Consider the following 60948-nt stretch of genomic DNA (forward strand, 5'->3'; position numbering starts at 1 on the left):
AAATCCTACTTGGTGAAGTCAAGGGAAAGACTGAAAGAGTAGAGGAAGCCCTGGAAGAAATGAAGAAATCAGCTCAGCAGCGCATCAATCAGTTGACGACCATCGCTGAGATGGTAACCAATAGGAGAAATGCACCAGTAGACATGGACACTTTGGCTGTATATGACACTTTATGTGAGGACCTACAAGAGGCCTTAAAGCAGGAAAATCCTGATAACGAGCAGCCGAATAAAACATGTAGGAAGGCGAAAAGTTCCAGTTTTGAGAGAAATATCGGAAAGGACGAGCTAGGTCTTGGAAAAATTGTTAACGAGCATGTAAAGAGCATTGCTTTGCCTACTAAAGATAGCATGAATGCCATTGTAAACACACCAGATGGTAGGATGGCTGTAGGATGTTATGATGGTGGCGTGAATATCTTCTCTGCTGATGGTCATCTCCAGCAGACAGTTCTCAAGAATGTTATGATTCGTGCATTAGGTTTCCTCTCTGATGGTCGATGTGTTGTAATTGATATGTCAAACACGGTAGCACTGTACACACCAGAGTTCACGAAGTTGGATGTGATGTTTGAGACTCTGAATGATGAAGAAGGTGGTTATGTAAATATCACTGTTGATAGTGATGATCTGATCTATGTTAGCTACAGGAAACCCAAGAAGATCCAGGTGTTCTCATCAGCAGGTGGGAAGGCAACCAAGGAGATACCATGCCACGGATATGAACCTGAGCAAATCACTTCTTACAATGATTCACTAATCATTAGTACATATAATACTGTACGATTGATAGACAAAGAAGGTGTTGTCAAACATACATTAACCACACCAAGTAAAACTAACCAATTTGCTGCAGTGTCTCAAAGCAATACAATCCTGATAGCCACGGTGAAGTACGATGAAGGTTTGGTGAGCATCGATGAGTACACAGACGAGCTGAAGCACGTTCGGAACCTCGTTAATGAGTACAAGATTGAGAAGCCTACGAGAAATTGGTATTATCTCCAGCAGTACCGATCAAGAGAGATCGCCTTCTGCACTTCTGATAACCTCTATATTATGATCACATGAAATAATGGATGAGACCGCAAGAAATACGTCGTATGATAAAATTGTATACAGCGTTAAAATTGACTTTCTAGATGACATAAATTTCTTCATAAAGTTCTTCAACTTTCCTAGAAAAAATCAAAAATTATCAGTAACCGGCACTTTCGCTGTGTCTTTAATTTACGATGCTGTCAATTAAGCTCATCAGAAGTGAATAGAATGTGGATATAAACTTTGACATAATGGTTAAAAGTAGTCCAAGACATTATTAAAAAACAATCTGTTTTCAGATGTCTCGGTATTTTCTTATCCAATCCCGACCAAATTGAATTTATATGACTGATTTGTGGAAAATGTAATAAATGAAATGAATCAATAAAAATACAATAAATGAATTCTTAATTGATAAAATTGTATTGCTACATTCATGCCAATATATCAATTTCAAATGCAAACACAATTTAATGTAAAAGATTGAAGAACCCTTTAATGATCAACGGTGACATTTTAAATATTATTCATGTACAGTATGGTTAAACAGGTTGCTTAGAATATAAAGAAACATTTATAAAGATATAAAAATTAATGGATGATTTACAACTTCTAAATTTACAATTTAGAAAACATATGGACCTAGTTCATGAAACTTATACATAAGTTTAATCAAGTATTACTAAACATTCTGTCGGAGTTTCAAGTCACATGACTAAGGTCAAAGGTCATTTAGGGTCAATGAACTTTGGCCAAGTTGGGGGTATCTGTTGAATTACCATCATAACTTTAAAAGTTTTTGGATCTGATTCATGAAACTTGAACATAATCAAGTACCATTGAACATTCTGTGCGAGTTTCAGGTCACATGAACTTTGGCCATGTTGGGGGTATTTGTTTAATAACCATCATAACTCTGTAAGTGTATGGATCTAGTTCATAAACTGGGACATAAGAGTAATCAAGTATCACTGAACATCCCATGCGAGTTTCAGGTCACGTGACCAAAGTCAAAGGTCATTTTAGGTGGTTGAACTTTGGCCATTTTGATGGTAATTATTAGATTGCTGTAATAACTTTCAAAGTTTATAGATATAGTTTATAAAATGTGGATATAGGGGTAATCAAGTATTACTGACAAGTCTTAGGTCGCATGATCAAGGTCAAATGTCATTTATTGTCAATGAACGTAGTATTGTATCATTATATGAATGGTGTTTTTGTGAATATTTTTTTCATAGTAGTTTTCAAAGCCAGCACTGCTGCTATATTGAATGGCAGGTGAGACTGCCAGAGGCGCTCCACTTGTTTGACTGGGGGTGCAAATGAAAATTTGGCAAGCGAAAAAAAAATTTCTTTACAAAATGATTACATTTCTCCATTTTGTCACACCTTCCGGAATTCCAGGGGCTGCTGCCTATGGAGAATAATACACGCAGCACCCCCAAGGAAAATATTGGGAGTGCTTCAGCATCCTCGGCATCCCCGCTTTCCAGGACCATGAGAGATAATCATTTGACGCCAATATAATGGAGCAGCAGCGACATTTTTTCGAGCAAAATATTCACAACACATGTTTCTCTAAACATGTTCTAGGGGAGTTACTCAATTGCCCCCTCTCATTCTCTAAAGCAAGGTTTCCACTTTGGCGAGTTGGAGTTGCGAGTCATACGCGAGCTGCGCGAGCTCTAACTCGCCTTAGCTCGCACAAGCTCGCGTGAAATTTACATTTTTCCCTGGAATCTGCTTGAGTGACAAACGACTCAACATCGAGTTCACTACGCTCGTTGTACGAGTGAACCGAGCGCGAAACGAGTCAGGCCGAGCTTAGTATGAGTTGCGGTGACCTTTATACGACTTAAAGCGAGCTATGAACGAGTTATAAAGATTTTGTTACGAGTGATAAGAGTTTCATACGACCTAGGGGTGGGAAATGCACATTTTTGGCACTCAAAGATGGATGCCGGCGGAGGGGGCGTCAACACCAAATCTTAACCGAAGGTTAAGTTTTTGAAATGGCATCATAACTGAGAAAGTATTTGGACCTAGTTCATGAAACTTGACCATAAGGTTTATCAAGCATTACAAAATATTCTTTTCGAGTTTCAGGTCACATGATCAAGGTCAAATGTCATTTATTGTCAATGAACGTAGTATTGTATCATTATATGAATGGTGTTTTTGTGAATATTTTTTTTCATAGTAGTTTTCAAAGCCAGCACTGCTGCTATATTGAATCGCGCGATGCAGGTGAGACTGCCAGAGGCGCTCCACTTGTTTGACTGGGGGTGCAAATGAAAATTTGGCAAGCGAAAAAAAAGTTTTACAAAATGTAGGTGTCCACATTTCTCCATTTTTTCACACCTTCCGGAATTCCAGGGGCTGCTGCCTATGGAGAATAATACACGCAGCACCCCAAGGAAAATAATAGGGGTGCTTCAGCATCCTCGGCACCCCCGCTTTCCAGGACCATGAGAGAGCAGCGGCGACATTTTTTTCGAGCAAAATATTCACAACACATGTTTCTCTAAACATGTTCTAGGGGAGTTACTCAATTGCCCCCTCTCATTCTCTTAGTCCTTATATTTTGTATTTTGTTATCTAGTTTGTGTTACGCAGGCGTATCTTGCTCCTCGTCGTTTTCAAGGGGTTTTATGCTTATATCATTCAGACAGTTTGTATATATTTGTATTTTGTACATTTCAGTTGATAATTTCTATCGATTTGTACTTGTCGGAGAAAAGATGTACAAAGAAAAAGAAGAAATTGTATCATGTATTCAATTTACTTGTAGCAGTTATACTCACATAAAAAAAACAAATATTTGATCTTGCAGTTGCCTGCAAAGAGTTACACATGTGGACTATGCATTCTCCATACTTAAAATTTAATATTTCTGATTTTGATAAAATTTTATTGTTTTACATAATTTACATATTGTGAACATTATGTAATCCAATATAATTTTATCAAAATCAGAAATGAAATAACAAAGTTATGGATTTTCAAAATTTTCATTATGCATTTTATCCCTATATCTGTGAAACAGTTCATGAATATGGATTGAGTGAGCTGACAATCACCTTATACTTTTTTGTATTTTATTATGAAAAATTATAATATTCATTCTAGTTTCTGTCTGTAGAATATTTAAAATATGACTGATTACTGATCGAATGTGATGTGCAAGAAACACATTGTTTGTATAATGTTAATTTTCTTGTTTGTAGTCGGTTTGTACAGGTAGAAGAAGAGGTGTACAATGAAAAAAGGAAAAAAAAAAGGATATAGATCGTGTGTTCAATTGACTTGTAACATAATATTCTCATATTAACGCAAATATTTAATCTTGTGGTTGCCTGAAAAGAGTTATCAGACATGCGTTTAAAGGACTATGAGTTCTCCATGCAGACTGAAAAAAATATACGATCTGAAGTAAAAGAGTACATCTATTTATGTAAAATAGGATTTCCTCAAAAACCCAAAATGAAATGACAAAATTATGGATTTTCAAGTGTTGCATTATGCATTCTACCTGTGTAACAGTTATAAATGTCATCATGAATATGAATATGAAGTGAGCTGACAATGCCACCATATCTTTTTTAGTATGAAAATTTACAAGATTAATTTTTTGTTTGTTTCTGCTTGTAGAAATAACAAAAATGAATGATTAATGATCAAATGTGATGTATAAGAACCACATTGGTGGTCGAGGTAACTTGTTTAAGAAGATAAAGACATAGTCTTACTCTTATTATAAGTTATGAAATAATTAACATTTCATATTTAAAAAAAAAGGTGAGAGCATCAGCTTACTTGCTCCATCAGGACATGCATAAACGATATAGATAAAATTTCAAATTCTTTCAACTTCCTTAGTTTTCATCAGATTTCATCAGGTTGAACAAAATGTTCAGTGATTTGCTAGCTCAATTTGAGTCCATTCAATTCATGTTATCATCAGCCTGAGCCTGAGCATATTGTGAACATTATGTAAAACATAATTTTATCCAAATCAGAAATGAAATGACAAAGTTATGGGTTTTCAAAATTTTCATTATGCATTTTATCCCTATATCTGTGAAACAGTTCATGAATATGGATTGAGTGATCTGACAATCACCTTATACTTTTTTGTATTTTATTATGAAAAATTATAATATTCATTCTAGTTTCTGTCTGTAGAATATTTAAAATATGATTGATTACTGACCGAATGTGATGTCGAGAAACACATCGTTTGTATAATGTTTATTTTCTTGTTTGTAGTCGGTTTGTACAGGTAGAAGAAGAGGTGTACAATGAAAAAAAAGAAAGAAAAAAAAAGGATATAGATCATGTATTCAATTGACTTGTAACATAATATTCTCATATTAACGCAAATATTTAATCTTGTGGTTGCCTGAAAAGAGTTATTTAGACATTCCTTTAAAGGACTATGAGTTCTCCATGCAGACTGAAAAAAATATGATCTGAAGTAAAAGAGTACACCTGTTTAAGTAAAATAGTATTTCCTCAAAAAACCCGAAATGAAATGACAAAATTATGGATTTTCAGGTGTTGCCTTATGCATTCTACCTGTGTAACAGTTATAAATGTCATCATGAATATGAATATGAAGTGAGCTGACAATGCCACCATATCTTTTTTATTATGAAAATTTACAAGATTAAGTTTTCTGTGTTTCTGCTTGTAGAAATAACAAAAATGAATGATTAATGATCAAATGTGATGTATAAGAACCACATTGGTGGTCGAGGTAACTTGTTTAAGAAGATAAAGACATAGTCTTACTCTTATTATAAGTTATGAAATAATTAACATTTCATATTTTAAAAAAAAGGTGAGAGCATCAGCTTATTTGCTCCATCAGGACATGCATAAACGATATAGATAAAATTTCAAATTCTTTCAACTTCCTTAGTTTTCATCAGATTTCATCAGGTTGAACAAAATGTTCAGTGATTTGCTAGCTCAATTTGAGTCCATTCAATTCATGTTATCATCAGCCTGAGCCTGAGCATATTGTGAACATTATGTAAAACATAATTTTATCCAAATCAGAAATGAAATGACAAAGTTATGGGTTTTCAAAATTTTCATTATGCATTTTATCCCTATATCTGTGAAACAGTTCATGAATATGAATTGAGTGATCTGACAATCACCTTATACTTTTTTGTATTTTATTATGAAAAATTATGATATTCATTCTAGTTTCTGTCTGTAGAATATTTAAAATATGATTGATTACTGATCGAATGTGATGTGCAAGAAACACAATGTTTGTATAATGTTTATTTTCTTGTTTGTAGTCGGTTTGTACTAGTAGAAGAAAAGGTGTACAATGAAAAAGAAGGAAATAGATCATGTATTCAATTGACTTGTAACATAATATTCTCATATTAACGCAAATATTTAATCTTGTAGTTGCCTGAAAAGAGCTATCAGACATGCGTTTAAAGGACTATGAGTTCTCCATGCAGACTGAAAAATATATGATCTGAAGTAAAAGAGTACATCTACATAATTTGTTTATAAGACTATAGAAATTCATCAAAATCCGAAATGAAGATTTTCAACTTTTGCATTATGCATTCTACCGGTGAAACAGTTATGAATGTCATCATGAATATGAAGTGAGCTGACAATACCACCATAGCTTATTTATTATGAAAATTTACAAGATTTTTTTGGTTTCTGCTCGTAGTCTATTATGACAAATACAGGATTCATTTTTTGTTTGTGATCAAATGTGATGTATAAGAACCACATTTGTGGTCGAAGTAACTTGTTTTGGGAGATAAAGACATGTATAGTCTATACTCGTATAAACAATGAAATAATTAACAATTTATATTTAAAAAAAGGAAAGTGAGAATATCAGCTTACTTGCTGCATCATGACATGCATAAACGATAAAGGTAAAATTTCAAATTCTGTCAACTTCCTTAGTTTTCATCAGGTTTTAAAGAAAATGTTTCAGTGGTTTGCTTGCTCAATTTGAGTCCATTCAATTCATGTTATCATCAGCCTGAGCCTTAAAATAGTTGAAAGATGAAGGGTTCATTGAACCTTGATTTATTATCTATACATATGTTTACCTGTATCCTTTCATATGAACATTGTAGAATCTTGTCTTGTTGGAAAGACTAAATTAATTCATCATCTTTAGTAGAAATAGATAACTCTGTCTTTGCTCTGCTTTCATACATATGGCTGTTTTTGCCAAATCACATTACTTGAATATATAATACATCAACAATAAACCTTAAACTAACATGAAAAGAGAATGCAAGATATAAATGTATATGTATATTGTTATTAAACTATCAAAATTATAAATTGTTTGCCATGTTGTTTACGATGCTACATTTGTTTAGTGAAAACAATACTGCAGAGGTGAATGGATTCTATTGCTGATTTAAATGGAAATCAAAATGAGTGTTTTAGAGTAGACTATTTATCTTTTTATCACTTTCTAGAAATTAATTAGTCAAGAAAATTGTCTTATTAAAAAAAATAAAACTCAAAGTTAGTTATGCACCTGAAAATTTGATTACTCAAAATAAATTTAGATATGCATTTGTGTCATTAAGTCATTTACTGAACATTCCTATTTATCAAGTATTCCGACTAGTTTTCTTTCCTCTGCTCTCTCTCTCTCTGTCTTTCACTCTCTTCTTTTCCCCTCTCCAATCTTTCAATAAAATCTTAATATACCTTGCACACTACATGTGTATATATCATTGGCGTATATAGTCAGAAACATAAGTCTAATTCTTTAAGATGATACATAATAAAGGTCATGATAATTATTGTACGAGAATTTTGCTTTCGTCTTTTGTTAGTTCAAGAGTTAAATCAACAAATAAGGGAGACGGAGAGAGAAAGAGAGAGAAAGAAAAGGAGTGGGGTATATAGAGAGCAAGAGGGTGGGGCATGATATTTAGAGAAGGATTTAGAGAGAGAGAGAGGGAGGGGGGATAGAGAGAGATGGGGAGAGAGAAATAGGATTTAAAAAACATAATGTGAGAAGGAGGGGGGGGGGAGGGGTTACTCTTTTGAAAGAACTCTACTACAAAGAAGTTTTAGGCATTGATCAAACAATGGTAAATATTTCACTAATAGAATCAATATCTAGAAGTTTTCAATCAGTGAAAGTGATATAAAATCAAAATACAACAGAATTCTCATTAAAAACATACTGTTTATCAAATATATTTAATTTGTCAGAAAAAAAAACAAGTTAAAATATGTAGAAGAATTGCAGTTTGGAAGAACCCGATTGTACATTTGAAAAGTCTTGAATTATTACTTTCAAGCTGTAGTGGACAAGGACAAATTTCCAATTCAATCAACATTTGAGATTACTAAGACGAAAATACTGTCCAAAGACACCATGTCTCTGGATGATGATGTACGTGAATGTAAAATTAATAATCAATTATTAAGATACTCTTCATGATAGGTTTGATTAGTACCTCTGGAGAGAAATCATGAAAGAAAAATTGTTTTAACTGTACACGATCATGACAATAAATATGGGAGTCTTATTACTATATTGGAAATAAATACTGAACTGAAGTGAATATATTATTCTTCTCGATATTATTCCATGACAGCTTTGATAATATTGATTCCTTCCTACCTGCCATTTGAATGTAGATCATCATTCTGAATATATCAAATTAACTCCCAAGTCCCAAATAACTTCTCACCTGAAAAAACCCAGTCCCTCTTGCCTTCGCCGAAAACAACTCTCTCTTGAGGAGAGCTTTTTTGAAGGACACCTGCCCTAGAGTCTGTGGGAGTACTAGACCCTGGCTTTGTGAATGGGAGGAAGATCAGATCAGGAATCACCAAATGGTCTGCCTAGCTCCTCCGATCCTCTACCAGAACTACACACTGCAAGTGATCTTCAAGGTTTTCATCACCAAAGATGAATCCTCAACACTGGACACAAAGAGCAAGTTAAGAGGCATATGGTGGCTCACTGGTAAAGCGGCAGACTGATGCAGGATCATGCAATCTCTGGCCTAAGATGTAAATATAACCTTCTGCAAATGCCAGGCAATCATTTTAGGATTTATGCTATAATTGAGGATTATTTTCATTATAATTATTATCATTATATTTATAAATGGATGAAAATCCCTCTGGTTCAAATATGAGTTATCCTCTGGGAGAGGTGTTGTATGACCTATTTTAAGCTGTCTCTCGTTATCTTTCTATGCCAAAAATAAGAAAAAGTTTTAATTTTGAAAATCATTGGAGTGCTTGCTTCTGGTTGGAGGGGGGCATTTTATCGTATGATCCTCAGTCTTCAGAGCTGTAGAAAGGCCTATACGTGAGAAGCTATGATCTGCTAATGTTATGTAGCTATCTGCTTCTGCTACCCCAAACAGACTGAACCAGAGCGCTTATCTTGCAGAATCTTGACAACTTAGTAACAGTTAAAAGACATGGCTGATAACTGTTAAGAGGTTCATCTCATTGGTAGAATTCAAATCAAACAAATTTTCCTCTTTTCACAATCAACTAGGTTTTTTTTACCTGTGAGCTTTCGCCAACTCGTTTCAGTAGGCTTCTTCACACTAACACTGACTCGACGTAGATGGGGTAGTATCGGTAGCGCGAAAGTCCGTGAGAAATGGGAATTTACGGAGTAGAAATTTGAAACTGTCCAGTGTCTCTGTTCGTGGAATGTGCCTGGTTCTTCTGGATGTGAATGGCCTCTCTCCAATCCATCTTGTGTATTTATTGTCATCTCTTGCTAGGATCTGGCTCTCATTCCAATTTATCGAGTGGTTCCTTTGGGTTACATGGTCACTGATAGCCGACTTAGCAATGGTTGACTCAGCCTTCTTCTTGAGTCATGATCTTGCAAAGCCCACTTCTTACTGATGAAAAGTGACCAATCACGATGCCTACAAAGACCTTTCCAATCTTTGATGCATTTCACTGGTCTAATTAAAAAATTCAGGCTAGATCATCAATCATGAAAGGGGATAAAGTCATCCAGGAAGATGATACAATGTCCTAACAGTCACTTGCATTAACAAATCAACCAATGTCAAGAGTTTTATACCATTCTGATGGTATTCTATAATTTGAATCCTGAGTGCATTGCAGCAACATTTACTTGTGATAGTCTTACATTCGTACAGTTCATTAGAAATGAAAAACGAGATGATCTGAGCACTCAGTCGTTTCGCTCCCATTGGAAGAGCAAATTTAGATGAATGCCTAGATCATTAATCACACACAGTGCTCTTAGTCAAAAAGTGATATTACATGTATTACTACTTGTCAGTGATTTCTCGAAGTATGATATATATATCCGCGGTTAATAAGCACAGTCTTGTGACATACATGCACGAACGTTTTTGAAAAATGAAATTATACAATGATTGAGCTCTCACTCGCATCGTTCACGCAAATAAATTTGTATAAATAAATATTTCTGAAAGGATATTGCACGATACATTTGACCTATGATATTTTGAGTCAGAAGTTAATTGACCAGACTTGAAAACCCAGTGGCGTAATGAGCCCAAATTTTGAAGGGGCTCGATATGACGTATCGCATAAAAGTAATAAAAAGTTGCAAGCGAGCGAGCAATGATTTCGACATTTTATTACAAAAATCCAAGTTTGTGATAGATTTTGACATAATATTCAGAAAATAATATCACATGTCACCCTTATCTCTTCCCTTTCTCTTTTTTTAGGTGGTAAAAAAGGAGGGGGAAAGAGCCCTGCATCTGTACGCCAGTGCGAAAACCTGCATAAATACTGAAGCATTCGATCGCTCGCATTGAAAGTACTGAGTCATGTATAGTTTTCAGAAATTATTACATTCCTTCACAGTCAATTCTAACTATAACGTTTAACTCCCAAGAAATTTTTATTAAAATGCTTTAAAATCGCGACTTTTATACTCCATTTTAGTCCCTACCCTCGCCAAGGATCTCACACTGTCACTAAATTACGCCCCTTCAAGATTTGCCCCCCCCTAAAAAAATATAAAGACCGTTCATCCCCCTTCGTTTTGCTTCTTAATTTCATTTAGCTTATATCACCGCTGCCCTTATCTTACTCATGTTCAATCCTGGATTCATCCCAAGGGAACGTTTCATACCGCTGTTTTTATCCTACAATATTAACCTATATAGTATCAGTGCTTTTTATTGTCAGCCAATCAAAATCGTGGAAAGTTGTTAGATCTGACGAGTTGTCAGATGTGACAGCTTGTCAGACATAGAGTTGATTTGTTTCATTATATTTCTCGTGTTAATTTTTTTTAAATCTCCTTTTCTATATACGCATTAAGTCATTAGCCGATATGAAAAAACCAACAATCAGGTCTAGAGGCATGTGATCATAAGTATACTAATAGGACAGAACACCACCATCGTCATGTTCATTATTTTAATTTTGATAATGTAAAAAAACTTACTATTTGATATAGCAAAGGTAGGTGGAAATTCCCCGTCACTTGAACAGACTGCATGGTAAAATCTAAAATTCGTTCACGATCATAGATCATAATTCTGATATGCATAACTGTGTGTGGACGTGGTGGAGGACTGAGATCAATAATCTTGCCTTTATATAGAACGAAATCAACTCCTGGAATTAACGGATAAAGACAAAGGTGAGTGAAATATTCTTGTATTGTTTAAAGTGTAGAAATATCTTTCACACATTGAGAATTTGTTAGTAATTAGCAAGATGAAATAGTGGAGAGGAAATTCCCTTACGAGAAAATTGTAATACATTAACTTTTTGTCAACCCGGAAGTGATAAAAAACATTAACTGGAATGGAACTCCTAGTGGACTTTTTGAATAATCAATTGGACAACATTCGTCTATCCTATGTATTGTTTTGGGTTAAAAAAAAAAAATTTGTAACATTTCAGCATTACTCAGTATAAATTATACTTTACATTTATTGTTTGTAGGTTTTACATTTCGTATTGAGACCATATATTTCACTGGAAAATTTGTGCCATTTAGACTAGTTTTTCAACAACATTATTGAGCAAAAGCATGAAAATAGTGAATACCGCCGTTACCTAGAAAAGTCAAGTTATGGCAAATAATTTGACCAAAACTTGAAACAGTATGCACATGGTTTAGTTACCTCGGGTTTCCTCTGCAGATCTATTCTTAAAAGAAAATCAAAAAAATTGTACCTTCTCTTATATTTTTTATCGTTTGCAATAAGACATGGGTAAATGAATGAATGAATAGATAGATAAGATGAATAAATAAATAAATACATAAATAAATAAATGTAACATAAGCATAAGATGGAATGGGTAACTGTTGTAAACATTATAAACCCTCTTATATATTGATCAAGAATTAGAAGCTAATTTTATAAAAATGATCCAATGGATTGATAACAATTAGCATGAATCATTGATTGAGATAAACAACATTATAGAAGTGATGTAGCAATGCTGTCCCAACACCCCCTCATTCATTTATGAATCAATTTAGTAATAATCTACCGTATCCAAATAATTCCCTACTTTATTGTGATTTTACTAATAATAAATATTTACATGCTTTAATCACATGCATTATGCCTATTTCCGATTTCATTATCCTATATGTTTTATCCGAAGCATCCGAAGCATGGATCGAAGCCAGATAATGTATCTCGCCGTTTTGATATAATAACGTTATGTCGACATGGCAAGGTAAAATATGCCGCCATCTCTTCAAGTCGATGGCACTTAAAATCGATGTTAAATTTGCAAAGAAGTATAAGTACAACTCCGACACCCTTCTCAATGCAATTGAATACGAGTTTGTATACAGGGGGATGGGGTAGGGAAGCTATATCCATATCCCGCTATCTTCGCCTCTGCAGCAGAAAGAGACATTTTGATATGCGCCATACAAGAACAACATTATCATTATCACTGTAATATCATAACTATTGAAAATGTCAAAGGTCGGTGGGAATTCCCAGTCACTAAGAATAGACTGATGAACCGTTCGTACACAATGATAATGGTATTATTATGATCAGTTTGCATAATATGCACTTCAGAGAACCCAGCTTCTATTCATAATTCAGTGCATATTTATTACTATCATAAAACGATATCATCTTGTACATAGGGGGAAAGGTGAGTGGATTAACTCTTTTCAGTTGAGTAAGAAAAAACTTGTGTATATGTGTTCTTAGTTCACATTGATGAAAGTCAAATCATATTTAGAATGTCTCCCATATCAGACATGGTATCAAAATTTACTTTGGACTGAAAATGCTAGGTATGTGTATAGATAGGCATGGACCTATCCACGGAGGATAATTCTATTGTTACTGGGGGTGCTGAGCATTGTCACAGCACACCCAGTAACAATCCTCCGTGGATAGGTCCATGTAGATAGGTCTATCTTTGTCACATTGCTAATAATTTTTAAGATGAAAATGCATATGCAAGCATTCATGCTTTCTTAGCGATCAGGTAAAATTCACTACCATTTACTCGCTTATATATATTTTTATGAAGGGGTACCCAAGGCTTCAAATCATGTTTATTTTTATTTGAAAAGATAAAGCAATTCAGACAAACAGAAATTAAAAATATCATAAAAGCTGGAGATGAATAGGAAAGTTGGAAAAGGTGTTATAAAATTATGGATGAAATAACAAAGATATGATTTATTATTCTAATTTATAGGAGGATAAGCCTACTCCACACTGGAATTAAGTTTTTTATAAAAAAATGAATTATTATGAATAATAAAAATTACCTTATTTATGACACATTGATATACGGATTATAATTATAATTTTGGTTCCTTTATTGTGAGCTCAATATAGTGATGTCAAGCTAAATTTTCAATCGATGCATTTAGGCTTAATGTGGTTAGCTTTATATGATTTTATCATATTTTGATAACATTTTTACTTTTCTGCTTACTTTATATTCATATCAACAGAATATAATATATGAAAGGAACATTTCAGTGATTAGAAGGTGCAAATTTATTTACATGTAAGAACGTATATCCCGGAAAGATGAAAAACTTTGAAGGAATTATGTTGTACCCTTTTTTGCATAGATTTTAATTTTAAACTACATATATATACAATAATCACAAATAGTTTAGAAAATGACGTAGAAATAAAATCGTTGATTTTAAAAGGAGCATAGCTCTCAAAAATGAAAGGTAAAGTATATATATATATATATATATATATATGCTCTGCCCCGGCATTGAGCACTTTGTGGAAACCTCAACCAATCCCATACCAAGTGGATATATATATATATATATATATATACACTTGGTATATCCACTTGGTATGGTATTTATATATATATATATACATGTATATATATATATATATATATATATATATATATATGTGAGAAATTATACATGTACAACAGCTTTGGTAACTCTTGTATTTAAATATGCTGTGACTTGTGAAATAAATGAATGAAGAGAATAATGGTAGGCGTGGCTTAAATCAAGGTTCCCCAGCGCTATCTGCCCTTTGGAAAAATTGGTGATGCCGAAAAAAATGTCTCTGCCGGGAATCGAACCCGGGCCCCCAGCTTGGAACGCCGCGGCGCGCCGGTGCCTTAACCACTAGACCACAGAGACGGGTTAGTGGCTAGGGCGACCCCCGATTCGATCGACCACCAGATGAACAGATTTTCGACACTATACCAATTCTAATTTCCTTTATCGGGTGTCGGTGGGTTTTGAACAATGACAAGCCGCCATGCCTCAGCTGGATCAAAGCTATTGCTCTGATACAGTACATGTTTGGGATAAATTATACAAATGTGAGAAATTGTATCGGGGTCGTCCTAGCCACTAACTTTCACAAGTAACATATATATATATGCATACATACATTCATATAATAATATACATTCTTTCTTCTTCTAATACTTATCATTAACAGTATATTACTATTATCATTATTAGAACATTAGAATCATTATAATAAACAGCTATATTGATTATAGCTGGGTATACTTGTTCAATCAAAGGTACATCTTCTAAAGAATTAATAAATCAAGAAATGTATGCTGTCATACCCTTCTTCTGTTCCTTTCCAAATCGTGAGGTACACTCCAGAGAGGAAAGAAGGTCATTGTTTTCCCTTCTCATGAATTCGTTGTTTTTATTTTGTTTTGTGATTATGTAGAGTTCAGGTCATGGCTGAGGAATTAAAAGACACGATTGCTCAGAGTCTGGAGTGTCCTGTATGTCTGACTACCTTCACTGATCCCAAGATCCTGTCTTGTTCACACACCTACTGCAAGGTCTGTCTGGAAAAGCTCTTGGAATCCCGTGGTGATGATCAGATGATCCGATGCCCTGTCTGCAGAGCCGATACCCAGGTCCCAAATCAGGATGTCAGCCAACTACCGGCAAGCCTAGCTTTCAGGAATCTTATAGAGGACGTGAAAAATCAACATCAAATTTGCACGAATTGTGATTCCGAGGATAAGCCCAAAGCCGTTGTCTACTGCCAAGATTGTGGCAACTATCTCTGTATTACTTGTCACAATATGCACTCTCAGTGGAAAAACTTTGTCGATCATGAGATCATAGCCATGAGTGAGATCTCATCAGGAAAGGTGTCAATACGTAGATACCGGAAATGCAGGAAGCATCCAAAAGAAGACGAAGAATGTTTCTGTTCTAATTGTAAGAGATTCACATGCTTCAGGTGTGCTGTTATGGAACATAAAGATCAAGGACACCAGGTCATCGAGTCAGCTACTTATGAAAGTCATCACACGAAGACAATCGAAGAGGTTAAATTCAAGGTGGAGAAGAAACAATCTTGCTTTCAGAATTACATCGATCTCATCGATGAACAGAAGAAGTGTGTGGGTGATGCTATGAAGCATTGCACATATGACATCAACAAAGCATATGATGAAGCAGTTCGGCAGTTGACAGAGAAGAGAGAAATCCTACTTGGTGAAGTCAAGGGAAAGACTGAAAGAGCAGAGGAAGCCCTTGAAGAAATGAAGAAATCAGCTCGACAGTGCATCAATCAGTTGATGACCATTGCTGAGATGGTAACCAATAGAAGAAATGCACCAGTAGACATGGACACTTTGGCTGTGTATGACACATTATGTGAAGACCTACAAGAGGTCTTAAATCAGGAAAATCCTGATTACGAGCAGCCGAATAAAACATGCGGGAAGGCGAAAAGTTCCATTTTTGAGAGAAATATTGGAAAGGACGAACTAGGTCTTGGAAAAATTGTTAATGAGGTTGTAAAGAGCATTACTTTGCCTATTAAAGATAGCATGAATGCCATTGTAAACACACCAGATGGTAGGATGGCTGTAGGGTGTTATACAGGTGGCATTGAGATCTTCTCTTTTGATGGTCATCTCCAGCAGACAGTCCTCAAGGATGTTCAGATTTGTACATTAGGTTTCCTCTCTGATGGTCGATGCGTTGTAATTGATACATCAAACACTTTAGCACTGTACACACCAGAGTTCACGAAGTTGGATATGATGTTTGAGACTCTCAATGACGATGAAGGTGGGGTTTCTAACCTCACTGTTGATAGTGATGATCTGATCTATGTTAGCTACAGGAAACCCGAGAAGATCCAGGTGTTCTCATCAGCAGGTGGGAAGGCAGTCAAGGAGATACCATGCCACGGATATGAGCCTCAACAAATCACTTCTTACAATGATTCACTAATTATTAAAATGGGTAGTACTGTTCGATTGATAGACAAAGAAGGTGATGTAAAGCATACATTAACCAACCCAAGTAATACTTACCTACACACTGCAGTGTCACAAAGCAATACAATCCTGATAGCCACTGTGGAGCACGATGAAGGTTTGGTGAGCATCGATGAGTACACAGACGAGCTGGAGCACATTCATAACCTTGTTAATGAGTACAAGATTGAGAAGCCTATAAATAGAAATTGGTATTATCTCCAGCAGTACCGATCAGGAGAGATCGCCTTCTGCACTCCTGATAACCTCTATATTATGATCACATAAAATAATGGATGAAACCGCAAGAAATACGTCGTATAATAAAATTGTATACAGCGTTAAAAATTGACTTTCTAGATGACATAAATTTCTTCATAAAGTTCTTCAACTTTCCTAGAAAAAATCCAAAATTATCAGTAACCGGCACTTTCGCTGTGTCTTTATTTTACGATGCTTAAGCTCATCAGAAGTGAATAGAATGTGGATATAAACTTTGACATAATGGTAAAAGTAGTCCAAGACATTATTCAACCACAATCTGTTTTCAGATGTCTCGGTATTTTCTTATCCAATCCCGATCAAATTGAATTTATCTGACTGATTTGTGGAAAATGTAATAAATGAAATGAATCAATAAAAAAAGCAATAAATGAATTTTGAATTGATAAAATTGTATTGCTACATTCATGCCAATATATCAATTTCAAATGCAAACACAATTTAATGTAAAAGATTGAAGAACCCTTTAATGATCAACGGTGACATTTCAGATATTCACCATGTACAGTATAGTTAAACATGATTGCTTAGAATATAAAGAAACATTTATGAAAATATGAAAATTAATGGAAGATTTACAACAATTCTGAATAGAGATAACATGGCCATGGGAACGACTTTTTAACTGGGGTGCTGAAGTAATTTTGAAAAGCAAAAATAAAATAAAAAATAAACATAATAAAAGGGTTTTCACTACAAAATGGAGATCCACCCTCAGGATGCCCAGCACCCCGCTTCCCAGGGCCATGTGAATGAAGGTAAAATACTGGCTTAAAGTATTCAAAGATGGCGCATTTTTTATGTTTTTAGATAAATTGTTCCTTTATTAGGACCTATAAAACGAACATTATGTTGATAAGAACACGTCCTGCGTCTCAGCAAATGTATATTAAGAGGAGCGTTTATTGTATTGTATATAAATTCTGATTTGTATCAAACAACTGAGAAAAATAAACAGGCATCAGCCGATTGATACACTGATAAATAAAAATACAATATTGAAAAATGAGGAAAATCGTTTGTTAGTTCGATCGTGAATGAGCACAATATGTGATATGGATCGGTAACCGTAAAATTGATAATAAGTAAAAAAAAAGGATAGGGTAGGGCCCTTGGAACGATTTTTTTTTGACTGAGGGTGCTGATGTAAATTTGGCAAGCGAAAAAAAAAGTTTCTTTACAAAATGATTACATTTCTCCATTTTGTCACACCTTCCGGAATTCCAGGGGCTGCTGCCTATGGAGAATAATACACGCAGCACCCCCAAGGAAAATATTGGGGGTGTTTCAGCATCCTCAGCACCCCCGCTTTACAGGACCATGAGAGATAATCATTTGACGCCAATATTATGGAGCAGCAGCGACATTTGTTTTGAGCAAAATATTCACAACACATGTTTCTCTAACCATGCTCTACCGGAGTTACTCAATTCCCCCTCTCCTTCTCTTAGTCCTTCTTATATTTTGTATTTTGTTATCTAGTTTGTATTACGCAGGCGTATCTTGCTCCTCGTCGTTTTCCAGGGGTTTTATGCTTATATCATTCAGACAGTTTGTATATATTTGTATTTTGTACATTTCAGTTGATCATTTCTATCGATTTGTACTTGTCGGAGAAAAGATGTACAATGAAAAAGAAGAAATTGTATCATGTATTCAATTTACTTGTAGCAGTTATACTCACATTAAAAAAACAACAAATATTTGATCTTGCAGTTACCTGCATAGAGTTACACATGTGGACTATGCATTCTCCATACTTAGAATAGTATGTACATTATGTAAAACAATAGAATTTTATCAAAATCAGAAATGAAATAACAAAGTTATGGCTTTTCAAAATTTTCTGTATGCATTTCATCCCTATATCTGTGAAACAGTTCATTGAATATGGATTGAGTGATCTGACAATCACCTTATACTTTTTTGTATTTTATTATGAAAAATTATAATATTCATTCTAGTTTCTGTCTGTAGAATATTTAAAATATGATTGATTACTGATCGAATGTGATGTGCAAGAAACACAATGTTTGTATAATGTTTATTTTCTTGTTTGTAGTCGGTTTGTACTGGTAGAAGAAAAGGTGTACAATGAAAAAGAAGGGAATAGATCATGTGTTCAATTGACTTGTAACATAATATTCTCATATTAAAACAAATATGTAATCTTGTAGTTGCCTGAAAAGAGTTATCAGACATGCCTTTAAAGGACTATGAGTTCTCCAAACTGAAAAATATATGATTTGAAGTAAAAGAGTACATCTACATAATTTGTTTATAAGACTATTAAAATAGAAATTCATCAAAATCCGAAATGAAGATTTTCAACTTTTGCATTATGCATTCTACCGGTGAAACAGTTATGAATGTCATCATGAATATGAAGTGAGCTGACAATACCACCATAGCTTATTTATTATGAAAATTTACAAGATTTTTTTTGTTTCTGCTCGTAGTCTATTATGACAAATACAGGATTCATTTTTGTTTGTTAACAAATATGAAATGATTAATGATCAAATGTGATGTATAAGAACCACATTGGTGGTCGAAGTAACTTGTTTTGGGAGATAAAGACATGTATAGTCTATACTCGTATAAACAATGAAATAATTAACAATTCATATTAAAAAAAAGGAAAGTGAGAATATCAGCTTACTTGCTGCATCATGACATGCATAAATGATAAAGGTAAAATTTCAAATTCTGTCAACTTCCTTAGTTTTCATCAGGTTTTAAAGAAAATGTTTCAGTGGTTTGCTTGCTCAATTTGAGTCCATTCAATTCATGTTATCATCAGCCTGAGCCTTAAAATACTATAGTTGAAAGATGAAGGGTTCATTGAACCTTGATTTATTATCTATACATATGTTTACCTGTATCCTATCATATACATGAACATTGTAGAATCTTGTCTTGTTGGAAAGACTAAATTAATTCATCATCTTTAGTAGAAATAGATAACTCTGTCTTTGCTCTGCTTTCATACATATTGCTGTTTTTGCCAAATCACATTACTTGAATATATAATACATCAACAATAAACCTTAAACTAACATGAAAAGAGAATGCAAGATATAAATGTATATGTATATTGTTATTGAACTCTCAAAATTATAAATTGTTTGCCATGTTGTTTACGATGCTACATTTGTTTAGTGAAAACAATACTGCAGAGGTGAATGGATTCTATTGCTGATTTAAATGGAAATCAAAATGAGTGTTTTAGAGTAGACTATTTATCTTTTTATCACTTTCTAGAAATTAATTAGTCAAGAAAATTGTCTTATTAAAAAAAATAAAACTCAAAGTTAGTTATGCACCTGAAAATTTGATTACTCAAAATAAATTTAGATATGCATTTGTGTCATTAAGTCATTTACTGAACATTCCTATTTATCAAGTATTCCGACTAGTTTTCTTTCCTCTGCTCTCTCTCTCTCTCTGTCTTTCACTCTCTTCCTTTCCCCTCTCCAATCTTTCAATAAAATCTTAATATACCTTGCACACTACATGTGTATATATCATTGGCGTATATAGTCAGAAACATAAGTCTAATTCTTTAAGATGATACATAATAAAGGTCATGATAATTATTGTACGAGAATTTTGCTTTCGTCTTTTGTTAGTTCAAGAGTTAAATCAACAAATAAGGGAGACGGAGAGAGAAAGAGAGAGAAAGAAAAGGAGTGGGGTATATAGAGAGCAAGAGGGTGGGGCATGATATATAGAGAAGGGGATAGAGAGAGAGAGAGAGGGAGGGGGATAGAGAGAGATGGGGAGAGAGAAATAGGATTTAAAAAACATAATGTGAGAAGGAGGGGGGGGGGGAGGGGTTCCTCTTTGGAAAGAACTCAACTACAAAGAACTTTTAGGCATTGATCAAACAATGGTAGATATTTCACTAATAGAATCAATATCTAGAAGTTTTCAATCAGTGAAAGTGATATAAAATAAAAATACAACAGAATTCTCATTAAAAACATACTGTTTATCAAATATATTTAATTTGTCAGAAAAAACCCAAATTATAAATATGTAGAAGAATTGCAGTTTGGAAGAACCCGATTGTACATTTGAAGTCTTGAATTATTACTTTCAATTTGTAGTGGACAAATTTCCAATTTAATCAGCATTTGAGATTACTAAGAAGAAAATACTGTCCAAAGACACCATGTCTCTGGATGATGATGTAAGTGAATGTAAAATTAATAATCAATTATTAAGATACTCTTCATGATAGGTTTGATTAGTACCTCTGGAGAGAAATCATGAAAGAAAAATGGTTTCAACTGTACACGATCATGACAATAAATATGGGAGTCTTATTACTTTATTGGAAATAAATACTGAATTGAATTGAATATATTATTCTTCTCAATATTATTCCATGACAGCTTTGATAATATTTATTCCTTCCTACCTGTCATTTGAATGTAGATCATCATTCTGAATATATCAAATTAACTGCCAAGTCCCAAATAACTTCTCACCTGAAAAACCCAGTCCCTCTTGCCTTCGCCGAAAACAACTCTCTCTTGAGGAGAGCTTTTTTGAAGGACACCTGCCCTAGAGTCTGTGGCAGTACTAGACCCTGGCTTTGTGAATGGGAGGAAGATCAGATCAGGAATCACCAAATGGTCTGCCATCTCCGATCCTGTACCAGAACTACACACTGCAAGTGATCTTCAAGGTTTTCATCACCAAAGATGAATCCTCAACACTGGACACAAAGAGCAAGTTGAGAGGCATATGGTGACTCACTGGTAAAGCGGCAGACTGATGCAGGATAATGCAATCTCTGGCCTAAGATGTAAATATAACCTTAGGCAAATGCCAGGCAATCATTTTAGGATTTATGCTATAATTGAGGATTATATTCATTTTCATTATTATCATTATATTTATAAATGGATGAAAATCCCTCCAATTCAAATATGAGTTATCCTCTGGGAGAGGTGTTGTATGACCTATTTTAAGCTGTCTCTCGTTATCTTCCTATGCCCAAAAAAAAAAAGTTTTCATTTTGAAAATCATCGGAGTGCTTGCTTCTGATTGGAGGGGGGGGGGCATTTAATCGTATGATCCTCAGTCTTCAGAGCTGTAGAAAGGCCTATATACGTGAGAAGCTATGATCTGCTACTGTTATGTAGCTATCTGCTTCTGCTACCCCCAAACAGACTGAACCAGAGCGCTTATCTTGCAGAATCTTGACAACTTAGTAACAGTTAAAAGACATGGCTGATAACTGTAAAGAGATCCAACCGATTGGTAGAATTCAAATCAAACAAATTTTCCTCTTTTCACAATCAACTAGGTTTTTTACCTGTGAGCTTTCGCCTACTCGTTTCAGCATGGTTTCATCCACTGATCTCTCCACTAACTGGATGGGAACAATAACGCTGATTGGCCTATTCCGTGTTGAAGCACCAGAAGTTGTACCTCCGCACGCCGAGTTCCCCACCAATTAAAGTCCGTGAGAAAATGGAGTATACGGAGTAGAAAGTTGATACTATCATGGACCTATAGGTCCATGATACTACCCAACGTCTCTGTTCATGGAATGTGCCTGGTTCTTCTGGATGTGAATGCCATGGCCTCTCTAATCCATCTTGTGTATTTATCGTCATCTTATCTCTTGCTAGGATCTGGCTTTCATTCCAATTTATCGAGTGGTTCCTTTGGGTTACATGATCACTGATAGCCGACTTAGAAAGGGTTGACTCAGCCTTCTTCTTGAGTCTTGATCTTGCAAAGCCCACTTCTTACTGATGAAAAGTGACCAATCACGATGCCTTTAAAGATCTTTCCAATCTTTGATGCATTTCACTGGTCTAATTAAAAAATTCAGGCTAGTTTGTCAATCATGAAAGGGGATAAAGTCATCCAGGAAGATGATACAATGTCCTAAAAGTCACTTGCATTAACAAATCAACCAATGTCAAGAGTTTTATACCATTCTGATGGTGTTCTATAAATTGAATCCTGAGTGCATTGCAGCAACATTTACTTGAGATAGTCGTACAGTTCATTACAAATGAAAAACGAGATGATCTGAGCACTCAGTCGTTTCGCTCCCATTGGAAGAAAATGTTTCTAAAAAGATTACGGATGGAAAATACAACTTTCTGGTTTTAGCATTGATACTTTCTGGTTTTAATAGAAACATGACTTCATAAACGACGTGATGATAACAATGAAGAGATGTACTAAAATGCCAAAAGGAAATAGAGCGAACTTAGAAGAATGTCTAAATCATTAATCACACACAGGTCTCTGAGCCAAAAAGTGATATTATTACTACTTGCCAGTGATTTATCGAACGATTATATATGTTGGTTAATAAGGACAGTCTTGTCACATACACGCACAACGTTCTTGAAAAATGAAATTATACGATGATTGAGCTCTCGCTCGCGTCATTCGCGCATATAAATTTGTATAAATAAATGTCTCTGAAAGGATATTGCTTGACAAGTTTGACCGATGTTTTCAGTCAATAAAAGCGTAATTCAGAATTTAATTGATCAGACCTGAAAACCCAGTGCATGGCGTATCGCATAAAAGTAATAAAAAGATGAAAGCGAGCGAGCAATAATTTCGACATTCTTATTACAAAAATCCAAGTTTGTGATAGATTTTGACATAATATTCAGAAAATGATATCACATTTCACCCTTATCTCTTACCTTTTCTCTTTTTTTTCTTAGGTCATGAAAAATGGGGGGGGGGGGTAAGAGCCCCGCATCTCTACGCCAGTGCGAAAACCTGCATTAATACTGATCGCTCGCATTGAAAGTACTAAGTCATGAATAGTTTTCAGACATTATTTCATTCCTTCACATTCAATTCCAACTATAAGGTTTACTTCCCAAGAAATTTGTATTAAAATGCTTTAAAATCGTGACTTTATACTCCATTTTAGTCCCTACCCTCGCCGAGGATCTCATACTGTCTCTAAATTGTGCCCCTTCGAGATTTACCTACCCCCCTTAAAAATAAAAAAGACCGTTCATCCCCCTTTGTTATACTACTCCTAGCAGAATTGCGATGGAAAGCCAGTTTCAAAGTAATTTGCTTCAGTGGCGTACAGACTTGGCAGTGCCAAATTTTCACACAAAATTAATGTTACTTCGATCCCATTAATTTGACAGAAAAAAAGTTTCAATACAAAATATAGGTCATTTTTCTTACATCGTTCAATTTTTTTAACACTTATCCATAATTCCAGGGGGTGCTGCCTGTTAAAAGTATGCACGCAGCACGCCAAGGGAAATTTTGTGGGGTGCTTGCCCCCCCAAAAAAAAAATGTTCACGACCAAGGAAAAAAAGGAAAGGAAAGAGAGTAGGGTGAAATATGATATTTCTTTTTAATATTATGTCATAATTGGATTCTTTTTAATAAAAATGTCTAAATTTTTGCTCGCTCACAACTTTTTATAAATTTTGCCCGATACGCCATATTTGGCTCCTAAAAAAATCTTTCATCACATTTCTATGCATATGCAAATTTATTCAGAATAGTATACGCTATTCCTCCAAGTATTCAATTGTTTTATATGGCTTTGCAAATTTTTTTTTTTTTTTTTTTGGGGGGGTTGCCAATTCTGCCAATTCGTCTACTGCCAACTCGTCCACTCACCACATGGTCTACTTTCATTTGGTCTAATGCCATTCCGTTCATCAACATTTCGTCTAACAACCAATAATTGATCCATTAACAATTTGGTCCAATCATCACTTCGTCTAATCACCATTTCGTCCATGACCATTTCGTCTCATAGTTGGTCTATTACAAATATTCATTTCATTTTCATTCATTTTGCACAATTTAACACTTAATCTAATTAGACCAAATGGTATATGGACTAAATGGCTATTGGACCAACTGGTTATTAGACGGAATGGCATTAGATTAAATGAAAGTAAACCATGTGGTGAGTAGACGAACTGATGATAGACCAATTGGTAGTAGACGAGTTGGCAATTGGACGAATTGGCATTAGACGAATTGGAAATAAGCCGGTTTTGAGCTGATGCTTGCTTGCACGATAAAGGGGTAAATTAATATGATAAAAAAATATTGTTTAAAATGTTTGAATTGATTGTACTCTTTTGCAATCTTTTGCTTGAATTGGTTGAAATTTTGAAAATTTAAAATGAGTAACTGTTTAGTAATATTGACAAGGTTTGGCGCCATGAAATGTTTTTCTTATTTACATACATTAGTTAAGAGGACTGATTATCTTTATGCATGGTGTTTAAGCATGTTAAGACAACATTGTAAACAATTCGATCCCCCAAAAAAGTTTTAACAGAAATCATATCACTGGTAACGCACATGAAGTGTAAAACTGGGTATATACCAGTTAAATTCCAAACTGCTTTCCTGTGAAAAAGGGGGCCAAATCTTGAAAATCCTTCCCGGCCTTAGAAGTCAAAGGGGAAATAAGAGATATCTTTCAATATCCCCAAAATATTACTTTTAAACGATCATATTGTAGTATTGTATGAGATAAATCTTTACACTATAACAACATTTTTGAAGATAAGGGGCCCGTTTCATAAAACTTTTGACTTGCGACTGTAACTACTCTAATATCTATTGCAAATCTTGGGCCGTTTCATAAAGGACTTGCAACTGTTGATTTTGATTGGCTGCTGAGCCCTGTTACCATGGTAGTTGCCATTATGGCAAAGTTACAAGAGTTGCAAGTCATATGAAACGGGCCCCTTGTTATCGCAGTTGCATCTTGTCGTAGTTAGAACAATCCGTTTCATAAAAGAAATAAGATGTTATCGAAAACAATGATAACTAAATGAAAAATAGTTCGCGAACGAGCCTGATATTAATTCTGATGCACATGTAGATAGGCCTACATGTAGACACCCATTCGAATTATATCCTTTCTGTTAGTGTGTATCAATAAAAAATTTGGTGCATGCTGTCAAAATTATGTTCCTAAATATGAACGAGAGTTATTAATATTTCAGGATGTTATAATGTATTCTCTATCAAATGACACCCAATATGCAAATGTTTGTTCATGCTTGATTGAACACTAACCCTTTTTTTTCTTCAGGGTGTCAAGAATGTCTTGGGCCAAATTAAAGGAAATGGACACAATGAAAGCAGCAATCTGAAATTAAGTACCGTATTCCAATTCTTTGCATTTATTTGTGATTGTGTTGGAATTATTTGTCAAAGTGTCGTCGTGATTGTCATTTTATTTTTGCTTATTGCTTGATGGAAGATTAATGTTGTGTAGTTACTCGCAAGATCAAAAAGAATGAATATGGATTATGAATTTAACTAAGTTTTCAGCATTTTAAGGAAAGTCTTTAATTTGAGGACTCTGAAATAAAGGCAGAGAAGAATGAAAAATTATTCATTATGCAAGAAGATAATGCATATTTGGCAATTATTCGCATGAAAAACAATTACTTGAGTATTCTCCTTTACCGAATCCCTAGCATTTTGATGTCTGTAACTACATCTAATCAATCATACAAAACCCCTGAACATTAACAGTTTTGTCTAGGGCGTCAAAAATGGCATGCGCCAAAATAAAAGAAATCGCACGATTCAAGCAGCACTCTGAATTGACTATTCGCAGTCGAATAAATAATTGATCTTTTTATCATTATTTTCTTTATGCATTTTTAGGATAACGTTCAATAACGTTTTTAAGTGATGACCTGACCAAAAAATTTTACTCTGAGGACATCTAGATCATTTAGGAAATATCAAAAACTCTCGTTCATATTATTTGGAATCATGAATGACTATTCATACGCACTTTGTACATTATGATGATACAGTTACCTTCAGGTGCGGATCCAGGATTTTCCAAAGGGGGGGGGGGGGACATTTTCCCGAGGAAAAGCTTGACAAGAAAAGAAAAATTAAGTACATTTCGTCCACGAAAAAAGTTGAAAAGCAAAAAAAGAAAAAAGGTCATCATCTTCAAGGGGGGGGGGGCACAGTTGTGTTTTAACGGCATTTTTACATTACGAATTTTAATTGTGACTCTCAAAGGGGGGGGGGGGGCACGAGCCGTCTGTGCCCCCCCCCCCCCCCGTGGATCCACCATTGGTTACACAAGCAAAAGTATTCTAACATGTTTAATAACGCACTGACATGCATATACATATAATGTAGATACCTGAGGAGGGGAGAGTTTACTAAATGGAGGAAAGTGAGAGAAATAAGAAGGGGGGAGGCATAGAACAAAAAAAAAGGAAAAGAAAAGAAAGAGAGAGGGAGAGAAAGGAATGGAGAAGGAGAATCATAACATGATCGAGTATACAAAAAAGAGAAAAAAACACCAAACCCAATTTGTGAAAAAAGGTTGTTTTTCCGTCATTATGAGAATGACATAAAACGTGGATTCAGCGGCCCATTCCAGAAGACTTACAAACAACATTACTACGGTAACTTTGCTACTAAATGGAACCCTTTACTAATATTGTGATATACAGGTAAGCCCTGTTATAATGGTAGTTGCCAGAAAGTCAAAGTTATACATGTAAAGTTGTAACTCTTTATGAAATGGTCCTCTAAAACTGTCACAAAGGTTGTGCACTCTTCAAGATTTTGCCCCCCCCCCCATCCCTTTGTTTTGCTTCTTAATTGCCGATATCACCACTGCCCTCCCCTTACCCCTCAATCCTGGATCCACCCTATAGAAGCGTTTCATATAAGGATTTGTCTGACGTTTTATCTGACAAGTCCCGCTTCTATCTAACAGCTACCATAGAAACAGTGTTTTTCAGCCAAACAAAATCGTGGAAAGTTGTCAGACACAAAGTTGATGAATTGCTATCATACGATAAAGGTTTAATTTCTTTCATTATAATCATTGCTCTTTTTTAATTCCAAGTCTCATTGACACAAAGTCATGAGGTAATGTGAAAAACTTATATCTAAAGGCATGCGATCGTATTATATAGAGGTATAGAGGTACAGAATACCATCATCGTCATGGTTATTGTAATAACTATTTGATATTTCAATGCTCGGTGGAATTTCCCCGTCACTTGAATAGACTGCATGGTAAATAATGTAAAATTCGTTCACGATGATTGAATCACATTGTAATAAGTGCACAACACCGTGGACATGGTGGAGGACTGAGACCAATAACATTGCCTTTTTATATAACGAAATTAACTTTTGGAATTAACGGATATAGACAAAGGTGAGTGACTTGAACTATTCTTGTATTGTTTGAAGTGTAGGTATCTTACACACATTAATAATTGCTAGTACTTGCAAGATGAAAAAAGTGGAGAGGAAATTCCGTTACGAAATATTGTAATGTACATTAACATTTTGTTAACCCGGAAGTACGGTGAAAAAATAGAGTGGAGTGGAACCCAAAGTAGACTTTTTTAATGTCTATCCCATGGGTACTTCCAAAAAATGTGACACTTAAGTATCACTCAATACTAATCATACTATTCTTGTTTGTAGGTTTAACATCAATTGAGACCATATATTTTACTGGAAATGTCGTGCCATTTAGACTTTAATGAAGACAGTTATTGAGCAAACCCATGGAAATAGTGTATGTCACTGATACCAATAGACACGGTCTTAAGTCATATTATGGAAATTAAGTTCACCCAATCCTGAAACAAAATGCACATAGTTAAGTCAAGTATGAATACCTCAGATATTTTAGGCCGCACGGGCCTATTAACATTGGGAAAGCAAGAGATATTCATTCGAGCCAACCCATTGCTATTTTTTTTTATTTTGATATGGCTGATTGACAAAGTGTATGCATATGATTGTCCATCTAACACTGATTCTATTTTTGGTAATTACTGAACATCCTTTTCCCAAATTGGGAAGAAATATCACAAATTTTGGACTATATTTTGACTGGCGGAAGGATTAGGGCTATTTTGCTGTTTGAGGTGATGAATCTGCTCCCCCCGACGATGTCTTCAAACACGCCAATTTATTTTTAAAATGAGCCGGTCGAGGGACCCTTTTCTGGTCAGATATGGATTGCCAGATATATATCCTATCCACTGGTAGTAAACATTCGACCCCCGAATTTCATCCTTATTTTTTATGAATTTTTTAATGTGCCAATTTAACACACGAGTCTATGGGGAACGAATTAGGCCTGTGATACATTTATCTTGCCAGGTCGACATGATAACGTTATCATGTCAACCTGGTGATACGTTAGCTCGCCAAGTCGACTTATGAAACGTTGCATATCGATTTGGCAAAACATATATCTCGCCAAATCGACTGATTTCGCTTGGCGAGATACACTATCATGTCGTGTCGACTTATATACAGTTGCATGTCAACTTGGCGAGATACGTGGTGGACGTATTGTTAAACGACTTGTAACTTTTTATAAGTCAACCTTGCAAGATAAGGTATTTCGCCATGTCAGCATTAAAAAGCTTTTAAAGCCGACTTGGCAAGAAAACTAGCCATGTCAACATACATGACATAAGCAGAGGCGTCGATCGGGGGAGGGGGGGGGGGAGCGATAACCCCAACTTATATTCGGGGGAGGGGCAAACTCATATCGATTTGCCCCCCATGATTCTGATAACCTGAAAAATTTACAATTGTGAAATGGAAATATATATTGTAGATAACGGACTCGTCTTGGCCTAAAAATGCTATACGAAACCAACAAAATTTTAAATTTTGCACGCAATCCCCCCCCCCCTCCAAAGCATGGATCGATGCCTCTGCTAAGCATGTTAAGTCGACTTGGCAAGATAACGTCCATGACACTTTAAAGGACAAGTCCACACCCCCCCCCCAAAAAAAAAAGTTGTTTTGAATACAAAGAGAACAATCCAACAAGCACAACACCAAAATTTTCATCATCAGAATCGGATATAAATGAGAGTTAAGTTATGACATTTTAAAACTTTCGCTTAATTTCACAAAATAGTTTTATGCACATCCTGGTCTGTATGCAAATGAAGGAATTGATGACATCATCCTATCTCACTATTCCTTTTGTATTTTATTATTATGAAATATGAAATATTCTAATTTTCTTCTCATTGTCATGTGAAAGAAGTTTTATTCTTCCCTGAATATTTGGAATTACCAATGTTTTAACATTTTATGATTCAGTTAAGTTGGTCCTTATTGTCAAATTTGTAAAAATTGAAATGTTGTATAATTCAAACAATAAAGAACAAAAGAAACAGTGAGTGAGGGTTGTGAAAAATAAGCGAAAGTTTAGAATGTCATAACTTTCTTATTTTACATCAGATTTTGATGATTTTCATCGTTACGCTTGATAATTTTTTCTCTATTGATTCACTTCAACACTTTTCCTTTAAAGCTCTGTAAATCAACGTAAGCTTGCATAGAAGTACAAATTGTACAAATCCAACATCCCCCTCCATGCAATGGAATACGAGTTTGTATACGGGGGGATGGGGTGGGGAAGCTGCATGAAAATTATATCCATATCCTGCTATCTTCGCCTATGCAGCATAATAAAGAGACATTTTGATAAGCGCCATAGAAGAACAGCATTATCATTATAACTGTATTATTATAACTATTGAAAACGTCAAAGGTCGTTGGGAATTCCCAGACACTAAGAATAGGCAAACGAACCGTTCGTACACAATGATAATGGTATTATTATGATCAGTTTGCTAAATACGCACTTCAGAGAACCCAGCTTCTATTAATAATTCAGTGCATATTTATTACTATCATAAAACGATATCATCTTGTACATAGGGGGAAAGGTGAGTGAATTCACCCTTTTCAGTGTCACATTGATGAAAGTCAAATCATTTTTAGGATGTCTCCCATATCAGTCATGGAATCATAATTTACTTTGGACTGAAAATGCTAGGTATATAATAGATAGGCCTATCGTTGTCACATTGAGCAATGCTAATAATTTCCAAGGCGGAGAGGAATATTATATCCGTTTATGAAGGGATACTCAAGGCTTTTATTTGAACAGATAAAGCAAAATCAGACAAACAAAACGTATGAAAATTTCATCAAAACTCCGGGTCAAAACTCAACGAGGAATAAGAAAAGTTTAATATGGTATTTATTTTTTTCACATTATTTCGGTTAAAGCAGTTCTATGCATCTTATTCGTGAATATGCCGTGAGCGTGCTGATGAGGCCACCCAATAAAAAGATTTCGTAATAATTATTATAATTATTATAATAATTATTATTACGAAATCTTTTTATTGTTACGAAACCTAAATCATACTCTTTTATTATTACGTAACTTACGTCATTAATGGTCTATTACCCAAAAGCGCGCACTATATACATTCACAACAGCATTTTGTGCACATAGCAGTGGTTACCCTAGTCGATCCCGCTGAGATCGCGCACACTTTAATAAAAACAACTGTCATTCAAACTTGTCACAATTCACGAATCTTCCCTGAAGAAGGTAGATGTCTACCGAAAATTTGGAGAGTGAATAAAAGAACTTAATTGTTGGCACTTCAAAAACTGCATTACTCGTGAATTTGTTTCGCATTTCTGATGTCTTATTATTATTATTGCCAATACGTGGAAAACCAAGATGCTTATATATATATATATACATGTATATATATATATATATATACACTCTAAAAAAGGTTTACCCAATATTGGGTAAAATGGGAACATGCATGTTGGTTGGGTAGAAAGATACCCAATATGGTGTAAATTTTACGCAATGTTGCTTTGAGATAGCCCAAGTTTGGGTAAAAAAATACCCAGCAAACATGCATGTTCCCTTTCTACCCAATTTGGGTAAGATTTTACTCAGTGTTTTTAGAGTTTATATATGCACCCCCATGGCAGCTTAATTCCTTCTGCTCCTACAGAGATACGCTCCAGAGAGAAAAGAATGTAAGCATTGAGTTTGTTTTCCCTCATTATGTTTTTGTTTAATTTTGTTATTGTATATAGATTCAAGTCATGGCTGAGGAATTAAAAGAAACGATTTCTCAGAGTCTGGAGTGTCCTGTTTGTCTGACTACCTTCACTGATCCCAAGATCCTGTCTTGTTCACACACCTACTGCAAGGTCTGTCTGGAAAAGCTCTTGGAATCCCGTGGTGATGATCAGATGATCCGATGCCCTGTCTGCAGAGATGATACCCAGGTTCCAAACCAAGATGTCAGCAAACTACCGGCAAGCCTAGCTTTGAGGAATCTTATAGAGGACGTGAAAAATCAACATCAAATTTGCACAAATTGTGATTCCGAGGATAAGCCCAAAGCTGTTGTCTACTGCCAAGACTGTGGCAAGTATCTATGTAATACTTGCCATAATATGCACTCTCAGTGGAAAGACTTCGTCAATCATGAGATCATAGCCATGAGTGAGATCTCGTCAGGAAAGGTGTCAATACGTAGATACCGGAAATGCAGGACACATCCGAAAGAAGATGAAGAATGTTTCTGTTCTAACTGTAAGAGATTCACATGCTTCAGGTGTGCTGTTATGGAACATAAAGATCAAGGACACCAGGTCATCGAGTCAGCTGCTTATGAAAGTAATCACACGAAGACCATCGACGAGCTTACATCCAAGGTGGAGAAGAAACAATCTTGCTTTCAGAATTACATCGATCTCATCGATCAAGAGAAGAAGTGTGTGGATAATGCTACAAAGCATTGTACAGATGACATCAACAAAGCATATGATGAAGCAGTTCAGCAGTTGACAGAGAAGAGAGAAATCCTACTTGGTGAAGTCAAGGGAAAGACTGAAAGAGTAGGGGAAGCCCTAGAAGAAATGAAGAAATCAGCTCAGCAGCGCATCGATCAGTTGATGACCATTGCTGAGATGGTAACCAATAGGAGAAATGCACCAGTAGACATGGATACTTTGGCTGTGTATGACACTTTATGTGAAGACCTACAAGAGGCCTTAAATCAGAAAAATCCTGATTATGAGCAGCCGAATAAAACTAGCGGGAAGGTGAAAAGTTCCAGTTTTGAGAGAAATATCGGAAAGGACGAGCTAGGTCTTGGAAAAATTGTTAATGAGGTTGTAAAGAACATTTCTTTGCCTACTAAAAATAGCATGAATGCCATGATAAACACACCAGATGGTAGGATGGCTGTAGGATATGGTGAAGCGCGTGGTGTGAACATCTTCTCTGCTGATGGTCATCTCCAGCAGACAGTCCTCAAGGATGTTAGGATTGATTCATTAGGTTTCCTCTCTGATGGTCGATGTGTTGTAATTGATAAGTCAAACACTGTAGCACTGTACACACAAGAGTTCACAAAGTTGGATGTGATGTTTGAGACTCTGAATCACGCTGAAGGTGGGTTTTCTGACCTCACTGTTGATAGTGATGATCTGATCTATGTTAGCTACAGGAAACCCACGAAGATCCAAGTGTTCTCATCAGCAGGTGGGAAGGCAATCAAGGAGATACCATGCCACGGATATGTGCCTTGGCAAATCGCTTCTTACAATAATTCACTAATCATAAGTTCATATAATACTGTACGATTGATAGACAAAGAAGGTGATATAAAGCATACATTAACCAAACCAAGTAAAACATACCTATACGCTGCAGTGTCTCAAAGCAATACAATCCTGATAGCCACGGTGAAGTACGATGAAGGTTTGGTGAGCATCGATGAGTACACAGACGAGCCGAAGCACGTTCGGAACTTCGTTATTGAGTACAAGATTGAGAAGCCTACGAGAAATTGGTATTATCTCCAGCAGTACCGATCAGGAGAGATCGCCTTCTGCACTTCTGATAACCTCTATATTATGATAACATAAAATAATGGATGAAACCGCAAGAAATACGTCGTATAATAAAATTGAAAACAGCGTTAAAAATTGACTTTCTAGATGACATAAATTTCTTCATAAAGTTCTTCAACTTTCCTAGAAAAAATCCAAAATTATCAGTAACCGGCACTTTCGCTGTGTCTTTATTTTACGATGCTTAAGCTCATCAGAAGTGAATAGAATGTGGATATAAACTTTGACATAATGGTTAAAAGTAGTCCAAGACATTATTAAAAAACAATCTGTTTTCAGATGTCTCGGTATTTTCTTATCCAATCCCGATCAAATTGAATTTATCTGACTGATTTGTGGAAAATGTAATAAATGAAATGAATCAATAAAAAATGCAATAAATGAATTTTTAATTGATAAAATTGTATTGCTACATTCATGCCAATATATCAATTTCAAATGCAAACACAATTTAATGTAAAAGATTGAAGAACCCTTTAATGATCAACGGTGACATTTCAGATATTCACCATGTACAGTATGGTTAAACAGGATTGCTTAGAATATAAAGAAACATTTATGAAAATATGAAAATTAATGGATGATTTACAACAATTCTGAATAGAGATAACAGGGCCATGGGAACGACTTTTTAACTGGGGTGCTGAAGTAATTTTGAAAAGCAAAAATAACATAAAAAAATAAACAAAATAAAAGGGTTTTCACTACAAAGTGGAGATCCATCCCCAGCACCCCGCTTCCCAGGGCCATGTGAATGAAGGTAAAATACTTGCTTACAGTAATTCAAAGATGGTGCATTTCTGATGTCTTTTGTTCCCTTTTTAGGACCTATAAAACGAACATTATGTTGATAAGAACACGTCCTGCGTCTCAGCAAATGTACATTAAGAGGAGCGTGTATTGTATTGTATATAAATTCTGATTTGTATCAAACAACTGAGAAAAATGAACAGGCATCAGCCGATTGATACACTGATAAATAAAAATACAATATTGAAAAATGAGGAAAATCGTTTGTTAGTTCGATCGCGAATGAGCACAATATGTGATATGGATCGGTAACCGTGAAATTGATAATAATAAGAGATAGGGCAGGGCCCTGGGAACGATTTTTTTGACTGGGGGTGCTGATGTAAATTTGGCAAGCGAAAAAAAAAGTTTCTTTACAAAATGATTACATTTCTCCATTTTGTCACACCTTCCGGAATTCCAGGGGCTGCTGCCTATGGAGAATAATACACGCAGCACACCCAAGGAAAATATTGGGGGTGCTTCAGCATCCTCGGCACCCCCCCCCCCGCTTTCCAGGACTATGAGAGATAATCATTTGACGCCAATATTATGGAGCAGCAGCGACATTTGTTTTGAGCAAAATATTCACAACACATGTTTCTCTAACCATGCTCTACCGGAGTTACTCAATTCTCCCTCTCCTTCTCTTAGTCCTCCTTATATTTTGTATTTTGTTATCTAGTTTGCGTTACGCAGGCGTATCCTGCTCCTCGTCGTTTTCCAGGGGTTTTATGCTTATATCATTCAGACAGTTTGTATATATTTGTATTTTGTACATTTCAGTTGATCATTTCTATCGATTTGTACTTGTCGGAGAAAAGATGTACAATGAAAAAGAAGAAATTGTATCATGTATTCAATTTACTTGTAGCAGTTATACTCACATTAAAAAACAAATATTTGATCTTGCAGTTGCCTGCATAGAGTTACACATGTGGACTATGCATTCTCCATACTTAAAATAGTATGTACATTATGTAAAACAATAGAATTTTATCAAAATCAGAAATGAAATAACAAAGTTATGGCTTTTCAAAATTTTCATTATGCATTTTATTCCTTTATCTGTGAAACAGTTCATGAATATGGTTTGAGTGAGTTTACTATCACTTTATACTTTTTTGTATTTTATTATGAAAAATTATAATTATCATTTTAGTTTCTGTCTGTAGAATATTTAAAATAATTATGATTGATTACTGAACGAATGTGATGTGCAAGAAACACATCGTTTGTATAATGTTTATTTTCTTGTTTGTAGTTGGTTTGTACAGGTAGAAGAAGAGGTGTACAATGAAAAAAAAGAAAAAAAAAGGATATAGATCATGTGTTCAATTGACTTGTAACATAATATTCTCATATTAACGCAAATATTTAATCTTGTAGTTGCCTGAAAAGAGTTATTAGACATGCCTTTAAAGGACTATGAGTTCTCCATGCAGACTGAAAAAATATATGATCTGAAGTAAAAGAGTACACCTGTTTATGTAAAATAGAATTTCCTCAAAAACCCGAAATGAAATGACAAAATTATGGATTTTCAAGTGTTGCATTATGCATTCTACCGGTGAAACAGTTATGAATGTCATAATGAATATGAAGTGAGCTGACAATGCCACCATACCCTTTTTATTATGAAAATTTACAAGATTATTTTTTTTGTTTCTGTTCATAGAAAAAACAAAAAAGGATGATTAATGATCAAATGTGATGTATAAGAACCACATTGGTGATCGAGGTAACTTGTTTTGGGAGATAAAGACAGTTTAAACTCTTATAAGCAATGAAATAATTATATCAGCTTACTTGCTGCATTATTATTTTGTTTTTATGACATGCATAATCGATATAGATAAAATTTCAAATTCTGTCAACTTCCTTAGTTTTCATCAGGTTTTGAAGAAAATGTTCAGTGATTTGCTTGCTCAATTTGAGTCCATTCAATTTATGTTATCATCAGCCTGAGCCTTAAAATAGTTGAAAGACGAATGACTAATTGGGCTTTGATTTATTATCTGTACATATGTTTACCTGTATCCTTTCATATGCATGAACATTGTAGAATCTTGACTTGTGTGAAAGACCAAATTAATTCATCATCTTTAGTAGATAACTCTGTCTTCTCTCTGCTTTCATACATATGGCCAGTGGCGTAGACAGGTTCGTACACCTGGGGGGGATGACTGGGCTGCCAACGCTAGTGAGGGCGCGAAGCGCCCGAGCGAGGGAGCGAAGCGCCCGAGCGAGGGAGCGAAGCGACCGAGCGGGGGGAGGGTGTGGGAGGGGGGTGTCCCCCCTCCCTCGGTAGGGAGCTTTTGCAATTTTGAACTTGAAATCGTGCAATCTGATGCATACTTAATGAGGTAAAATAACACACACAAGCGCGCACGCACACACACACACACTCACCCCCCCCCCACACACACACACACACGGGTGTGCGCACCACACACATACTACGCCTTAAATGGACAGACATACATCGACAAGATCTACACACCGTGGCATACGAATACAGAATGGACTGACACATAGTATTGCATATTGAACCACACTACGTATTTATTTATCTCTGTGAATTTTGCTGTTACACCTCTTCAGAAAAAAAACCAATGTCAACTGTGTACACGCAGGTATAGTCTTTGTTGTCTTGATATGGGTATGTTGTTATGAATGAAAACAGCCTCTGTGGCCATTTGTGAATAGAACACATAAACAACAAACAAATAACAATATGTCTGTTCATTATAAAGCATAATGAGTACGTACATACTATGTTTTTTTTTACCTCAAAGAAACAGGCATAGTATCCATAGATGGATATTGGCTGGCGGCTCATTAACATACAGATACAAAAAACATAAACAGTATCACTATGATCCATGGAGTAACAATACTGCTCTGTAAGTTTGTGAAGAAATCGGAACCATAACGGCATTGCATCGTTTCAAATTAGGGCATTATTTACTTCTATTTGATCTCAGTCTTATAATAATAATAATAATAATAATAATAATAATAATAATAATAATAATAATAAAAAATAATACTAATACAAATAATAATGCTAATACTAATAGGTTCCTTTTATCTCGCATTTCAAGACAGGGTAAATTCACACTGCGCTTTACATGAAACAAACTTCTTTAAACATTTCAAACTTATGTCTTCATGCATCAATCAACATACTTTAAATGAATACAAAACAAAGTGCATCTTAAATAAAACAAAAATAAATAAATAGTTAACAATACAGAAAAGATGTAGCTGCTGCAAGCTTAACAACAAACTAATGTATACCAGTCAGTCCTGATATCAGTATTAGTGTAACAATAGTCATATAGTGGGAGCATGAAGTTGAACAATTCATGATTATACATAATTATATATGTTTGTTTGAATAATACTTGTTATAAAGATAGTAGTATGGTACTCTCTGTCACGAATTATTATGTATACTGTTGTATCACATTCATTTTCTATTCTGTTTTAGATTGCGCTGATGCATTTTGCACATAATGTATAATGCCTATAACACGAGTGGGCCAGACCACACATGTATTTCAATAAAAACCGACTTGAGAAAATAACGTGTATATAAATATATAGATAAATAAATGCATATAATGTATATATATATGTATAAATATCATATACCTGTAATATAATCTGATATAAACTAATAAATAAATAAATAAATATAATACATATCATATATGAGAAGGTATTGCTAGTACTCGGTTCGTGCCTGAAAAGTAGTCTCGATGAAAAGAAAAAAGTTGTTGCTTCATTCCCATACCAAAAACAGCTTGATTAACAGTAGCTAATCAGATAATAGAGACATGCGGTAAGTTGGTAAACTTACTTAAGGAGCATTCATGGCTCAACAAACAAACATATCGGTCTCTTAGTCAGTTTTACTTTTGTAGTCTTGCAAATTTGTGTCTTAGAAACCAAATATCTTGCGCCTCTTTTCGTTCCTGCCCAGTAAATACTTGTAAGATTTTCTTTTTTTAACCGTCTAAATTGGCTTTCACCGTGTGAATGCGGCTAATAACAATAAACACAATTACAATAATGATGAGGATTATTATTATCATCATCATAATTATTATTATTATTAATATTATAATTGTTATCATTATTATTATTACTATTATTATCATCATTATGACTTATTAAGTAACCAAATATCATTCCCCAAAACCTGGGGGGGATGATTGTACATGCCATCCCCCCCACCTTGTGAGGTGGGGGGGATGCATCCCCCTCATCCCCCCCGTTGTCTACGCCCCTGCATATGGCTGTTTTTGCCAAATCACATTACTTGAATATAATCAACAATAAACCTTATACTAACATGAAAAGAGAATGCAAGATATAAATATATGTATATATATTGTTATTGAACTCTCAAAATTTATAATTTGTTTGCCATGTTGTTTACGATGCTACATTCATTTAGTGAAAACAATACTGCAGGTGTGAATGGATTCTATTGCTGATTTAAATGGAAATCAAAATGAGTGTTTTAGAGTACTGCATTTAAATTTTTTTTTATCATTTTCAAGAAAATTGTCTTATTAAAAAAAATAAAGAATAAAGTTAGTTAATATGAACCTGAAAATTTGATTACTCAAAATAAATTTAAGTATGGATTTGTGTCATTTACTGAACATTCCTAGTTATCCAGTATTCCTGCTAGTTATATTTCCTCTGCTCTCTCTCTCTCTCTATTTTATTCTCTCCCTTTCTCTCTTCCATCTTTCAATAAGCTCTAAATATACCATGCACACTACATGTATACATTATATGTCAAGTCAGAAACATAAGATACAGTCATACAGATACATAATAAAAGTCATGATAATTGTACGAGAATTTTGCTTTCGTCTTTTGTTAGTTCAAGAGTTAAATCAACTAATAAGGGTGACGGAGAGAGAAAGAAAGAAAAGGGGTGGGGGTATATAGAGAGCAAGAGGGTGGGGCATGATATATAGAGAGGGGGATAGAGAGAGAGAGAGAGAGAGGGGGGGAGGGGGATAGAGAGAGAGAGAGAGAGAGAGAGAGAGAGAGAGAGAGAGGGGGGGGGGGAGGGGGTAGAGAAAGGGGGAGAGAGAGAAATAGGATAAAAAAAAACATAATGTGAGAAGGAGGGCGGAGGGGTTCCTCTTTGGAAAGAAATCAACTGCAAAGAACTTTTAGGCATTGATCAAACAATGGAAGATATTTCACCAATGGAATCAATATCTAGAAGTTTTCAATCAGTGAAAGTGATATAAAATCAAAATACAACAGAATTCTTATTAAAAACATACTGTTTATCAAATATATTTCATTTGTCAGAAAAAAAAACAATTATGTAGAAGAACTGCAGTTTGGAAGAACCAAATCGTATATTTAAAAGTCTTGAATTATTACTTTCAAGTTGTAGTGGACAAGGACAAATTTCCAATTCAATCAAGATTTGAGATTACTAAGACGAAAATACTGTCCAAAGACACCATGTCTCTGGATGATGATGTGAGTGAATGTAAAATTAATAATCAATTATTAAGAAACTCTTCATTATAGATTTGATTAGTACCTCTGGAGAGAAATCATGAAAGAAAAATGGTTTCAACTGTACACGAACATGACAATAAATATGGGAGTCTTATTACTATATTGGAAATAAATACTGAATTGAATTAAATATATTATTCTTCTCAATATTATTCCATGACAGCTTTGATAATATTGATTCCTTCCTACCTGCCATTTGAATGTAGATCATCATTCTGAATATATCAAATTAACTCCCAAGTCACAAATAACTTCTTACCTGAAAAACCCAGTCCCTCTGCCTTCGTCGAAAACAACTCTCTCTTGAGGAGAGCTTTTTTGAAGGACACCTGCTCTAGAATCTGTGGGAGTACTAGACCCTGGCTTTGTGAATGAGAGGAAGATCAGATCAGGAATCACCAAATGGTCTGCCAAGCTCCTCCGATCCTCTACCAGAACTACACACTGCAAGTGATCTTAAAGGTTTTCATCACCAAAGATGAATCCTAAACACTGGACACAAAGAGCAAGTTGAGAGGCATATGGTGGCTCACTGGTAAAGCGGCAGACTGATGCAGGATCATGCAATCTCTGGCCAAAAATATAGATATAACCTTCGGCAAATGCCAGGCAATCATTTGGGGATTTATGCTATAATTAAGGATCATTATCATTATAATCATTATATTCATAAATGGATGAAAATCCCTCCATATACTCTAGCAGAGGTGTTGTATGCCCTGTTTCAAGCCATCTCTCGTTATTTTCCTAAGCAAAAAAAAGTTAGTTTTGAAAATCATCGGAGTGCTTGCTTCTGGTTGGAGAGGGGGGGGGGCATTTTTTATCGTATGATCCTCTTCAGAGCTGCAGAAAGTCCTATGTGAGAAGCTATCTGCTTCCGATATGTTGCTATCTGCTTCTGCTACCCCAAACAGACTGAACCAGAGCGCTTATCTTGCAGAATCTTGACAACTTGGTTACAGTTAAAAGACATGGATAACTGTAAAGAGATTTTATCTGATTGGTAGAATTCAATTCGAACAAATTTTCCTCTTTTCACAATCAATTAGGATTTTTACCTGTGATCCTTCGCCTACTCGTTTTCAGTACAGTAGGCTTCTTCACACTAACGCTGACTCGACGTAGATGGGGCTAGTATCGGTAGCGCGAAAGTCCGTGAGAATGGGAATGTACGGAGTAAAAAAAGTTTATTTTGTCCAGCGTCTCTGTTCATGGAATGTGCCTGGTTCTCATCTGGATGTAAATGACCGGTATTTCTAATCTATCATGTGTATTTATTGTCATCTCTGGCTAGGATCTGGCTCTTATTCCAATTTATCGAGTGACTCGAGTCCTTTGGACATCATGGTCACTAATAGCCGAATTAGAAAGGGTTGACTCAGCCTCCTTCTTTCTTGATCTTGCAAAGCCCACTTCACAAGAAACAAAAAACACCCTTATTGATTGTGAAAAGAAGAAAATTTGTTCGACATGACTGATTTACTTACCAACACATTACCATGCTGTTTATTTTAACCAGGCGGCACTGAATCATTAGAGTATTATGGTGATAAAGTCATTCAGGAAGATGATAGAATGTCCTAGCAGTCCCTTGCATTAACAAATCAACCAATGTCAAGTCTTTTATACCATTCTGACGGTGTTCTATAATTTGAATCCTGAGTGCATTGCAGCAACATTTACTTGTGACAGTCGTACAGTTCATTACAAATGAAAATACGAGATGATCCGGGGGGGGGGGGGGCGTCAAATGTATTGCCGTACACACGCTAGGCCAAATTATTTCCAAACACCCCCTAAACGAGTTTTTCTCTGTGTGCAAAATAGACCCCCTAAACAAGTTTTTCGCGGGTTTTATGTACACATTATGGCCCCTAAACAAGTTTTTCGCGGGCTTTATTTACACATTATGGCCCCTTAACAAGTTGTCGCCAGAATATGACCCCCCGGGAAAAGCTTGGGGAAAAAAAACATACCCTAAACAGTTTTGGCTAGTCTTAAAAAAAAAAGCTTTGGAAAAAACATACCCTAAATACGTTTGACCCTGCGATTGATCATTGACCAATCTTTCAAAACTACCCCTTTAAAAAAAAAAATTTGTGTTTTTGATATCCTTAACGAGTGCACGCGCGGCCCGGGATCAAAACTGAAAAACCTTTTAAACGCGTTTTTTTTTATCAAGCGTGTGTACAGCAATATATTTGACTGCCCCCCTCCCCCGGATGATCCGAGCACTCAGTCGTTTCGCTCCCATTGTAAGAAAAGGTTTCTGAAAGGATTATGGATAGAAAATACAACAATCTGGTTTAGCATTGATACTTCATCAACAAAGTTATAATCACATTGATAGAAATGTGCTAAAATGCCAAAAGGAAATAGAGCAAACTTAGATGTACAGTATGCCTAAATCATTTATCACTTACAGTGCTCTGAGTCAAAAAGTGATATTACATACTACTTGCCAGTGATTTCTCGAAGAATTATATATATCGGTTAAAGGGATGGTCCGAGCTGAAAGTATTTATAGCTTAATAAATTAAGTAGAAATCACTGAGCAAAATGCCGAAAATTTTATCAAAATCGGATAACAAATAACAAAGTTATTGAATTTTAAATTTAGCAATATTTTGTGAAATCAGCCGTTATGAATATTCATTAGGTGGGCTGATGATGTCACATCCCCACTTGTTCTTTTGTATTTTAGTATATGAAATTAGGTTTATTCAATTTTTTCCTCCAAGAACTAGAAAAATTGGATTGACAACTGATTTAGTGCATTTTATATTTATTCCTGCAACTTATTTCATTACAAGGGAGACATATCATTCACACAAGTATGAAATAATGAAAAAATATGATTTTATGCAATAACATAAGAAAACGGAAAGTGGAGATGTGACATCATCAGCCCACCTATGAATATTCATGACGATTCATGTTTTCACAAAATATTGCTAAACTTTAAACTTGAATAACTTTATTATTTGTTATCCGATTTTGATGAAATTTTCGGCATTTTGCTCAGTGAATTCTACTCTATGTATTTAGATATAAATATTTTCAGCCCGGATCATCCCTTAAATAAATACAGTCTTGTCACATACATGCACGAACGTTCTTGAAAAATGAAATTATATGATTGAGCTCTCGCTCGCGTCGTTTGCGTATATAAACTTGTATAAATAAATATTTCTGAAAGGATATGGTGTGAAAATTCTGACCTATTTTGAGTCATTAAAAGCGTAATTCAGAATTCAATTGATCAGACTTGCAAACCCAGTGGCGTAATACACCAAAATTTTTGAGGGGGCTCGATATAGCGTATTGCAAAATAGTAATTTCGACATTTGTGATAGATTTTGACATAATATTCAGAAAATAATATCACATTTCACCCTTATCGTTTTCCTTTTCTCTTTTTTTTCTTAGGTTGTGAAAGGGGGGGGGGGCAAGAGTCCCTCATCTTTACATCAGTGCGAAAACCTTCATAAATACTGAAGCATTCGATCGCTCGCATTGAAAGTACATGAATAAATAGTTTTCAGATATTATTACATTCCTGCACATTCAATTCCAACTATACCGTTTAATTCCCAAGAAATTTTTATCATAGTACTTTAAAATCGCGACATTTATAGTCCATTTTAGTCCTTGCCCTCGCCGAGATTCTAACATTGTCACTAAATTGTGCCCCTTCGAGATTTGCCTCCCCCCCAAAAAAAAGACCGTTCATCCCCCTTTGTTTTGTTTAGCTTATATCACCACTGCCCTTCCCTTACTCATGTTCAATCCTGGATCCATCCCAGGGGAGCATTTCATACCGCTGTTTTTATCCTACAATATTACCCTAGTATCAGTGCTTTTTATTGTCAGCCAATCAAAATCGTGGAAAGTTGTTAGATCTGACAAGTTGTCAGATGTGACAGCCTGTCAGACATGAAATGTTGATGAAATGCTATCACACGATAAAGATTTGATTTGTTTCATTATATTTCTCGTGTTTATTTTTTTTCAAATCTCCTTTTCTATACATTAAGTCACAAGCCGATATGAAAAAACAAACAATAAGGTCTAGAGTCATGTGATCATAGGTATACTAATAGGACAGAACACCACCATCGTCACGTTCATTATTTTGATATTGATGTCAAAGAACTATTTGATATAGCAAAGGTCGGTGGAAATTCCCCGTCACTTGAACAGACAGCATAGTAAAACGTAAAATTCGTTCACGATCATAGATCATAATTGTGATATGCATAACTGTGTGTGGACATGGCGGAGGACTGAGACCAATAATCTTGCCTTTATATAGAACGAAATCAACTTCTGGAATTAACAGATATAGACAAAGGTGAGTAAATTGAACTATTCTTGTATTTTGTTAAGTGTAGGCATAATTGGCGCACATTGAGAATTCGTTAGTAATTAGCAAGATGAAATAGTGGAGAGGAAATTCCCTTACGAGATAATTATAATACATTAACTTTTTGTCAACCCGGAAGTGAAAAAAAAATTAAGTGGAATGGAACTCCTAGTGGACTTTTTGAATAATCAATTGGACAACATTCGTCTATCCTATGTACTGTTTAGGGGTTAGAACAAGTTTGTAACATTTCAGCATTACTCAGTATAAATTATACTTTACATTTATTGTTTGGAGGTTTTACATTTTGTATTAAGACCATATATTTCACTGGAAAATTTGTGCCATTTAGACTAGTTTTTATTTAGAAAAAGCATGAAAATAGTGACTACCGCCGTTACCTAGAAAAGTCAAGTTATGGCAAATAATTTGACCAAAACTTGAAACATTATGCACATGGTTTAGTTACCTCGGGTTTCCTCTGCAGATTTATTCTTAAAAGAAAATCACAAAAATTGTACCTTCTCCTTACATTTTTATCGTTTGCAATAAGACATGAATAAATGAATGAATGAATAGATAGATAGGATGAATAAATAAATAAATACATAAATAAATAAATGTAACATAAGCATAAGATGGAATGGGTAACTGTTGTAAACCCTCTTATATTTGAAGTGATAATTGATCAAGAATTATAAGCTAATTTTATAAAAATGATCCAATGTATTGATTACAGTTAGCATGAATCATTGATTGAGATAAACAACATTATACAAGTGATGTAGCAATGCTGTCCCAACACCCCCTCATTCATTTATGAATCAATTTAGTAATAATCTACCGTATCCAAATAATTCCCTACTTTATTGTGATTTTACTAATACTAAATATTTACATGCTTTTATCACATGCATTATGCCTATCTCCGATTTCATCATCCTATGTTTTATCCGAAGCATCCGAAACATGGATCGACACCAGATAATGTATCTCGCCATTTTAATATAATAACGTTATGTCGACATGGCAACATAAAATGTCGCCATCTCTTCAAGTCGATGGCACTTAAAATCAATGTAAGTTTGCAAAGGAAGTATAAAAGTACAACTCCGACACCCTCCTCCTTGCAATTGAATACAAGTTTGTATACGGGGGTTGGGGAATCTGTATCCATTTCCTGCTTGCTTCGCCTATGCAGCATAAAAGACATAAAAAGACATTTTGATATGCGCCGTACAAGAACAGCATTATTACTGTATTATTATAACTATTGAAAATGTCAAAGGTCGGTGGGAATTCCCAGTCGCTAAGAATAGATTAACGAACCGTTCGTACACAATGATAATGGTATTATTATGATCAGTTTACTAAATAGGCCTACGCACAGAGAACCCAGCTTCTATTCATAATTCGGTGCATATTTATACTATAAAAAAAACGATATCATTTTGTACATAGGGGCAGTCTGCATAGGGGGAAAGGTGAGTGAATTAACCCTTTTCAGTCTAGTCTAGTAAGAAAGAACTTGTGTATATTGTGTTCTCATTTCACATTGATGAAAGTCAAATCATTTTTGGGATGTCTCCCATATCCGACATGGAATCATAATTTACTTTGGACTGAAAATGCTAGGTATGTGTATAGATAGGTCATCTTTGTCACATTGAGAAATGTTAATAATTCTTAAGATGAAAATGCATATACAAGCATTCATGCTTTCTTAGCAATCAGGTAAAATTCACTACCATTTACTCGCTTATATATTTCTTACGAAGGGGTAGGGCTGAAAAATCATGTATATTTTCATTTGAAAAGATAAAAGCCATTCAGACAAACAGAAACTGAAAATACCATAAAAGCTAGAGATGAATAGGAAAGCTGGAAAAGGTATTTTAAAATTATGGATGAAATAACAAAGATGTGATAAGCAGCCTACTCCACACTGTGGAATTATGTTTTTTTTTTAGAAAAACAAAACCAAATGAATGAATTATTATGAATGATAAAAATTACCTTACTTATGACACATTGATATACAGATTATGATAATTATAATTTTTTGATAATTATAATTTTTTGTTCCTTAATTGTGAGCTCAAAATAGTGATGTCATGCTTGCTTTCAATCGATGAATTTAGGCTTAATGTGGTAGATTTATATGATTTTATCATATTTTGATAACATTTTGATTTTTCCGCTTACTTTATATTCATATCAACGGAATTTTATATCTGAAAAGACAAATTTCAGTGGTCAGAAGGTGGAAATTCATTTAAATGTAAGAACGTATATCCCGGAATTTTTTTTTAATGAAGGAATTATGTTGTACCCTTATACACACACACACATACACCCTCACCCTCACACACACACACACACACATATATATATATATATATATAATAGTTTAAATTTTATACATATATACATTCATATAATAATACAAATTCATTCATCTTCTTATCATGATCATATGTTATTATTATCATTATGAATAAATCTAGAAATAAATGCTGCCAAACCCTTCTTTTGTTTATTTCCAAATCGTGTGTGTCTGTGTTTTTAATGGTGGTGGGGGGGGGGGGAGTGGCAGCAAATTCCTTCTTCTATAGAGGCACGCTCCAGAGACGAAAGAAAAACATTCTTTTCCCTTCTTATGAATTCGTTGTTTTTATTTTGTTTTGTGATTATGTAGATTTAAGGTCATGGCTGAAGAATTAAAAGACACGATTGCTCAGAGTCTGGAGTGTCCTGTTTGTCTGACTACCTTCACTGATCCCAAGATCCTGTCTTGTTCACACACCTACTGCAAGGTCTGTCTGGAAAAGCTCTTGGAATCCCGTGCTGATGATCAGATGATCCGATGCCCGGTCTGCAGAGATGATACCCAGGTACCAAATCTAGATGTCAGCAAACTACCGGCAAGCCTAGCTTTAAGGAATCTTATAGAGGACGTGAAAAACCAACAGCAAATTTGCACGAATTGTGATTCCGAGGATAAGCCCAAAGCTGTTGTCTACTGCCAAGACTGTGGCAACTATCTATGTATTACTTGCCACAATATGCACTCTCAGTGGAAAAACTTTGTCGGTCATGAGATCATAGCCATGAGTGAGATCTCATCAGGAAAGGTGTCAATACGTAGATACCGGAAATGCAGGAAACATCCGAAAGAAGATGAAGAATGTTTCTGTTCTAATTGTAAGAGATTCACATGCTTCAGGTGTGTTGTTATGGAACATACATACCAAGGACACCAGGTCATCGAGTCAGCTGCTTATGAAAGTAATCACACGAAGACCATCGACGAGCTTAAATCCAAGGTGGAGAAGAAACAATCTTGCTTTCAGAATTACATCGATCTCATCGATGAAGAGCAGAAGTGTGTGGATGATGCTATGAAGCATTGCACGGATGACATCAACAAAGCATATGATGAAGCAGTTCGGCAGTTGACAGAGAAGAGGGAAATCCTACTTGGTGAAGTCAAGGGAAAGACTGAAAGAGTAGGGGAAGCCCTAGAAGAAATGAAGAAATCAGCTCGACAGCGCATCAGTCAGTTGACGACCATCACTGAAATGGTAACCAATAGGAGAAATGCACCAGTAGACATGGACACTTTGGCTGTGTATGACACTTTATGTGAAGACCTACAAGAGGCCTTAAATCAGGAAAATCCTGATGACGAGCAGCCGAATAAAACATGCAGGAATGCAAAAAGTTCAATTTTTGAGAGAAATGTTGAAAAGGACGAGCTAGGTCTTGGTAAAATTGTTAATGTAGTTGTAAAGAGCATTACTTTGCCTACTAAAGATAGCATGAATGCCATTGTAAACACACCAGATGGTAGGATGGCTGTAGGATGTAAGGATGATGCCGTGAATATCTTCTCTGCTGATGGTCATCTCATGCAGACAGTCCTCAAGGATGTTGAGATTCGTGCATTAGGTTTCTTCTCTGATGGTCGGTGTGTTGTTATTGATAAGTCAAACACTGTAGCACTGTACACACCAGAGTTCATGAAGTTGGATGTGATGTTTGAGACTCTGAATAACGATGAAGGCGGGTTTTCTAACATCACTGTTGATAGTGATGATCTGATCTATGTTAGCTACAGGAAACCCAAGAAGATCCTGGTGTTCTCATCAGCAGGTGGGATGGCAATCAAGGAGATACCATGCCACGGATATGTGCCTTGGCAAATCACTTCTTACAATGATTCACTAATCATAAGTTCATATAATACTGTACGATTGATAGACAAAGAAGGTGATATAAAGCATACATTAACCAAACCAAGTAAAACATACCTATACGCTGCAGTGTCTCAAAGCAATACAATCCTGATAGCCACGGTGAAGCACAATAAAGGTTTGGTGAGCATTGATGAGTACACTGACGAGCTGAAGCACGTTCGGAACCTCGTTAATGAGTACAAGATTGAGAAGCCTGAGAGACTTTGGTATTATGTCCAGCAGTACCGATCAGGAGAGATCGCCTTCTGCACTCCAGATAACCTCTATATTATGATCACATAAAAATTGTGGATGAAACCACAAGAAATACGTCGTATAATAACATTGTATACAGCGTTAAAAATTGACTTTCTAGATGACATAAATTTCTTCATAAAGTTCTTCAACTTTCCTAGAAAAGATCCGAAATTATCAGTAACCGGCACTTTCGCTGTGTCTTTATTTTACGATGCTGTCAATTAAGCTCATCAGAAGTGAATAGAATGTGGATATAAACTTTGACATAATGGTTAAAAGTAGTCCAAGACATTATTAAAAAACAATCTGTTTTCAGATATCTCGGTATTTTCTTATCCAGTCCTGATCAAATTGAATTTATCTGACTGATTTGTGGAAAATGTAATAAATGAAATGAATCAATAAAAATACAATAAATGAATTCTTAATTGATAAAATTGCATTGTGCTACATTCATGCCAATATATCAATTTCAAATGCAAACACAAGTTAATGTAAAAGATTGAAGAACCCTTTAATGATCAACGGTGACATTTCAGATATCCATGTACAGTATGGTTAAACAGGATTGCTTAGAATATAAAGAAACATTTATGAAAATATGAAAATTAATGGATGATTTACAACAATTCTGAATAGAGATAACAGGGCCATGGGAACGACTTTTTAACTGGGGTGCTGAAGTAATTTTGAAAAGCAAAAATAAAATAAAAAATAAACAAAATAAAAGGGTTTTCACTACAAAATGGAGATCCACCCCCAGGATCACGCTTCCCAGGGCCATGTGAATGAAGGTAAAATACTGGCTTAAAGTAATTCAAAGATGGTGCATTTCTGATGTCTTTAGATAAATTGTTCCCTTTTTAGGACCTATAAAACGAACACTATATATGTTGATAAGAACACGTCCTGCGTCTCAGCAAATGTACATTAAGAGGAGCGTGTATTGTATTGTATATAAATTCTGATTTGTATCAAACTGAGAAAAAGGAACAGGCATCAGCCGATTGATACACTGATGAATAAAAATACAATATTGAAAAATGAGGAAAATCGTTTGTTAGTTCGATCGCGAATGAGCACAATATGTGATATGGATCGGTAACCGTGAAATTGATAATAATAATTTAAAAAAAGGATAGGGCAGGGCCCTGGGAACGATTTTTTTTACTGGGGGTGCTGATGTAAATTTGGCAAGCGAAAAAAAAAAGTTTCTTTACAAAATGATTACATTTCTCCATTTTGTCACACCTTCCGGAATTCCAGGGGCTGCTGCCTATGGAGAATAATACACGCAGCACCCCCAAGGAAAATATTGGGGGTGCTTCAGCATCCTCGGCACCCCCCCCCGCGCTTTCCAGGACCATGAGAGATAATCATTTGACGCCAATATTATGGAGCAGCAGCGGCAGTTTTTCGAGCAAAATATTCACAACACATGTTTCTCTAACCATGCTCTACCGGAGTTACTCAATTCCACCTCTCCTTCTCTTAGTCCTTCTTATATTTTGTATTTTGTTATCTAGTTTGTGTTACGCAGGCGTATCTTGCTCCTCGTCGTTTTTCAGGGGTTTTATGCTTATATCATTCAGACAGTTTGTATATATTTGTATTTTGTACATTTCAGTAGATCATTTCTATCGATTTGTACTTGTCGGAGAAAAGATGTACAAAGAAAAAGAAGAAATTGTATCATGTATTCAATTTACTTGTAGCAGTTATACTCACATTAAAAAACAAATATTTGATCTTGCAGTTGCCTGCATAGAGTTACACATGTGGACTATGCATTCTCCATACTTAAAATAGTATGTACATTATGTAAAACAATATAATTTTGTCAAAATCAGAAATGAAATAACAAAGTTATGGCTTTTCAAAATTTTCATTATGCATTGTATTCCTATATTTGTGAAACAGTTCATGAATATGGTTTGAGTGAGTTTACTATCACTTTATACTTTTTTGTATTTTATTATGAACAATTATAATTATCATTTTAGGTTCTGTCTGTAGAATATTTAAAATAATTATGATTGATTACTGAACGAATGTGATGTGCAAGAAACACATCGTTTGTATAATGTTTATTTTCTTGTTTGTAGTCGGTTTGTACAGGTAGAAGAAGAGGTGTACAATGAAAAAAAAAGAAAAAAAAAAGGATATAGATCATGTGTTCAATTGACTTGTAACATAATATTCTCATATTAAAGCAAATATTTAATCTTGTGGTTGCCTGAAAAGAGTTATCAGACATGCGTTTAAAGGACTATGAGTTCTCCATGCAGACTGAAAAAATATATGATCTGAAGTAAAAGAGTACACCTATTTATGTAAAATAGGATTTCCTCAAAAACCCGAAATTAAATGACAAAATTATGGATTTTCACGTGTTGCATTATGCATTCTACTGGTGAAACAGTTATGAATGTCATCATGAATATGAATATGAAGTGAGCTGACAATGCCACCATACCTTTTTTATTATGAAAATTTACAAGATTAATTTTTTTGATTCTGCTCGTAGAAATAACAAAAATGAATGATCAATGATCAAATGTGATGTATAAGAACCACATTGGTGATCGAGGTAACTTGTTTTGGGAGATAAAGACATAGTTTAAACTCTTATAAGCAATGAAATAATTATATCAGCTTCTGTCAACTTCCTTAGTTTTCATCAGGTTGAAGAAAATGTTCAGTGATTTGCTTGCTCAATTTGAGTCCATTCAATTCATGTTATCATCAGCCTGAGCCTTAAAATAGTTGAAAGATGAAGGATTAATTGAGCTTTGATTTATTATCCGTACATTGTTTACCTGTATCCTTTGATATACATGAACACTGCAGAATCTTGACATGTTGAAAAGACCAAATTAATTCATCATCTTTAGTAGATAACTCTCTCTTGTCTCTACTTTCATACATCCCATGTTTCTGCCAAATAGCATTACTTGAATATAATACATGTACATCAAAATGAAACCTTATACTAACATGAAAAGAGAATGCAAGATTTAAATGTATATATACAGTGCATCCCACAAAAAAACAAAACCAAGATTTAGCGATGATTTATCATAACTTAATCACAAATACAATGGACAAATGGCCTATCATTGTAAAGCTCAGAGTCCACTCTTTCAACTGATATAACATAGAAGATTTGCCATTCACGTATGAGTGAGTAAAAGCAATTGGAAGAAAGGATACCAAAAAGTCACTTGGCGTGGGGTATCTGGGATTCAAAAAGAAAATCACATTTTAAAAATGTTCAATATCTGCTCTTTAATTTGATACCTCAATAAATAAAATGGTCAAGAAATAAAAAAGTTCTGTTTCTTTGAAATAAGGCTTGAATTTCAATAATTTCATAAAATGAGGTTTATAGGCTAGCTTTTAGACTTACTCAACACTACATTTTGATAACGATCAGCCATGCAGAAAGTCTTTTGTTAATCATGCGATAGCTTCGGTGGGAAAGTGGTGAAAACATGTTTGTTTTATGAAATTATTGCATTACAAGCATTGTTTTGAAGGAACAGAAGTTTGTTATTTCTTGACCATTTCCTGTGACTGAGGCATCAAAATAAAGAGCAGATATCGAACCTTTTAAGCATGTGTTTTTCTTTTTGAAATTCAGATACCCCCTGCCAAATGACCTTTTGGTATCCTTTCTTGAAATTGTTTTCACTCACCAATGCATGAATGCAAATATTCTATGTTGTACCAGATGAAAGAGGAGACTAAGCTTTACAATGATAGGCCATTTGTCTATTGTATTCATGATTAAGTTATGATAAATCATTGCTAAATCTCGGTTTTGTTTTTTTGTGGGACGCACTGTACATATTGTTATTGAACTCTAAGGATTCGTAATTTCTGTTTGCCATGTTGTTTGCGATGCTTCATTTTAGTTATAACAATACTGCAGAGGTGTATGGATTCTATTGCTGCTTTATATGGAACCCAAAATGAGTGTTTTAGAGTACTGCATTTATCTTTAAAATGCTTTGATCATTTTCTAGAAATAATTAGTTATGCACATGAAAATTGTGATTACTCAAAATAAAGTTAAACATGCATTTTGTGTTGTTTACTGTACATTCATAGTTGCCAAGTATTCCTAGTTATCTTTTTTCTGCCCTCTCTCTCTAATTCACTTCTCCCTTTCTTTTAATAACACATACTGTGGTGCTAAAAGTTAGTATATCCCACCAGAAAATAAACATATTTAATGTGTTCAAGTTCTGCCATGTTTTAGATATTTTATTGTGAAATCAGGTGATAAAATATTGCATTAAATAAAGTGTGTTTCTCTGGGCTTGCTAGTTGTCTACATTCAACATTCAGCATGAAGAAGTGTATTTTGTGGTGGGGTTCACTAGCTTTTGAGCACAACTGTTACTAAACTTGGCACACTACATGTAGACATTGTTTCCATAGTCAGAATCATAAGTTTAATTCTTTGAGGTGATAGATAATAAAGTTCATGATCGTTATTGTATGAGTCTTTTATCTTTTAGCTTTGTTAGTTTAGGAGTTGAAAAACAACTGAGGGTGGGTATGGCAAGGGTTGAAAAGAGAGATAGAGGGGGGGGGGAGAGGAAGAGAGAGAGAGAGAGAGAAAGAAAAGGGGGTAGAGCAGGAAGGAGGAAAATGATAGAGGGGGGGATATGGTAGAGAGAGATAGAGAGAGAAATGAAAACAGATGTTTTTTTTTTGCCGGGGGAGGGGGGGGGGGGCTAAGAAAAGGGGTTCCTCCTTGGAAAGGAATCAACTATAATATAGCATCAATTTCTAAGTTTTTTCAATTCGATCAAAGTATCAAACTTTAAAGCAAAATACAACAGAATTCTAAATAAAAACATAGTGTTAATCAAAGAAATCTTACTTGTCAGAATAGAAAAGACGGTCACAAATGTTGATAAGAATTGCAGTTTTGGAATAAACCCAAAGGACCAGATTGTACATTTGAAAAGTCTTGAATATTACTTTCAAGTTGTAGTGGACTCGGACAACTTTCCAATTCAATCAAGATTTGAGATTACTAAGACGAAAATACTGTCCAAAGACACCATGTCTCTGGATGATGATGTGAGTGAATGTAAAATTAATAATCATTTATTAAGATACTCTTCATGATAGCTTTGATTAGTACCTCTGGAGAGAAATGAAAGAAAGAAAAGTAGTTTCAACTGCAAAATATTGTGACAACAAATATGGGAACCTTTTATCACCGTATTATTCTTCTCAATATTATTCCATGTTATCTTTGATATATTTATTCCTTCCTTCCTGCCATTTGAATGTCGGTCATCATTCTGAATATATCAGATAACTCCCAAATCACTTCCCATCTGAAACACCTATTCCCTCTTGCTTTCACTGAAAAACAACTCTCGCTTCAAGGAAAAATTCCCATAGAGTCGAGTTATCAGGTTGCGTGCCTACATGTACTCCTGTGCTACCGTATACTGTATGTGATCTTAAAGGTTTTCCAGGAGCAGTTCATGCTAGTTCATCACTCATGAACGGTGATGAAGTCACGTCAGGAAGATGTTGGAATGTCTTTACAATCTCTTGGATTTATCAAGAAATTGATACAAAGTCTTCTTCGGTCTTTGATGCATTCAAAGATTCAATCCAACAATTCAGGCTAGTTCATCAGTCATCAAAGGTGAGTAAGTCAGGAAGATGATACAATGTCTTTACAATCTTTTGGATTTACAAAGGAATTGACAGTTTCAAAGATCAAATCCAACGATTCAGTCTTGTCCATCATCAGGAAGATGATAGAATGTCCTTACAATCCCTTGCATTTACCAATCAACCAATGTCAAGACTTCTTCTGATGGTGTCCTATAATTTGAATCCTGAGTGTATTGCAGCAATCCCAAGAGATAGGTTTTCATGTCTTACAAGGCTGAAACCGGCATCCTCAATCATCGCAGAAAACTCTTTCTGAAAGAGAGCAAAGAAGAGAAGAAAATTAAGAATATGAATATGTTCTACCTTTTCCACCACCTTGATGTAAACAATCATTTGCATTTATATATGGAAATTATAATCACAAGAGGTTTCATATTTTAGGAGTCTGCTACAATATTCCACCAATTATTGTTTTTATGAAATATTACCATGTCTTACTGTCTAGTCACTATACTTAACAGAGAATATATTCATACATGCATCTATCTATTCATCCAACTATCTATCCATCCACCCATGCACCAACCATCTATCTATCCATCCATCTATCCATCATTCCTCTATCCATCCATCCATCCCAGGGTCTATCCATCACCCATCAATCAATCCATCTGCCTTCCATATAACCTTCCTTCCATCCATCCATCCTTCCATCCATCCACCCACCCACCCACCCATCCATCAATCAATCAGACATCTTTTGACAAATCTAAAACCAATGAATTACCTGTTTAGGAAACTGTCTAATGCTCTCTACTAAGTACTGGTATGATTTCCAGTCACCAGCGATGACATCTCCAAGGACTGGTATCACATCAAATGAATATCTGTCATAGGCCCTGTCAATATTATTTCAAACAGGATGGAAAATTACTTTATGGCAGACTAGTCTGTCTCTTACCCTATAGTGACATAGCCTTTTACTCTGTAACATCCAAAGAATAAAAAGAATCTTTGTTCTTTTGGATATTTTTTTTTTTGGGGGGGATATTAAGAATAATTTACATACCAGATTAAATCTTACTCATTAGAAACAGGCAAGCCAGATTGATAAATTAAAATAGGAATAATAACAATTATAATGGTCATGATAGTCATAATAATTGCTTTTGGTCCTTAGCTCATATATTTCATCACTGCAATAAAAATGGCTTGTTTTGGTAACGATTCCAATATAACAAAAAAATCATCATCCCAGCATTAGCACATACATGTATGTGACCTGCCCGGCATCCCCAAACCAACAATTAACTGCCAAAAATGAATTTTGAGAGGTTTTATTGAGCTTGAAAAAAGCGCTACCTAAGCTTTTGGCAAAATTGATCAACACTAACAGTGACCAACAAAAGTACTTAATTGAATGCAGAAGAAATTCAGTGAGAGCATAATAAAAAACTAAAGAGTATATCAAGTTTGAAGCTTGAGGTTCACTCAAGCATGAGATGTGCACACTGTGCCATCTCAGTGAAACTTCCAAAGTCCAGGGTCTAACGAATAGTTACGATTGATCAAACTCAACTGTAGGGAAATCCATCCATACCATAATTTTTTCTACAGAAAATTTGCACAATCTGCTTAATAAACAGAGAGAATCACAGTGAATCTTCAAGAGAACGATGAATGTATGAATATACATCATATATCTAGAAAATATTTTCAACAAATTTTACATTTAAATGTTGACGATGCTGGCTGTCCATAGTTGTGATTGATCGGATCAATCGCAACTCTTACATTGGTAAGACAGGCCCCAGAAAAACTAGTGTTAAAAATACTGTATGCCATCTTTTAACTTATTTCACAGCTTCAAATTTTGATAGCATGAAGAAGAAGAGTTACTCTTTCAGAGGAGAACATTTTCTAATTTTGACTCTTTGGGGGACCAAAATCATTGTTTTAGCTTATTTACAGAGAACCTTCCCTGGCACGTTATTGTTGGTTTTGGGGTGGCTGGTCACATATACACACAATGAAAAAAAAAATTGTGCTGAATGATTCCAATAGAAAATGAGTAATTAAGAAAATAAAGCATTTTGTCAATCAATGGATCTTCCTCTAGTATAAAATCAATGTATATACATGTACAGTATATATATATATATATATATATATACACTGGATGTGTGTGTGTGTGTGTGTGAGGGTGTGCTTATCTGTGTTTGAAATTTTGGTGACACGACATTTGCTCCGGGCTTTATTCCGTCTAAGATATAGGGTTAGAGTTGCAATAGGATTTTATGTTAGGCTTAAAGTTGAATTAAGAAGGGGGTGAGTTTCCATAAATATAGGTTCTACATACAATATATAGTATATATAAGTTGTTCAAACACATAGCATGTCACAATAATCCTCTGCCTTCTCGATATTTTGCTTTGAAAGTCTATGAAATTAGCCACCTGTCAGAGCCCGAGAGACGAGTGTACAGAAAAGTCACTCGGAGTGTGACGTCACCGGGGGGAATTTAGTATAAGAGGTGCCTGAATGTCATACAGAAATGCTATGCAGAGAGAGAAAGATATTTTACATTTTTTTTTCAAAGCAACTCAAATCAAACAAATAGGACTGATATGTACAAATCTTTACTTTCCCTGTATAAAAAACAGTATGAATAACCACCATGAACTCTTCAATCATGATGTAAGATAGCAAACAGTGAGTTATTGAATGATATTTTCACTATTTCTCATTTATTTTATCACGATGTTCAATCAAGTGAGTAGCTGGAAAGTAATTCCGGCGGCTAGCTCAGGGCGCGCTGAACGCATAATACTAGTACACACAACACCCAGGCATTGAGTGTACTGTTATGGTCTGGTATGTCGACTTAGTTCATGGCCGTGCAGCGATCCCCTGGCGTTTTTTCTTCTTTTCTTTTGTCTTTGACTCCACTTTTATATCCTCTGGATCATTTCCACTCATAGCTCATTCCACAGAACAATCTTGAACCAAACGTATAGTATTCTTTCTCGGCCTTCTGAGTTGTTTTCTATATTTACTTACGCTAGGGGTCACCGTCACACATACAAACGCAATTCGGAAGTGAGTTGAAGACAGAAAGATATATAGTAATTAGTATACATCTCTATGGTTGAAGACAACAAGAACGGTACGGTAGCTCGACAGCTAGCTGCGCAGGAGCGGGCGGCCGGTCGGCACAAAGCAATTCCGCAACCAACTGTGTTTTTTTGCAAGAGCCGCGTCACACGCGGATAAATATGTCATAATAACACGTCTGCTACGTTATCGACTGGTGAGAAGATCTCGATCAAATTTCATATTATTCACCTTGAAATTATTCCTTTAGGGTCTATGGTATCATTCTGAGGGAATTCACATATTTGGAATAATAGTACGGCCACAAATATTTTAATCATTTCCTCTTTGCAAGTTCTATGGCTCGCAGATACAACTTCAACTGCAGTTATTCCATATGAAGGAGTACGTGCATAGTACACAAAACGCCACTGCCTTGTTTACTACACCGGGACCGAATACCCCCCGGTGACGTCACACTCAAAGAACACCCGTCTCGGTAGGCATTGCAGGAGCGAACTCAGGGAAAATGGGTAGGGATAAATCGTTCAAATTCACTATTTTGAAAAAAGAAAATGGGGGGTCGAATCACCTATTAGTGTTTGGGGGGTTGTAAGGTTGCTATTAATGTAAATATCTCAATATTTGGAATCGTCTTCTTAATTCAACTTTAAGGTTATGTTGGAGATATGGTATAGTGTTAAAACCAGGGTTGAAGTTGGTCATTCCATTAATGTGTGGAATTTGCAGCGGAGCAATTGTCGCCGGAGCAAATGCCATGGAACCGAAATTCTAACCACGGTCGATTCCAGCCGTGTTTTCATAAGTTTTGAAAGTTCGGTTCACCCATACAATGCATCAGGACTAACTACAGTGCGTATCAAAAAAAGTTTACACTTTGAAAAAGCCCTGGGAATTAAAAAATATACAACATGTGGGTAATCTTTTCACATATATTTTGGGGTTTGGGTCCCATCTATCCAATGAACATAAAAGTTTTGACAGAATGTTACACTTGAGTGAGTACTGTCCATTTTTGTAAAGCTCGCAGAAATCTGCGCAGAAATGCTCATTTTCACGCTGTGTCAAGGGGAAAGGGCATAATCAAACTTACCCTGCGAAACATTTCTCAAACATTTCCCTCGCACTTTTAGTCAATTGAAATAAAATGGATACATTTAAGCATTTTGTAACAATTTTGCCACCCAAATTGAAATTTCAACACTTAACCTTTACCCTTTTTGTGCCAGCTGGATCTAAGGACATAACTGAATCTGAACAAAAGTTTATATCAGACATCACCAGCATTTTTCACTAAGTTTTATCATTTAAAGTTGGTTTACATGTCATTTTTCATTTACTAATTGTTCTTCACACTTTTCCCAAGCTTGACAATGAGTAACCAAACGAAAATCAAGCCTAAGCCATTTCATGTAAATCACAGCTCAGTGTAAAACAAATATCGTCACGATGGCCTCGGTGTGTGGGGGAGTGTGATGGGGCGCAACGCACTCTTCGAAGTGTTTTGGGCAAGGAAACAAGTTAAAAAAGGTAAACGATATCTTCAAATCAATTTTACTAGCTAAATTTCATGTGTTCTTCATGATTAAGGTCTACTTTTATTCGCATAACTATTTCAAAGTTCTGCGCAAATCATTTATCAATAACTTTTCAAAAGTAAGTGGTGCTCACTCAAGCGGAAATATTTTTTGACAGATATCGTCATTTGCTTAAATGGATCTGTACCAATGTTAAAATGTGGAAAAATCTTCAGGATATTACACATGTATAATTTTACAGGATTTTTTCTAAGTGTAAACTTTTTTTTGATACGCACTGTATATGATAACAATAACCCTTGATTTTAAAGATTTTACGGATTGCCCAATGTGACTACTCATGTTTGGTTCTAACCGTCCAGGTCATTGTATGGCTATATCTAACCTTACTTTGCAGTACACATCCAGCAATCCCAATGGAGCATTCATTGTCTAGTTACTTTATCATGGTATATAAATTCAAACAAACCATTCTTTACAGGCATCAACACGATCATGTGTCATAAGGGTCCTCAGGGGTGGGGGGGTGCATCACAAATATTTAAGTATGACTTAAATGGTGACCTGTACCTGATATGCAATGCGTAATCTTATTGAAAAATATGCAGAAGTGCACATCCTCTAGGCATGATCTGACCAATGTGGTCATGCCATTTATAAAGCATTTAAATGCAACTCTTAGTCATACTGAAATCTTTGTGAAACACCCCCAGATTTAAAAGAAAAAAAATTGAATAAAAAGAGAAGAATTAAACAAACAAAACACTTCAAATCAGATCAGAGAGGAAAATTACAAATTTGAGCAATTTGAAGTTCTGAATCATTCTGTGAAAAAAAAGTTTATAATGTATGCAACAAGAGACTGGACTATGTTATCTCCTCAATTTTTCTTTTGAATCGTATATGAAATTACAGCTTTTAACATGTTCTGTGTCAAAATATAAAAGACAATTGACTCCACATCTATTGTGCAAGATCATCATTGCTGTAACTTATTTCAATACACAAGTGGGGGAAAAACAAAATAACCAAGATTTTATACAATACAACCAAAAACTAGCACATCAATGATGTGGAGCTCATCCGGCATTTCGCAACAGAATTTAACACATATTTAATTTTAGCCCAGTTGACACTGTAGTGAATTATATTGATGACATAAATTGAGGATATAGAATTGAAATTGATGAAGAAATGACATAGAAGCATTTTTTGTGATCTATGAATAAATTTCATATAAATTAAGCATAAAACATGTTCTAGTAAAAATTTCTAAACTCTGTGTAGAACCTTGGTGAACCTCATGTAGCTCTCAGATTGAACAAAAATAATCAAAATCAATCAACAAATAAATAAGTATTTTTTTTAGTTTTGAAAATATAAGAATAAATTAGCATATTTAATGAGTTACAAAATTCTGTGTTGAAATTTTGTATCACCACCTCGGGCTATCATATAAAGCAAACAAAATTGAAATTGATCAACAAATGAAGAAGAAAAAACATTTTTTTTGTGATTTATGAATAAATTTTGCATAAATTAGAACAAATAATTTCCTAGACAAAATTTT

At 35.0% G+C, this 60948-nt stretch overlaps 4 protein-coding genes and 1 long non-coding RNA gene across 7 annotated transcripts in view; 4 read left to right on the forward strand and 1 right to left on the reverse strand.

Moving 5' to 3' along the window:
* LOC135153293 (E3 ubiquitin-protein ligase TRIM33-like) overlaps nt 1–5337 on the forward strand; it is a 6100-nt gene extending 763 nt beyond the window's left edge. The window contains exon 1 of the mRNA XM_064095825.1: nt 1–5337. This exon is cut by the window's left edge and continues 763 nt beyond it. Coding sequence (XP_063951895.1) covers nt 1–1070 — 1070 coding nt within the window. The 3' untranslated portion in view covers nt 1071–5337.
* A 6252-nt stretch (nt 5338–11589) lies between these two features.
* LOC129272773 (uncharacterized) lies at nt 11590–17725 on the forward strand. Of its 3 annotated transcripts, none has more exons than XM_064095826.1 (2): nt 11590–11734; nt 15239–17725. In XM_064095826.1, exon 2 carries the CDS (start codon nt 15249–15251, stop codon nt 17082–17084), a length of 1836 nt encoding a protein of 611 aa, XP_063951896.1. In that variant the 5' UTR covers nt 11590–11734; nt 15239–15248; the 3' UTR covers nt 17085–17725. The 3 variants fall into 3 exon arrangements, with proteins under 3 accessions (XP_063951896.1, XP_063951897.1, XP_054765862.2); XM_064095827.1 differs by having other exon boundaries at nt 11590–11703; XM_054909887.2 differs by lacking the exon at nt 11590–11734 and adding an exon at nt 13092–13193.
* A 10166-nt stretch (nt 17726–27891) lies between these two features.
* LOC129272752 (tripartite motif-containing protein 2-like) lies at nt 27892–35937 on the forward strand. Its single transcript, XM_064115445.1, has 2 exons — nt 27892–28282; nt 32026–35937. The coding sequence occupies exon 2, from the start codon at nt 32035–32037 to the stop codon at nt 33868–33870; it is 1836 nt and encodes a 611-aa protein (XP_063971515.1). The 5' UTR covers nt 27892–28282; nt 32026–32034; the 3' UTR covers nt 33871–35937.
* Nucleotides 35938–44295: 8358 nt separating this feature from the next.
* On the forward strand, nt 44296–51214 carry LOC135158503 (protein PML-like). Its single transcript, XM_064115446.1, has 2 exons — nt 44296–44566; nt 47277–51214. Exon 2 carries the CDS (start codon nt 47287–47289, stop codon nt 49117–49119), a length of 1833 nt encoding a protein of 610 aa, XP_063971516.1. The 5' UTR covers nt 44296–44566; nt 47277–47286; the 3' UTR covers nt 49120–51214.
* On the reverse strand, nt 49564–55625 carry LOC135158519 (uncharacterized). The gene is made up of 2 exons (XR_010297296.1): nt 55514–55625; nt 49564–55038 (listed from the first exon to the last, which is right to left on the reverse strand). It is a non-coding gene; the product is annotated as an uncharacterized LOC135158519 (long non-coding RNA).
* Nucleotides 55626–60948: the final 5323 nt, after the last annotated feature.

This window comes from Lytechinus pictus, chromosome 2 (assembly GCF_037042905.1).
Source record: "Lytechinus pictus isolate F3 Inbred chromosome 2, Lp3.0, whole genome shotgun sequence".
NCBI classification, from domain to species: Eukaryota; Metazoa; Echinodermata; class Echinoidea; order Temnopleuroida; family Toxopneustidae; genus Lytechinus; species Lytechinus pictus.

What these genes read in the sequence shown, in the direction of transcription:
- LOC129272773 (XM_064095826.1), top strand. Translation starts at nt 15,249, where the DNA reads ATGGCTGAGGAATTAAAAGACACGATTGCTCAGAGTCTGGAGTGTCCT.
- LOC129272752 (XM_064115445.1), top strand. Translation starts at nt 32,035, where the DNA reads ATGGCTGAGGAATTAAAAGAAACGATTTCTCAGAGTCTGGAGTGTCCT.
- LOC135158503 (XM_064115446.1), top strand. Translation starts at nt 47,287, where the DNA reads ATGGCTGAAGAATTAAAAGACACGATTGCTCAGAGTCTGGAGTGTCCT.